General features: G+C 34.8%; 5 protein-coding genes across 14 annotated transcripts; 1 reads left to right on the forward strand and 4 right to left on the reverse strand.

The window, feature by feature from the left end:
* Positions 1-16,908: 16,908 nt before the first annotated feature.
* Positions 16,909-17,733, reverse strand: LOC122010818 (E3 ubiquitin-protein ligase COP1-like). Its single transcript, XM_042567291.1, has one exon. The coding sequence runs from the start codon at positions 17,731-17,733 to the stop codon at positions 16,909-16,911; it is 825 nt and encodes a 274-aa protein (XP_042423225.1).
* A 1,098-nt stretch (positions 17,734-18,831) lies between these two features.
* On the forward strand, positions 18,832-33,721 carry LOC122009092 (cis-3-alkyl-4-alkyloxetan-2-one decarboxylase-like). Of its 6 annotated transcripts, none has more exons than XM_042565105.1 (14): positions 18,832-19,133; positions 19,195-19,267; positions 19,334-19,389; positions 23,593-23,693; positions 23,826-23,895; positions 25,274-25,343; positions 27,286-27,342; positions 27,422-27,489; positions 27,579-27,659; positions 27,801-27,878; positions 27,950-28,105; positions 32,676-32,831; positions 33,499-33,538; positions 33,647-33,721. In XM_042565105.1, exons 1-14 carry the CDS (start codon positions 19,017-19,019, stop codon positions 33,685-33,687), a joined length of 1,164 nt encoding a protein of 387 aa, XP_042421039.1. In that variant the 5' UTR covers positions 18,832-19,016; the 3' UTR covers positions 33,688-33,721. The 6 variants fall into 6 exon arrangements, 5 of the variants coding, with proteins under 5 accessions (XP_042421039.1, XP_042421042.1, XP_042421040.1 ...); XM_042565108.1 differs by having other exon boundaries at positions 18,834-19,133; positions 19,213-19,267; XM_042565106.1 differs by having other exon boundaries at positions 18,836-19,133; positions 32,679-32,831.
* Positions 33,722-34,912: 1,191 nt separating this feature from the next.
* On the reverse strand, positions 34,913-40,531 carry LOC122009094. Its single transcript, XM_042565110.1, has 6 exons — positions 40,332-40,531; positions 40,155-40,200; positions 39,502-39,616; positions 38,658-38,734; positions 35,264-35,367; positions 34,913-35,125 (listed from the first exon to the last, which is right to left on the reverse strand). The coding sequence occupies exons 1-6, from the start codon at positions 40,470-40,472 to the stop codon at positions 35,084-35,086; spliced, it is 525 nt and encodes a 174-aa protein (XP_042421044.1). The 5' UTR covers positions 40,473-40,531; the 3' UTR covers positions 34,913-35,083.
* An 8,545-nt stretch (positions 40,532-49,076) lies between these two features.
* Positions 49,077-54,220, reverse strand: LOC122009095. 5 transcript variants are annotated; one of them, XM_042565111.1, is made up of 9 exons: positions 54,080-54,196; positions 53,629-53,994; positions 52,002-53,380; positions 51,646-51,915; positions 50,979-51,059; positions 49,742-49,853; positions 49,602-49,668; positions 49,470-49,522; positions 49,077-49,433 (listed from the first exon to the last, which is right to left on the reverse strand). In XM_042565111.1, the coding sequence occupies exons 1-8, from the start codon at positions 54,135-54,137 to the stop codon at positions 49,495-49,497; spliced, it is 2,361 nt and encodes a 786-aa protein (XP_042421045.1). In that variant the 5' UTR covers positions 54,138-54,196; the 3' UTR covers positions 49,077-49,433; positions 49,470-49,494. The 5 variants fall into 5 exon arrangements, 4 of the variants coding, with proteins under 4 accessions (XP_042421045.1, XP_042421048.1, XP_042421047.1 ...); XM_042565114.1 differs by having other exon boundaries at positions 49,077-49,378; positions 49,455-49,522; XM_042565113.1 differs by having other exon boundaries at positions 49,077-49,522; positions 54,080-54,220.
* A 5,157-nt stretch (positions 54,221-59,377) lies between these two features.
* Positions 59,378-59,859, reverse strand: LOC122011608 (putative glutaredoxin-C14). The gene has a single exon (XM_042567990.1). The coding sequence runs from the start codon at positions 59,807-59,809 to the stop codon at positions 59,498-59,500; it is 312 nt and encodes a 103-aa protein (XP_042423924.1). The 5' UTR covers positions 59,810-59,859; the 3' UTR covers positions 59,378-59,497.
* Positions 59,860-60,948: the final 1,089 nt, after the last annotated feature.

A 60,948-nucleotide genomic window follows, 5' to 3' on the forward strand; every position in this document is an offset into this window, starting at 1 on the left:
GTAGGTCGGGTAGACCGAGGGGCAGGAAGACCTGGTGGGTCAAGGATCGGACGTGGGAAGCCCATGGTCCTTTGTTTGAGGGGGGGATTGTTGAGGTTGCAAGGTTGCAAACATAGTCCCATATTGAAAACACATGGAAAAGATCATGAGTTTATAAGAGAAAGATATCTCCATTGGCATGAGGCATTTTGGGTAGAGCCCAAGAGCAAAATCATGAGGGCTTAGGCCCAAAGTGGACAATATCATGTCATTGTGGAGATATCTAAATTCTTTGCGATCCTACATGAGGAAGATGAAGCAACGTTGTAACAAGAGGAATAAAAGAAATCTAAAATAACACTTGGGAATTAATATTTTGAACAGAGATAAAATTGGAATAAAAGTTTTCTTAATTCCCCTTACCTTTCCTTACACCCAAATTTGGGTGTAAGCAAATATTCTATTTCACAAGTAAGGAAGGTTAAAGCTTACCTTTCCTTATCTTTCCTTTCTTTAGCTCACCCCCTTCTAAACAAGGTTAAAAAAATTTCTCCCCCTTATTTCCCCTACCCTCACCTTCCCTTACCTACTCCCAAACAAATGGTCAGGGTGAATGTAATCATCACCTTTTACTATAATTTATATTTTATATAATTTATCCCTCACGGGGTACTCTGTTGGCTAGAAAGTGACAGACTTATTACAATGAGATAAGAGATCAATTCTTGGCAAATACATATTATTATGAAAAAAACTCATCCCACCTCCTAGCCACTTGGTGGTCGGGTATAAGCTGACCTTATGATTTACCTTACTTCACATAATCTGGAGACGCACTATGAGGGGCGTTTGGGGTGAGCATAATCATCTTTTACTATAATTTATATTGTATTTAATTGGTCTCCCACGGGATGTCAGTTAGCTAGAGAGTGACAAATAATGAGGCAAGAGATCAATTTCCGGTAAGCTTATGCTCATGGAAAAAAAATTCATCTCATCTCCTAGTCACTTGGCGGTCGGCTATAAGCATTACCTCCCTTCACATAATTTGGGAGCGGACTATGAGGGGCATCTGGGATGAGCGTAATCACCTTTTCCTACCATTTACATTTTACTCATATTTGTCTTTAATCCCTCCTTATGTGTTGTTATTGTTGGACAAACCTTCATGATTTATCTCTCTTCTAGACAATGGGTGGCCACCCTGGAGGGGTCGCCGAGGTGCCAGTTTCATCTTTGCTGGCAATTTGTATTTTACTTTTTTACTTCCACTAATTGGTAGAATTAGTACCTATATGGATGTTTGTTCTAATATGTTTTGAGATCAATTTCCAATAGATGTAAAATTCATTGGGTATCTGACCTCCTCCATCACTATAAAAAAATAGTGTTTTGGGACAAATTCTAGGATGAATTTCTAAAAAATTTTCATTGCAAAAATTTTTGAACGAATTCAGTGATGAAAAAAATTTCGTCCTAAAATTCTCGTTGCCAAATAATATTATTGTCGCCAAGTTTGCAACAAAAACAATATTCATCGCAAATTGTTGCAAAATTGGGAACGAATTCGGCGATAAAATTGGTAACGAATTATAATTTTGTCGCCAAATTAGTTGCAAATTTTGCAACAAAAATAATATCCATCGTAAAATTATCATATACAACTCTGCAATAAAAATAACTCTTGCGAGAATAATATTTTTGTTGCAGAATTTAAAATAAATTTGGCGATAAAAATAATAATATAAAAAAATTATTATATGTGATAAATTAATTTTCGTCCCAAATTTATAACAAATTTGGCGACAGAAAAAATAATAAAAAAATTTATGATTTGCTACAAATTAATTTTTGTCCCAAAATCTGAGATGAATCTATGAATCCATCCCATATTCTGGACAAATCTGTATATATATCCTAGAACTGGGATAAATTTTGGGACGAAAATTAATTTGTCACAAAATTATCGATACACAGTAAATTACGATAATTTGCCAACAAATTATTTTCGTTGCCAAATTCGTCCCTAAATCCCAAAAATTACAGTAGAACTAATTTGTTTCTACAATTTCCAATCAAATACATATAAACCTGTGTACAACAAACTTAAATACCACATCGCATCTATTAATATTTGAAATCAATTTTACAATAATACAATCCAAAGTTCTCAAAAGTTATACAAGAACTTTTTTCTTCAAGACTCCAAGAACTAATACAAGTCCCAAACTTCAAAAAGCAATACAAGTCACAACACTCCTACAAGTTATACAAGATTTTTCAAAATAAACTATACATACATCAACGCATCTTCTTTTCCATAAACTGTCTTCCTTCCCCATCAAATCTTCTTTTCCTGCATAAAAGCAAACAAACAAACCAAATCATTTCTAACAAGAAAGATAATTACTTAAATTATAAAGTTAGAGCGATATTAGAGGGTGGCAATAGGCTTGAATATCAATATGTATGTCTTGCTACTTACAAATAATGTAGCGCGATGAATTTTAATGGATTTGTTACCAATCTGTTATTTTTTCTGCCCTTATAGTTCATATGCAAACATGAAACATTAATTGTTTTAATTGATAACTACTCATTAAAAATTGAAGGAATCATTGTTTTGTTCTCAAGTAAGTAATGTTTTTAGCAGGCTTTGAACCCAGGAGTGTTTTCAAACCATCATTCTACTCTGCAATCCTTCCCAAGCATCACTATACTTGCAAGTCCTACATTTCAACACATTCCTCTCCACTAACTACAAGTATCCTAAATATGTTACAACCTATTTCAACACATCGGATTGTAACTACAAGTATCCTAAATATGATACAACCTATTTCACTATATCAAACTGTAATTACAAAAATCCTATTATGTTTCAATCTAACATGGAGAGCATGGGATGCCTTCTTAAAATTCTTATCATATGAAAATATCTCAAATGATGAAAACACAAAATAGTCAAGATCAATTAGTTGATACTGGGCTAGCATTTAGTACTCATGATTACTTTGCTGCAAATAAAACTTCAATCATAATTCATAATTCTAGCTAATAATGTAGTAGTTGCACATTTCAACAAGTTTATAAAAAGAACAATGTCCTTATTTAACTCTTCCATTAACTCTTCAAAAGCAACTCATAAAAAAAAAAATAAATAAATTTACAAGTACAACATGTTCAACTAAGGATGTGTTATTTAATATTTACTTTTTCTCCAACATATAATTTTGGTTCACCAACCTTGTTAAAAATAAATAACAATATTAATTAAAATAAAAATTGAAAGGTTCATAATCCATGAATTAATGTTTAAAAACACTAATTATATATAAGACAACATTCATACATAATAAAATCATGAAGAACCATTGTTGGATCGAAAAGAATTTAGATATCTCCACAATGACATGATATTGTCCACTTTGGGCCTAGACCCTCATGGCTTTGCTCTTGGGCTCTCCCCAAAAGGCCTCATGCCAATGGAGATATCTTTTCTCTTATAAACCCATGATCTTTCCCATGTGTTTTCAATATGGGACTATGTTTGCAACCTTGTAACAACAAGGTTGCAAACATAGTCCCATATTGAAAACACATGGGAAAGATCATGGGTTTATAAGAGAAAAGATATCTCCATTGGCATGAGACCTATTGGGTAGAGCCCAAGAGCAAAACCATGAGGGCTTAGGCCCAAAGTGGACAATATCATACCATTGTGGAGATATCTAAATTCTTTTCGATCCAACAATTGGTATCAGAGCCCGGACTACCAGAAGGTTTAACCGCCAACTGTGCACAAGAGCTATGGTCTGATTGAGCCATGTGAGTATAATATTGACCTCGAATAAAGAAAGTATAAGCTCCTATGTTCGGATCAAGAGGACCAGACATCAGGCAGGAAGTCCTAGTAGGTCGGGTGGACTGAAGGGCAAGAAGACCTGGTGGGTTGAGGATCGGACATGAGAAGCCTATGGTCCTTTGTTTGAGGGGGGATTGTTGGGGTTGCAAAGTTGAAAACATAGTCCCATATTGAAAATACATGGGAAAGATCATGAGTTTGTAAGAGAAAAGATATCTCCATTGGTATGAGGCCTTTTGGGAAGAGCCCAAGAGCAAACCCATGAGGGCTTAGGCACAAAGTGGACAATATCATGTCATTATGGAGATATCTAAATTCTTTTCGATCTTACACTTGCAACCCCAACAATCCCCCCCTCAAACAAAAGACCATAGGCTTTCCATGTTCGATCCTCGACCCACTAGGTCTTCCTGCCCCTTGGTCCACCCGACCTACTAGGACTTCCTTGCCTAGTCGCAACTAGGACTTCCTGCCTGATGTCTGGTCCTCTTGATCCGAACATAGGAGCCCCCACTTTCTTTGTTCGAGGTCAATATTGTACCCGCATGGCTCAATCAGACCATAGCTCTTGCGTACAGTCGGCGGTTAAACCTTTTGGCAGTCCGGGCTTTGATACCAATTGTTGGATCGAAAGAATTTAGATATCTCCACAATGTCATGATAGTGTTCACTTTGGGCCTAGGCCCTCATGGCTTTGCTCTTGGGCTCTCCCCAAAAGGTTTCATGTCAATGGAGATATCTTTTTCTCTTATAAACCCATGATCTTTCCCATGTATTTCCAATATGGGACTATGTTTGTAACCTTGCAACCCCAACAACCATCACCACCATCATCGTGGTCGTCGTTGTAACACCCCAAATTTTATTATTTGGAGTTCTAAAAGTACCTATAAATATTTATAAATGCTTTAGAAATATTCTAGAGATTTTTAGAAATTTTTAGAGTATTTTTATGTAATTTTTGGAGTTCTTTTAGTATTTTTACCAAATGAAATAAGTTACAGGCAAACAGAGATTGAGCCGAGGTTCGAATCGGAAACCTCTGGTTAAGCAAAGCCTTAAGTTGTTTTGGCTGACCAGGAACCCAGCAGGGTCGTGCTGGTTAAGGAAAGAGCGGAAATAATTTAAGTAGTAATAGTTAACAGAAATATTTAGGTATTAAAAGGAAGATAAGAGAGGAACCTAGGATTATTTTCCCGTGACCTAAACCCTTTCTTTTCTCCCTCTCGCGTGCAACGGTGACTTGCTTGGGCGGAAGACGAAACCGAAGCTAGGGCTTCGTCTCCGGCGGCCGGCGAAGGGCTAATTCCGTGAGCTCTTTACGGAATAGAGACCTCCTTGTTGAAGAGAACCCGTGGGCACGAAGAAGAGCCAAAATCTCAAGCATCTCTGAAACCCTAGAAGCCTTCTTGTTCGCTTGTAAGTCCAAGAACGAGGTAAGTGCTCCTCACCTGCAGTAGGAGTAGCTTTGGAGTTGTTTCTTCTCGTTTTTCCAAAGCATGATGTAGGGAGCAATGTATTGATGTTGCTACCGTGTATCTCAAAGAAAGGAAATAGATTTGTTTGTTTAGCATGTGGTTGGTTGGTTCGGATTTTGTAGTTGGAAATTCGGAATTTGGATTTCTTCAGATTTCGGAATATGTTGTTTATGGTTTGGTATTTTCAGATTTCGGTTTAGTTTTCCTCTTGGCTTCGGAACATGTTGTACAGAATTGAGATTTGTTGTGGGCTAAGAGTAATTCTGAGATTTGTCTTCTCTTTTCATTTCTGCAGTAGCTAGTTTAAGGAATTCTGTTGCTCTATAATAAAGAAACTTGGAGTTTGCTTGTATGTGGAATATAGGTGTCCTATTAAACTCTTTAGAGGAGTATGAACAGCTCTTTAGAGTTGATGTGCAGTACAGGTTGTGCCCTGAAAGGGGTTCGAACAGGTTCTTTAGTATGCAACCAGAATTTTCTTTATTTTGTTATCAGTAACTAGGCATGAACAATTCGTAGTAGAAGTGCAGATTTTTATTGAGCTTGAATGCAGATTTTCGTTAAGCTTGTATGTAGATTTTTATTAAGCTTGAATGCAGGTTTTTGTTAAACTTGTATGCAGATTTTTATTGAGCTTGAATGCAGATTTTCGTTAAGCTTGTATGCAGATTTTTATTAAGCTTGAATGCAGATTTTTGTTAAGCTTGTATGCAGATTTTTTGTTAAGATTGTATGCAGTAATTTGTTTAAACATTTCAGTTTTGTAAGAGGCATTCTTCTATTAGAAGTATTAACAAGAACAAGTATTTTACTTGAAGAGGCTAGTACCCGACTTCCGAGGTTGTCGTTAAATAAATCTAGTGACTAATTCCGAGGTCTTTGCCCTGGTAAGACCAAGGTCTTTACCCTCGTAGAACTGGTGGCTCGCTACCTCAGTTTCTATTAGGGAACGCGCAATGGTACTAAGCCTGGGCCCAAGAGATTATTATTTTAAAGTATAAAAGTATAAGTTTTTGAACAAGTGAAATAAGCTTCACATATGTTTAAAAATAAGCAAGTTTAGTTTTCTTTTATGCTAGCATGTTGTTTAGAACCTTCTTGCTGTTATTTGCTATTAGATGAGCAGTTTTACATGTTTAGCATTCCAGTATGTTTTGTTTCTTCTGTTATTAGATGAGCATGAGTAGTATTTTCTTTTAAGCATTCAGTTTTTAGATTTCTTCCTATTCACATGCATATTCGAGTTTTGTGAGTTAGATAGCGCTTACTAAGCATTTTGCTTATAGTTGCATTTTCTCTTACTGCAAATAAAGGAAAGGAAAAGTTATAGCGAAGGAAAGCGACAAGGAGGTGTGGATGGATGTGTGATGTTTGGACTATGGAAGTCTTGGGACTTAGTTTAAAAATTTATTAAGATTTTGTATTCAGCATGTTGGAACTATTCTTTCATGTTGTTAGATTTGCTCATTGGATATTTTATGTTTTAGAACTCTTTCTTTTAATTGCTATGCACATTGGTTTATTATCTAAGTTGTATCATTGTTGCATGCTTGTGTAGATTGATATGTTTTTAGTTGCGAACATATACTTGAGTAGAATGTTGGGATGAGTTATTTATGTTTTCTACTGTTACTAATTGCATGCTTTGAGTTTTTGAGAGTTTTAAGTATTGATATTTACATGCGAGCAATATTAGTTAAGTATAGTTAGTAGTCCAGTAGCGTCCCACCCTCACAGACTAGTAGGGAGGAGGGTGGGGTCGTTATAGTCGTCACCATCATCATTGTCATCGGGAGGAATCTGACTTAGAGAGAAACTCAATTGAAGATGTTGTATGATCAAGTTTTATTGTTAGCGCATCTCTCTCATTTCTTAATCCCTTTATGCCCTTTCTTCATCTCTTTGCAATAATATTTCCTTTAGATTGCTAACCTCTTCAGTCAAGGTATTTATTGGGCCCTCGGTGTTGGTGAGGTGGAAGTGTTGGAATGTATACTAAAAGCCTAACTTTTTGTATAAACATTTATTTAGAAATAAGAATCACATTGGTCAAATGTCTACATTTATGCTAAGTGTAGTTGTCCGTTTAGTTTATATTGTATATAACATGGTGTGAGGAGACACACAGAAGTTCATATTATCAGTTCCTTATAAATTATAAATAGTTGCTCACGACCAAGATGGAATGGGACAAACCATTGAAGTAGTTGTAGTGTAATTAGGTATTAGTTTATCTTGACTAATAAATTACACTAGTACACTATGAGTGTATTGAGCAAGATCATTTGAGGTAGTATCTTTTTATACTGACTATATAAAAAAATAATACTTCTATTATTATGGAAGTGTGTACTCTTAATAATGATATAATAACAAGCACATATACTTAATATTTATTTCTTTAATTTATCAAAGGGTGCAATTTAGCTTGTTAAATCAATAGACCCGATAAGTTGGGAAATGATATTATTTATATGGTGTGTTGTTGATTATAGAATGAAATTATGTCCTAGTAATCTAGGTTGATGATGTCCCTTTGAGGAGCTCATAAGGATTGTCATGTAAACCCTATAGGTGGACTTAGTCCGACATGACAATAAGGTTGAGTGGTACTACTCTTAGAGTTAGATAATAATTAAGTGAGTTGTCAGTAACTCATTTAATTAGTGGGCATTCAATATCTTAAAATAGGGAGACTAACACACTCATGATAAGAAGGAGCTCATATAGTAATATGGGATTGGTGTGGTAGTGCAATAATAACTCTTTAGTAGAATGAGATATTATTAATGAACTTGAGTTGGGTGTTCGGGGTGAACACGGGAAGCTCAAGCTCATCGGGAGACTAAAACTAATTCCTCCTCTCGGTCCCTATTGTAGTCTCTTATTTTTAAAGTCTTATATCCACCAAAAACCCAACTTCTTAGCCACTTCTTGGTGGTCGGCCAAGCCTAGCTTGGAGCCCAAGCTAGGGCCGGCCAAATCAAACCAAGTTGTGAGCCAAATTGTGGTCGACCCTAGCTTGGAGCCCAAGCAAGGGTGGCCGACCACATATAGATTAAGAGGAGATTTTAAATTTTAAATCTTTCCGTATGTGGAAGCCATGGTTTTAAAAAAGAGTTTTTAAAATTTTAAATCTTTCCGTATGTGGAAGCTATAGTTTTTAAAAAGAGTTTTTAAAAATTTTAAATCTTTCCTTTTATAGCTTTCTACACAGGATTAAGAGAAAGGTTTGATATCTTTCCTTATTTTTAGTTAAAAGGAAGGTTTTAATTTTTGATAAAACTTTCATTTTTAGCAACCATCCACATGTTTTAAAAGAAAGATTTTAATTTATATAATTTTCCTTTTACAACCAACAAGGGATTTAAAGAAAAAAAAATTTAATTAAAATTTCTTACCTGAAATAAATAAGGAAGTTTTAATTTTATGTTTAAAACTTTCCTTGTTTGGAATTAAAGGGGTGTCCGACCATGACAAGAAGAAAAGGAAGTTTTAATTTTTTGTTTTAAAACTTTCCTTTTTAGTTATTGGAAAGGAATATAAGGAAGTTTTAATTATGTTTAAAAATTTCCTTATTTGCCAAGACCAAGGAATATAAAAGAGGAGGAGGGGGTGCCTCACCGAAGAACACATCTTCTATTCCTCTCCTCTCTTCCTTGGTGGTGCCCGACCCTTTGCTCTTCCTCTTCTCTTCATCTTTGTGGCCGGTGGCATCAAGACTTGAAGGTTGAATTGGTGGTCGGTTCATGCTTGGAGAAGAAAGAGACATTGTTTCCTAGCATCCCTTGGAGCTTGGTTGGTGACCGAACTTCATCAGCTCTTGGAGAAAGTTGGTGGCTGAAACTTGGAAGGAAGAAGAAGGCTTGGGTGGATTCTCGTCTTGGTAGATCGTCGCCCACACGACGTCCGAGATAAGAAGAGGAATACAATAGAAGATCAAGAAGTCTATAAGTTACAAGAGGTATAACTAGTTATTAGTTTTCGCATCATATCTAGTTCATCTTTTGTATAGATATTGAAAACCAAACACAAGAGGTTATCAGTTTTAATTATCATTTTTTTTATCTATATTCATTTCGATTTCATGTTTCGATAATGTGTTTCTATTGAGGTCTCTGTATTTAAACCTAGTTTACTGTGAGAAGTTTAAATATATGATTTCTTTGAAAGGCTTTGTCTAGGCAGTGGTGATGATCCCATATCCAAGAAGACCTAGTGTCTCACCACGTTTGACCTGGAATCCGATCCTTGAAATAGATATTTGATCAACTTCTGTATTATGGTTTAACTTAGGAAGATATTATCGGTTGAACTTAGAGTAAGAATGTTAAGTTTCGTTCTCAATCCAAGTTTAACTTCTAAAGGAGAAATTTAGATTAATAATGTTAAGTATCGTTTGCAATCCAAATTTAACTTTAGTAGAGCACATGGGTAGCTAGGATAGTTCTATGCTTGTACAAATTTTTGTATAGGGGAACTAGGACGGTATTCCAAATAACAACCGACAGGAAGAAGATGTATCAGTTATTCTTTGGGTTATGCACAAGGAACTTATTCCTAATATCCTTCTCCTTTTTGGTCTTCCATTGGCCTCTAGCCATGAACTCAAATTATTGCCCTTCATCAAAAAAAAATCCCTTGAATATTGACATCAGCTTGTGAGCATGTCTAGGCTAGCTCAAACTCATCATATTTTTCCTATTTTTAAAGCGCATATGATATTAATTAGATATAATAGAAATACATATAATATTAGGAGAGAGAAGAAACTTAACTATAAAATCTAAATTATACATTAAAATTAAATAAATAATAATCCTAACCTTTACTGCTTTTGCTCTAGCCCTACTCCAAGTCTTATCTTTTTTTGTAAAAGTGTATGTGAAAGTATCTATGAAAGCATGCTCCTTCCCCATCACTCTAGTCTAAAAAAAACATGGTTACAAATAATAAAATAATTTGATATAGATAAAAAATTATTAAGAGAGTTAAAAAATTACCAATCTCCATCTATGTTAATGGAGCCTTCCGCATATATCGTAGAGGAGTCACCAAAATTGTAAGATTAATTCATTCTATTCAGGTTACTCCTTTGCTTACTCTTCTCCGTTGCCCAAAAGTTGGTGATCCTCTCCCAATTTTCAGCGGTGATAAAGTTTGCCCCCCCCCCCCCCCCCCCAATTCTTGGCATAATTCAATATATGCCTGATGTGATCGTCATATTTTTTTAAAATATTCTTTTAATCTTCATTTCATCTGTCGGGTTTCAATTATTTAGCCATTAAAATGGAAAAAATAATAATGTATTATATATTCACTTTAAATTTGAATATAAACTCAAGACAATATACCTTGAACTCGCTCAACCATAGTTCTTTTGTGGCCGGTGAAGTGCTTGAATAGGTCATTGATTCTCCACCCCAATGGTTATTCACGATTGTATTGATTTCATGAATAACTTATACAAGATTTTTAAATCTGAATTTAATTACAAACAAATAATATTAAATAATTAAGATAGATCAGAAAATAAAATATTTTATAGTACTTAAGAATCTTCGATGGGGACTACAAAAGCACTATCATTTCTAAACTCAGTAAATGAGTTTCTTGTCGAGTCAGGAAGATTTGTGGGGGTTGGTAACTACACTGGCAATGGTATTGGCGATGACGAATGTGAAGGTGCTGGAGAAGGTGTATGAGATGGTCCTACCTGATCAGGGAGTGACATAGGTAGGGGTGGGATCGGGCCGGGAACCGTCCCGTAACCCCCTTACCCAATACCCGTCTCGATAAGAATTGAGATTTTTTTTCCTCCCGATCCCGTACCCCAAAGTGTCGGGATCCGAATGTTCGGGATCGGGTAGGGACCTGTAAGAATATCCCGAAAAATATTTTTAAAAAAAAAAAAAATCTATGGAGACTCAAACAATTTTTTAGTACAATACAAATAAATTAAAACGATTTCGTGGTACATAACCATTAAAAACTAAAATATCTTCCTAGGACATCATAAATATATTAAAACTAATAAAAAAAAACTAAAACTACTACTTAGTTTATACTTTATACCTAATACAAGAAAATCTAAAAATAAAAGTTATCATGTCAGTCATTGTATCAATAATAAATTGATGATATGATGACCTTAGTCCTTAGAAATGCTTGGATTCAACCAAAAAAGATCACAACAATTATTCTTTATATCATTTTATCAGTTTTCATATGCTAAAATAAACTAACTGACAATCTTCTTCACACATTACCAGTAAATTATTTAGAAACAAAATTATGATGAAGTATGAGAAAAATGGAGATACAAAAAAAAATAAACATAATGGTTAGATGCTTAAAATATAAAAAAAATAATATTTTTAAGATAAAAATAATATTATAATATAATCGGGTCAGGATGGAATTCCCATCGGGAGAAAAACATTTCCCGATCCCTTTCCCGATAGTGATCGGGATGGGAAAAATCCCGAACCTTCGGGTCGGGAAAATGTCGGGTTGGGAAATTTTCGGGTCGGAGATGGGATGGGATTCGGGAAAGGTCGGGATTTTCAGGATTTTTTCCAACCCTAGACATAGGTACACTAACAAGTAATGAATCTGTTTGATCCTATGATCTCTGTTTATGTCCACCCCATCAAAACATATGCTGAAAATTCTAATATAGGATAAAGTAAATTGAAATTTTGATGCATAAAAAAAACATTAAAAAACTTACCATATTTATATAAAGCTCAGAGAATAAGGTGGAAAAAAATATGAGATGTCACCTCTATAAGAATAAGCCCTCCATATTTAGGGCTTCTAATTTTATTTTTTTTTTACAATTCTAGGATGAATCTTGGATTCATCCACAATTTTGAGATGTATCCAGGATTCATCCACAAATATGGGATGAATCCAAGTTCATCCCAGAATTGTAAAAATAAAAATAAATAAATCGAAAGCCTTAAATATGGACCTAGAGTTGTTGGAATTTTATGAAACAAATTTCTATGTATTTGTATTTTCCTCCTGATCATAAAAATATTTTCATCCATAATTTTGACCTAATATGTTTTATGTGTTGATTTTTAATATAAATTAGGTCAAATTTGGGTTAAAAATTACCACACTCAATATATTATATTAAAATTATAGATGAAGATATTTTTATGATCAAGAGAAAAGTATGAACATATAGAAACTTATTTTATGAAATTCTGATATCTCTAGGTCTATATTTAGGGCTTCTGATTTTTTTTTTTTTTTTTGTAAATCTAGGATGAATCCAGAATTCATTCCCAATTCTGGGATAAATCCAGGATTCATCCCCAAATCTGGAACGATGGATGAATCTAGGATTCATCCTAAAATTGTAAAAATAAAAAAATAAAAAATATTTGGAAGCCTTAAATATGAACCTAGAGATGTTAGAATTTCATGAAATAAGTTTCTATGTGTTCGTATTTTTCTCTTGATCATAAACATATCCTCATTCATAATTTTGGTCTAATATATTTCATGTGGTGATTTTTAATATGAATTAGGTCAAATTTAGGTTAAAAATCACCACACTCGATATATTAGGTTAAAATTATGGATAAGGATATTTTTATGATCAAGAGAAAAGTATGAACACATAGAAACTTGTTTCATAAAATTTTAACATCTTTAGGTTCATATTCAGGGCTTCCGATTATTTTTTTTATTTTTTACAAATTTGGGACTAATCTTGTATTCGTCCCAGATTTTGAGATAAATCGGAAGTTTTAAATATGGATCTAAAGATGTCAGAATTTTATGAAACAACTTTATATATATTTATAATATTCTCCTGATCATTAAAATATACTCATGAATAATTTTGACTTAATATATTGAGTTTGGTGTTTTATTAACATGAATTAGTCAAATTCAGGCTAAAAAATCACCACACTTAATATATTAGTTTAAAATTATAGATACGGATATTTTTATAATCAAGAGATATATACGAACACATAGAAACTTATTTCTTGAAATTCCGACATCTCTAGGTCAATATTTAGAGCTTCCAATTCTTTTTCCTTTTTTTCTTTTTCTTTTTGTAATTCTAGGACGAATCTTGGATTCGTCCCAGATTTGGGGACAAATCTTGGATTCGTCCTAGAATTGCATCAATAACAAAAAGAAAAAATAATTGGAAGTCTAAATATGTATCTAGAGACGTCAGAATTTTATGAAACAAGTTTTTATGTGTTTGTATTTTTCTCTTTATCATAAAAATGTCTTTCTCTACAATTTTAACCTAATATATTGGGTGTGGTAATTTTTTAATCTGAATTTAACCTAATTTATGTTAAAAAATCACCACACTCAATATATTATGTCAAAATTATGAATAAGACATTTTTATGATAAGGAGAATAATATGAACATATAAAAACTTATTTCATGAAATTCTGATACCTTTAAGTACATATTTAGGGGCTTTCGATTTTTTTTTTTTTTTTTTTTACAAGCTTGGGACGAATCCTGGATTCGTCTCAGATTTAGGGATGAATCCTGGATTCATCGTAGATTTGACTTTATTAAAATATTAAGTTTCTATAACTAATTTTAAATTCGTCATAAAATATGCAAAGAATTATTAATTTGTCGCAGAATTTACAACAAATCTCATTTTCGTTGCAAAAGTACCAACGAATATTTTGTTTGTCACATAAGTTGGAACGAAAATTAAATTTCGTTGTAACTTGGTTACAAAATTTATGACAAAATATTATTTGTTGCTAACGAAAATATTTTGTTGTAAAGCAACTTTGGGATGAATTTTTATTTTGTCACTAAATTTATTGTCGATTTGGCATGAAAATTATTTGTCCCTAAATTTCGTCCATAATCCATTGATTTTTTTTTATAGTGCATATAAAGAACAGATGAGCTAGGAAAAATTATTTCTTATGATTTAAATGTCTATATTTTACCGTAGCACTGATGATATTGATTGTTTGAATTAAATGATATTATCGTTTACTCCCATTTTATATAGTACTTTTTCGAAATTATCTTTATTTTTTATATTATTATCTTACTATTTTATTAAAAATCTCCCCCCTTTACTAACTAATTTTGGTGAAGCCTAAAATGAATTTACGTTAATATCATTTTTTCTATTCACACTAAAAATAATTCCAAGGTTTATTAGTAATTCCACAAGCGAAACAATCAGTGATATAGAGTTCGAGACTCAGCTGCGGTATATTTTTATGAATTTTTTTCATCATTAATTTTCTTTGGTTGTTTTATATAAAAAAATATAGTTCTCTTTAGTCCCACATCTTAGAATTGATAACACTATGATCAAAGAAACTCCTATAAATATTTTAGATCGATAATGTTAAAAAATATATTTTTCTTAGTTTGTTTTATTAAGATAAATATAATATTAAATTAAATTATTTTTTTCATAGGGAAGCCGTAAAGGTGACATTAAAAAATCTAAACAATTCGGATTTTCAAACACCCAAATAATTCAGATTTAGTCAATTTAGTCAGATACTTTATCTTAATGACTCTACTAATGACTCTACTTTATTAATATAATTTTATTATAAATGACTTTACTTTATTAATATAATTTCATTATAAAGAGTCAATGTGATTCCAATAATACGTAGTTAGTGTAATATGAACACTAACATGCATCAACGTCATATTATATTTACAGTTACCAATAGTAATTCCTACGCTATAGACAGTTTTTCTGATCCACTTTTTCAATATCCATTTTATATTATAGCATCTACTGGCGGATCATACTAGTAGATTGTATAGCTATTATAATTTTGTAGTAAATATGATGGATAGTTGTTATAATAATATTAATAAAAATAAGAGAAGCTGTTGATATTTTGCTCACGTTACACTGTACATCTCGTGTGCATATTAAAAAATATTTGATTTATTTTTATATTTAATATTATAATGATAAATTATCCTAAATTTTCCAATAGAAAACTCAACTTCCTCCTCAGTACATGTTTTAGAAAAAAATTATTCTCACTCCATGTAATTTTTTTTTACTTCAACTCTCTAATATACATCGATTTACTTAATTATCTTTATTTTTTTTAAGTATAAAAAGTTCAAAATAAAGTATAATTTCTCCTACATGCAACACATTTAAACTAGAATATAATATATATTTTTTTATCAAATTTAGCACGATTTTTTTCCTTACCAATCGATTGATATACTCGATTCTAGTTAAATGATGTTGAATTTAAGAGTAATTATAACTCATTTTGGACTTTTTGTACTAATAAAAAATAACGAGGGATTATGTTATATAAAAATAATGGTATAAGTCTTCCTAAATTCAGCACCATTTAACTAGAATCGAGTATATCAATTAATTGGTTAGGCGAAAAAAGAATCGTGCTCAATTTGAAAGAAAATATACTAGATTTTAATTTAAATGTATTGAATTTAGGAAGAATTATACTTCATTTTGGACCTTTTGTACATAAAAAATTTGAAAGAAATTAGATAAATTGGTGTGTATTAGGGAGTTGAAATAAGAAAAAGTTACATGCAAGGAGTGAGAATAAATTTTTTCGATGCAGGAACTGAGGAGGAAGTTGAGTTTGCATACAAGGAGTTTAGGACAATCAAAATCTTATTGGTATAACTGAAAGTTTAAAAAAATCATCAAAAATTTAAAAGAAAAAAAACTACTCTGTACAATCACACGACATAAGTTGTGTAGCGTAATAGTATATTATATATATAAATAAAAGACATTGGAAATCCAGATATCTCATTCTTAGAGCATCCATATCAGATATCTTATTTAAAAATTTTACCTTAAATTTTGGATAGGGTAGCTAAAAAATCTTTACATCAACTACCCTATTGATTTCCTAAATTATGCATTTATGAACAATACTTCACTAAATTTAGGGAATGAATTCCATTCCCTAAACATTATAGAGGAGAGAGAAGAAATAGAGAAGCTGATATATGATGTATTGAAAAATGAATATCCAAATTTAATAAAGTAATTTTTTTATCTAAGTTATGCATTTTGGATGGAAAAATTGATATGGATGATCTTACAATTTAACTATTCTAGAAGATGATCAATCCGATCATCCATCCAGATAAATCAAAAACATAGATGAATGTTCCAACATCACAAGACATTCAAATTTCTCAACTCTAATACACTCAAACTCTCATTGCTCAGAGAGTCTCTTCCATCATTTACCATTGCCCTAAATCCGTTCCATCACTTAGCATTCCACCCTGGCATATGGGACAAAGACATCTCTTTTACAATCATTGATTGCGTGGCTTGCCTACCTGCGTCTAGCGAGACAAACTGAGACAGCCACACTGTCCAACTCATTTACTTTGACTTTTGTGCTCTGTATTATTTGTTACAGCAAACGTGATTAGTCCTTTAGTCTGAAGAAGAATCAATGGCGCACAATTCTCGGGATTCCCGGCACAGACAAAATACGGTTAAATAATTGGTCTCATGATTGCTGACGGCGTGGGGAAGAAGATCTCAGGCGCCGGCGCCGGCCGGAGGAGGGAGGGGTTTTAGAATATGTTGAGGATTTCCAGTATGTGGTCGTTACAGAGCGGGCAGCTGCCGCGGTTCACCCAGAGTTCCCGGGAGCATCGCCGGCAGAAGGTGTGGCCGCAGGGGATGAAGGCCGCCCCCTTGAGCCGCATCATGCACACGCAGCAGACGCGGAGTGCGCCGCCGCCGTCGATGATGTCGTCCAGCGCCGGTTCGTCGTCGTCCGGAAGCAGCGGAGGGGAGGCGGCCTCGACTCCGTTGCTCCACTGCGTGTCTGTCTGCTCCAGCAGCGACATCAGGGAGACCCCCGCCGCCGCTGCGGTAGCCGAAGCCGGCGGCCGGAGGTCGGAGATTTCTTGGCCGCCCGCAGGAGGCTCCTCCGGCGGTGATGCTGCAGTGGAGGCGGACACTGTGGATCCGCGAAGGGAGGTGGATGCCGGAGAATTTGAGCCGGCGAGGGCAGGGAAGGGGAGCAAGCTGGCGTGGCCGGACGACGATGCCGCCGCCGCCGCGACGCCGGCTGTGCCAGCTCGGCGGAGGCAGAAGCAGGCGACCAACGACCTCCAATTGACTCCATTGCTAGAATTACCACCCACAACGATCTCACCCGCTTCCTGCTCCTCCCGCAAGATCTCCACCAGCGTCCTCCCCCCGCCGCCGCCGGCGGCCGTGGCGGAAGACGCGAAGCTCCTCGCGCACGCAGCGACGGCTGTCAAGGCGCTCATCTCGTCCGCGTCGTCCCTGATCATTAGTAGTTCCTGAAGCTTACAAGGAGCTTCCTCAGCCGCGAGATGATCGGAGAGCGTCGCGCTCCGGCGGTGCTGCCTCCCCCTTCTCTCCATACCCCAAAATCGAAACTTTTAGCCAAAATATCTTCCAAAATTCTCTTTTTTAGACTACGTTTCTACAAATCCCCTAATCTGCGCAAAAAATACAGGAATTCCGAGAAGCAGCAAGGATCCGCACAAACCGGGCGCCTGTCGCTCAAGCTAAAAGATCTGGCCTTTTCTTCTTCTTCTTTTTCTTCTTCTATGATTGATTGAAGAAGAGGAAAAGACGCGATCAGAGCGAGAACTCCAGGCAATCCAAGGAACAGCGTGAATGACGATGACAAAACAAAAGAGGAAATGGATCTCGAGAGAGGTGGCGATCGGCAGCGTCGATGAATGAGCTCATGATCCTCTTTGTGCGAGAGAGGAGTAAAAAGAATCGATTTCAACGCATTTAATATTTATAGATCTTTGAAATCAGTTCAACCATTGAATGGGGCCACAAAATTTAGTGTTACTACTAATTATTTTAAATGAAATAATAACAATAATAATAATAATAATAGGTAAAGGTGAAAATTTGATGCCAAATTTTAGGTCGATCGGATTTGAAAGCCGGCTAGTCATGAACTCGATCAAAATTGACCACTTATAAAAAAATAATTATGATATTTTTAAATATATAAATAGTGGTTGATCAAACAAAACTATTTAGTTGACTAAATGGTTCGGTCAACCAAACATTTTAGTTTGATCTACCAAAGACTATTTTAGTTGATTGAATCCGGTTTTAACTTTCTTTTCGAGTCTCCAATAGTCGAAAAACAATTTAGATGGTCCACTAAGGTATTTGAACAAAGCAATTGAGAATTCATTCACAAGCTTTTTGGGTGGATCTTTTAGCGCCAATTCTTCAAAGAAAATATTTCTAATCTTCCTCTATCGAACTTAAGTGTTAAATGAAATACCAAGTAGCATAAGTTGAGGTTCCATTTTTGAATTTATTCCTCTTCTCTAGTAGAATTAAATAATTTATTTATCGGGTGAATTTGAATTTTTTAGAAGCTTTTTACTATATTGTCTTAAAATTAGTCGGGCGAAATTTAAACATCTATTATATTATTATTATTATTAAAAAAACTCTAGCCGTAATAAAACCAACAAACTAACCAGAGAGCGGACTGGCATGGCCTTTTTATGTGCACACTCTTCTTGCATGCTTGTTGTTCGGCTTGCTAGGCCGGAGGCGCAGCGAGAGCCATGGAAACCCTATCTTCTCTGAACCACCGGAAATTCATTACCACTTCCGTCGAATTCGATCGCTCGCTCTCCACTCTCTCTGTATCTTGCTCGCCATGCCGGTTCTAACCACCATCTCATCTGTCGGCCCTCTCCTTCGGCTTCTCCCTGCTCCTTCTGCCCGCAGCAGGAGCCTCCGGTTTCGATGTAGGGCCAGCTCCGACAGTGACCAGGTATTTGACTCCTTTTTTTTTCTTCTTCTTCCTTTTACTATCGTCTGCGTTTTGGCTATAGACTGCCGTCCGATTGCAGGAGTATTTGGTGGATGCACCAGAGTCGGTCGGTGATGGGTTCTCCTTCAGCGGAGGTTTGTCTTTCAGTAAATTTAAAACGTGGTTGTTGGTGTATGTGGATAACACGGTCATCGTTACAGGGAAATACTCGGACGGGCCGAATCGAGCTGATGAATGGCTCGCTCTAGGGAAAACGGTAGGGCAAAACTTTGGTTAGGAGATTCATTTTACATGTATGAAGTCTGTTCTGTGGTCTATGATTTTTGCATACAATTGCAAGTCAGCGTTTGTTGTCATAGCGTTTCCCTTGTCTCTCATTTCTCAAGCCTTTTGTTTTCATTTAACACAATGGAATCTGAAGGGTTTTGAAAATGTTGCAATCAACTTCATCTGTTTTGGTCCATGAACATCATCAGTTAACAGTTCCTCGAATGAAATATCATATGTGTGATAAATTTGTTAGGTTTTCATAGGATCTAGTTATTTCTGTCTGAAAGTATGTCTAGATTTGTTAAAAGTTGCATGATATCCTGATAGATTAGTTATATTTGCAAGTGTGTGATAGATTTGTTAAAAATTACAAAGTGCATAATAGATTTATCAATTAGCTCTATTTTCATTTTGAAGAATATCAACTTTCTATTATTTGGTCAGTACTTGTAGAACTTAGCAAAACTTTTGATGTTCAAAGAATATCTAACAGTGCAATGATACTATCAGTTACCGAAGATGACTTTTTAGTGTCAGGAATCCAATCGCCCTAGGACATCCAAATGGTTAAATGTGAAATGATAACATAATCACAGAAGTATGGATGAAAATATCTATGACATAACCAAAAGGATCTTATTTGCACAATAAAGTGGGGCCCTACAAGTATAGTTTGTGATCCAAAACTCTGTAGCAAGTGTTTCCTTATCCTTGGTTCATTTTTGTCTACAAGCCTTGGTAATAAAACTTCAAAACTCTTGATTCAATAATTTTACCTGGTGGTTTATTTATGAACTTCAATTATTTATTGGGTAGGTGGTATGCAACTACTTTACACTTTGCTGAGCGTAGTGTATTGTCTGCATACTTTAGATATAATTGATGATGATGGAGGATATCTTTGTTCTGAAATTTTGCTTTGGAGTTTTTTTAATCAGTAAAGATGAATACAAAGTGTGAACTTCTTTAAAAATACATGGGGATGAAAAACATGTGATGCTAAACCATGGAAGAGAGGAAGCAAAGAGGTAAGGGAGGGGATTGAGAAAGAGACAATAATATTAATCAACCAAAGCTGCTAACTCATTGCAATATGAAACGATATAGGATTGATGAATGAGAATATGAGAATGAAAAAAATGGGGACTATAGAGAATCATATGGGTCAGGGGGGTAATTCAATATACACACACACATATAATATAGTTCTAAATTAATTTTATAAAAGTGAAGCTTTAAATGATTAGGTATAAAAAATCTAAAATATAAATTGAAAATTTTGAATAAATCATTATTTTTTAAATATCTTAATTTGCATTTTAAAATGTCATATTTTTATTTATATAACTAATTATCCAAGAAAATAAAGATATCTAATTTACAAAAAAATTAAATATTTCAAACATTACTATATTTAGAATGATAGTTTAGGGAAAAAATAGTAATTATTTAAAGTTAGATAAAATATATTTTTTAAATAAATAAAATTAAATTGTAAGTATAATTTGTTCATTTTTAGTAGGATAAAATCAGTTTAATATATGAAATTTCATATATTAAAGCTTTTTTTAGCACATGGTCCTAAAATAATAATTCAAAACAATTTTTTAGAACTATTCAAATTTCAACTAATGCTATTATAAGATTGAATCAAAATAAAAATTTATATCATTGGAAGTGAATTTGTAAACTATTTTAAAGCAATTCTATTATTTTATATATAATTGCTCACTTGTAGGATATTTAAGGGGGACATTTTGAGGGAGAAAAATGTGTGAATTAATTATAACTAATACATAGCCTATTAAACAAAAAGCAAACCCCAGATGATTTGCTTCTTACTTGTGGTTACTATAATTGCGTAGAGCATGATTGAATGCTCGAGGTGTACCAGAGTTTTGATGGCCCACTTGAATGATCCGACTTTGGTATGTATCAACACTAACCTGAATGATCCAATTTTGGTATGCATTGGTATTGTGTGTGTTTTAGTTGTTTATACTTGAGTAAATCATTCATCTTGATTATTCATGCAATCGATTGAATTGTCAATAAATTAATGAGTACTTATAATTCTATCTATACGGTATAAATTTATTTTCTGTCTACTAAAATATTTATGACTGAAATATAAGTTAGATAACATTTTATCAAAATAATATCTTAGTTACTTATTCATTATAATTAAACTATCATAACTTATTTAGTGTTACTATAACTAATTTACTATTAATTAAGTAAATTATAACTAGTATTATATCATATAATTCTATAAGTTATATAATTATAATTTATATTCTAACATAACATATAATTACTATTCGAGCTAATCTATAATTATAATATAAGTTATATAACTTAGATAATTATAATTGTAAAAGTTTTATAATTAATTTTTATATTCTAAATTATAAATTCTAAATTCTAATCATGTGAAATGTGCGATGATGGAATCACGCATGCTATTGCACATGCTATCACACATTAGTTGTTGCTTCTCAACAACCAAACTGAAGGTGAGGGAAGGAAAGGATGAGAACTTCGACACGATCTTGTTGAATCCTAGTTCTTTGGTTGCTTGCTTGTACAATCTCTCTTAGTCTCTCTTCACATTGCAAACTTAAAAACATGAAGAAGAAGCCTTGCCGACATTGCTTGCTGACATTGCAGACCACTTGTGTGACCTTGTTGACACCAAAAAACCCACGTATGACCTTCATTGTGGTTGTAATTTTCAAAATCAAAGTTGTTCCACCTTTTGGTCAACAGGCAAAATGGTAAACGTGTTCGCGTTGACTAGTTTGACTTGACATTTAAAACCCATTGAAGGTTTATTAAGATTTATTAACATAATTATTTTTAGTAATTGCATACAATTCAGTGCAAAATGTCTTCTATTAGAATTAATTCTAATAGAGAAAATCCATTTGAATTAATTATAAAGAATATATAACCTATTAAAGCAATAAAGCAAATCCCTCGTGATTTGCTTCAAGGGATATATATACACACACACAGAAATGATATCCTGGGTGATTTATCTTACACAACCATGGGCGACATCCCACGTGGATCATCTCACACGGCCAAAACTAATTTTTTTATTCTCCTCTCTCATCTGCATGCAATTCTCTTCTCTTTCTTGCATGTAAGTCTCCACGTGGTGCTATCGTTTTGAAAAAAAAAACAACACCAACGTGGTGCTAGTTTGAAAAAAACAACACCAACATTGTGCTGTTTTTAAAAAAAGCACCATGTTGGTGCTGTTTTGTTTTCAAAACCGCAGCACCACGTGGAAACTTACATGCAGGAGAGAGAAGAGAATTGCATGTAGATAAGATAAGAGAATAAATCATTTCTGATGATACCTTGCACACCCATAATGGGCGACCACCATGGGCGCCTCTCACGCGCGAGGGCGCCTTCGCACGTGAGTATATATGTATATATGTGAACAGGAAAGCATTAATTTTTATATCATATTAAATTTATAAATGCATAAAATGTATATTACTCTTGAAAAATTGTAGACAAATTGTAATCTAAACCCTAAATTTGTATATAAAACTGAATAGAAAAAATTTAAACAAATCTAAATTTAATTTGTTAAAGTTGTTGCCATGTGACCAAAAAGTCACGGGTTCGAATCTTGGAAATAGCCTCTTGCAAAAAACATGGTAAGACTGCGTACAATGGATCCTTCCCCTAGACCCCGCATGGCAGGAGCTTCGTGCACCGGGCTGCCTTTTTTTTTTAAATTTAATTTGTTAAACATAAAATGATAGAAAAATCTAGAACTTTTTTATTTTAACATTTTCTAAATTAAAATTTTGAAAAAAAATTAAGATATATTTTTTTAAAAAATATATAATTATTTTGTTTAAATTTATGGAATTAACTGTGTGATGTGAAACACTAGTTTAAGGGATATTTTTGAACATTTCAAAAGATTCACTCATGGATTCCTGAGAATTGCATCTTTTTCTTGTCAGTGACATATCATGCATGCAATGGTGTGATTTGGTATTCGAATTTTAATGCATTTCTATATTCTAGGGAAGTTACATATATTACTTTTTTCATTTGCAAGAAAATTTTTCTTCAAGATCTATATATATCTATCTATATATATATATATATATATATATAAAATTCAACCGTATCTAATATTTTCACATTATATATCTAGGTAAAAGCTCATCCTGTATATGGAGGAAAGGGCAAAGCAAAGGATCCAATTTTTGGTCTTACACTGGGTGCTGGTTCACAGTCCTCAGCAGATGTGTTCAGGTGAATTCAGCAATCTGTTGATTTGAAGGCTATCAAGTATCAACATGTACAAGCCTCATCCTAGTATTTCTTCAAGCCGTAGGATAAATTCCTTGCCTCAACCTCTAAAAGACGTGTTTTTTCTTGCTTTAGATGGTTTTGTGTGGAAGCAGGAAGCTCCTTGAACTCTCCAATTATTTTAGTTCACGGCTTTCCATCTCAGGTAAGTTCCTGTTTTGATCTATTCATATAATCTTCAGTGGTCATGTAGACGTACTTCTGTAAAAATATCTACTAAACTATTCTTCGTGCGAATAACATTCAAAAAGATTTGGTCTTGCAGTAAAATGATAAGAACCATTTTTGGGGTGATCCGGTCAAATCCTCATCTGATGTTTGACATGAAAAACTCATGCGAAATAACTTTTAGGTTAAGTTGATGAATAATCACTCTATGAAATAACTAGGGCATTTCTTCTCTTGATCCTTTTTTCTTGAAAGAAAATTTTGTCATTACAGATACCAGTTGGCCACATTACTTAAAGGTGGTCTTTTGTGAGATCTCATGGCATTTTGAAGTGGGAAAAAGAGAGATGTGATGTCATGTTTAACAAGAAACAACAGCGTATGAAAGCATTGAAGGAAAGAAAATATATTGTTTGACTTTAATGAGCTTTTCCTCAATGGAAGAGTTGATGGCATCATTCTAGATGTTGAGAAGAAAATTGTTCTTACATTGCATTGTCATATACTTTTATGAAACTATTATAATAATGTGTTGTTCTTTTATGAACACAAGGTTTAAAATCTTGACAGGAACAATACTTTTTCGGTATCATGTCAGCGTTCCAATATATGGTGCCAGTGATGAATTGAATGTTGAAAAAAGGAGATGGAGGAACAGAAGAAGATAGAAAAATTATACATTTAAATTTCGACTTTGTATTGACGCATTGACATGACATTAATAAAATGACAATATTATCTCAGTTCCTCTTGATCTTACTTGTAGCATGCCAAGAGATGATGAGTGTCAGTATGACTTGAAAAATGACACAACAACATAAGAGATATTGCCCGAGTTCTGAAATTTTGGTAATTTATCAAAATGATACATTTTGAGTGTGCTGCCCATCAAAGTGAGATTTCAAAGTATATACGAGCTTATAATATGTACTTTGAACTTATCTCAAGATAAGCCTTAGCTGTCTCAGATATGCCTAAGCTATCTCATATATGATATATCTAGATTTTTTTTTTGAGGAACATTATGTTTTTTCTGATACAGTCACTCAATTCTTACTAATCTATTTAAAAGAAGTACTCATTATGAGCAAGAGAGGGAGAAGGGGATTCTAATGTTCCTAACATCTCCAGTGAAATTAGAGAGATTTGAATGAATTTCCTTGTCTTAAATGTTAGGGATTTAATGACATTGTTTGAATATGAATCATGATAACTGTTATTTTCCTTAGGATCTATGCTTTTCTTGATTTTCAAATAATATCTTTCAAGTTTCAAATTTGAATATGTCTCACTACATGTATGAAATGAGAAAGAATTTCTTGTCTTGTAAATATTTGTTTGATTTTGATTGACAGGCATATTCATACCGGAAAGTTATTACCATGCTATCAGAAAATTATCGTGCCATTGCTTTCGACTGGCTTGGTAGGCTTCTGTATTTATGTCTTTGAATTTATCAACTTAAATGTTTATGTATTTTGTTATATAATTTGCATTCTTATAATATGAATTTCTTATTCTTTCTTCTGTTATAATGAATTCTGTTTAAGTCATATTATATGAACCACTAAGATTATTTTCCTTTCAACGAAATAATAAAACTAATAAGAGAAATCACAAGCTAACACATGATTTTTTGAAGTTTGGGTTCTTACTCACCACCTAGCAGGCTAGCAATATTAGGTGGATCAAGCTCAAAATTCTCACTATGAAAGATTCCTCACAGAGTATCTTCTTAGAAACTTGAAATAGGCACATAGAAGATATTACCAAAAGCAAGCAATCAAAGCCTTAGAATGAGCAAAGAGAAGTGCATACATGTTGTGTATGAGTTGTATATTCAAGTTCTCCGTACACCCCTATTTATAGTAATGAGAGGACATTTAAATAGAGGATAAGATAGCTCATTCGGATAGGTTTTGGTTGGAATTAGTTGACTCAATTGTTAAATAAGTAACTGGGTAACTTATATCTAGATAAGTAACTCAATTTAGTCAATTAAGTCTTGCATCTAGTCAACAAATACATTTTCAGTCGACTAGGTTGGATATGATCATAAGCCTATCCACCAATGATTTTTATCTTCAATCGACTCCACTAGTTTCCTGTCAACTCAACCATGATTAGTTGTCATACCTATGCACTCGACTCAAGTGGCTGATACGATATGCTTATTTTGAACAAGAATCACATTAGTAACTCAATTGGCAACCAGTCGACTCAAATCAATCAGGGACCAAGTCCAAGCTCAAGCACAAGATTCTAATTGTCCAGCTAATTGACTTAACATCCTAGTCGACAGTTGTCTCAGTCGACTCATTCTCCATTTTTGTTCTCATTGTGTGGGTATATGCACAAAATGGTCAACAAGCTTAATTCAAAATCAGCTAGCGGCAACATTTACATGCTGATATTGAAGCAAGCTGGTTTCAATATCAGCTTCTTAGGGGCAAAGTGAGTTGTTTAGGATCTCATTGTGTGGGTGTCTCCAAATTGCACTTTTAAAGTGGAAATGACCAACACAAGTGAAAATGCTCTCACAAGCTAATTTGACTATTTTCTGCAAATCTTCCTAACCAAGCTGATTTTGAAATCAAATTATTTGGACTAAAGTGAGATGTTTAGGTGCCATTAGGTTATACGTAATCCCTAAAGTGAAGATTTATGTGAAAATGAACTCGCATAAAATTTCAAATGGAAATAATCTCACAAGTTGACAAGCTAATTTTAAAAAAGCTTGTGATCATCCAGTTAGAGGGAATTTTAAAATGAAGGGTGTGGGAAAGAAAAAAAGTGAGGAGCGTGTTTTGGTCAAAAAAGAAAAGAAAAGAAAAGGAAATAAGGATGTTTTTGTTAATTCTGGAAAATCAGAGATGTGTTTTAGTAAATTGCTTTAGGAACTGTATCCTTTATGGATATGTCCATTCAGTTCCTAGGTAAGATAAAATATCACAATTCTGAAGAAGGTGTTGAGTTGACTTAACCACTTGCTCTTAACGGGCTATACCCAACTATTTTTGCTTCACTGGAAAAGCTACTATTGTTGTGTTCCTTCCAAAATAGGAATGCGAGTGATATGGTCCTGAACAATATGAAATTGGCTTCTTGAACCTAAATCCCAGAGAACATGCAGTTGAGTCAAAAGTTTATTATGCTATCATTTGATAGTTAACAAGCATTAATAGTTGCATTACTATTGTGTCTCATCTTCATTCATGTACTCGCTATTAGTTGTGAAAAACCTCAAGATTTCTTTTAAAAAAAATGTAATTAAAGCCAAGATATGTTTTATGCTTGACTAGTATGTCTTTAATATCAAGTATCATCTACCATTCTTACTAGTAACGTATTTTTTACTCTTTTACAGGTTTTGGATTTTCTGACAAGCCTCAGCCTAGATATGGATTTGACTATACTTTAGACGGTAAAACATTCAAATGCTTCATCTTTCCTTATGGATCACATATATGATTTATTCTGATTATTTAATTTATAAAATACAGAATATGTGTTAGCTTTTGAATCCCTAGTAAATGTCCTTGTTCCAGGTAAAGTTTCTCTAGTTGTTCAGGTAAACTACATGTTTGATTCATTTATCAAGCTGGGAATGCTGATTTTGATCTAACTGAAGAATAACAGTTACTTCTGCATATTTTGCAGGGCTACTTTTGTCCTGTGGTTCTTAAATATGCTAGCTGTCACCAAGAAAAATTATCAGAGCTTATACTCGTAAATCCCCCTGTAAGACATTATCCAACACAATGAATTTTGATTATTTTTGAAAACCATGCTCAATAATTGTTTATCTGGTTGCTACTTGCTATTGTTATTGTGCCTCTTTTATCTCTAACAATTGAAACTGCTACATTTGCACACTATAAGCTGATGGAGAAGCATGCAAAGCTGCCTTCGTCTTTGGCACTATTCAGCAACTTTTTATTGGGTGAAATTTTCTCCCAGGTAAGTAGAATTAGTGATGACCTTTGCTTTCCAACTGTTCCATGCAAGTCCTAATAATTATCAATTGTCAGGATCCTCTCAGAGCTAGTGATAAAGCATTGACGAGTTGTGGACCATACATGATGAAAGAAGAAGATGCTATGGTTTACAGAAGGCCATACCTCACTTCTGGTTCTTCTGGTTTTGCTTTAAATGCAATAAGCAAAGCAATGAAAAGGGACTTGAAGGTAATATTTTGTTCTAGGGTCACTTATTTTTGTTTAGCTCTTCAACTTCATTTATGGTTTCTGCATGCATGTGTATCCTATAATATCACTTTCTAGAATAATGCATTGCATCTTTCAAGTTGCAACCTCTTATTAAAGAATTATTGCTTCCTCGTGGCACATCTCTCCTAGTCCTCGTGAGGATTCCTTGTGTCAGCCATGGCATGCCATTTAATTGATTCTTCACCTATCTGTCCATACCTCACTCAGTGGCAATTTTTTTTTGCCTTCAGTGTGTATCTTATATGGTTTATTTGGTTTCATGCTTTTAAATTTGTTGTTGCCTTATGTATCAATAAGAACTGCAATTCGTGCTCCAGTGGACCCCCTCTCAGGCTGTGACTGAGTCCACTTAGGCTCTGGTTTCTATGAAGGAAGACAGCAGTTAGGGAAAGAAAGATGGTAAGAAAGGAATTGTTTGAAAAAGATTGTTAAGTATTTTCCATTTGATCATCTACTTTGACAGAAGGAAAGAGGTAGGACATTTAAAACTTATTTCATCAAAAGGAAAAAAAACATAAATAAGAATATATCTAAATTTTTCAAAAGATTTTAGGTTGGTTCGATGTTCACATCGAGGGTTTTCCCAAATTGAATGTAACCAATTCAGATAAAATTTGGAAAAGATAAAGAAAGAGAAAGTATAGCTGAGTTAATCTTTCTCTCATCTTATATTCTTCCTAGTTTTCTTTCTGCTTAGGAAACACACTTCAGGGATGTGAATCAATCATTAGTTACTGTGTGGATTAAATGGAAAAATACAACGTCAATCTTAATTATTCACAAATTTAGAGCATAAATAAAGATATATGGATAAAGAAGCTATTTAATTATTGGAAAAGTTAAAAGAATAAATCAAGTACATTATGTGCAGTTAATTAAAACAGATCTATTGAAATGCACATTAGTGTCTCATCCCAGCCCCTGCTCTGGAAGGATCTAGAAGCCAAAATAAAAGGGGCCATCATTAGTTTGGAAAGCTCGAGTGGAAATGCAAACAATGAATGAGTAGAAATAGTAGGAGAATATAATAATACAAAGTTTGAAAAATGGTTCTGTTCCAGTGACATAGGTGAAATTATTGTTCCACCCACTAACTGGCATGTGAAACCTACTCGAAACCAAGATAGGAACTTATGCCATTCCATTAGTGACTTCTTTCAGCTACGACTTCATTGAGCGATGATGACTTCCACAAGTGATGGCAAATTCCATCAGGGACCACAAGCATGAGAGATAGTGTTTCTATAAGCATCCTTTATGTTCTCCCCTTTCCTTCAAATCTTCTTCTTCCTCTTCCTCCTCCCTGATTGGCTGATTCATTCTACCTCCTTACTCCTTTGGCATCATGTGTTAGCATGACTGATTCAGCATTGACATCGACATTGTAATGTTCCAGCCTGGATTGAAACTTTGACTCGGAATGATATTTCAAACCTCACAATGCATAGATATATCAAAATAACAGCCACTACTTAGGCATTCATGTTAATGCCACTTAATTCACATTTTATTAAATTAGGTTGAGCACCAAACCTGTGGGTTTACTCTTGCAGTCCAATACTATGAAAAAGTACACTGCTTAGACTCAAACATAGGTACGGCTGCCTCATTTGTTGTTTGAAAATGCTCACCAATAACCAAAGTGTAATATTTGTGTATCTGCTAACGAGGCAAATTTAGGTTCATATCACAATCATTCTCATTGAAGGGGAGTCTTGGTGCAATGGTAAAGTTGTTGCTTTGTGACCGAAAGGTCACGGGTTCGAATCCTGGAAATAGTCTCTTGCAAAAAGCAGAGTAAGGCGGTGTACAATGGATCCTTTCCCGGGACTCCGCATGACGGGAGCTTTGTGCACCGAGCTGCCCTTTTTATCACAATCATTCTCATTAGCGGACTCCACCTAGTGAAATAAGGCTTGATTATTGTTATTGTTGCTGCTGTATCACAATCATTCTCGTTCCTTATGTTTTCTGTGTTCACAGTCAAATAAACTCAATTTGTAATTCAATCTTCGTACAATAGTTAACTCTGTTAAACATTGTTTGCTAGATCATATATTTTTGCTGAACACATGATGTGAAATAGCAAACATAGCAAGCAAAGCATATCCATGATATGAGATCACACGGTAGTTGACTTTATCTTCAAACAATAGTTAACTCTGTGTTAAAGAATGTGGAGATCATATATTTGCTTAACACATGATATCAAATACCAAACCTAGCAAGCAAAGCATGTCCATGATCTCTTGACCAACTGCCACAATATATGTGAATCGATAGTAATTTAAGAAGCCAATAACTTTTATTTAAGTTAAGCAAATAATAGTAAAAGATAAGTTAGGGTTACCTTGTTAACTAAAATTTCAATTGTGATAATACAACTCAACTTCTTACTATAAACTTCACTAATTACAGAAAGGAGTATTAATAAGAGACTTTGAACCTCTCTTTTGATGACTCAACTATGGTTTGTTATGTCTTCATGAGGAAAGGTATCCACATAGATCATTGTCATTGTAGGGTGGAGCTCCCCCTTTGATGCTGTGCCAACTATTCCTCCAGACGATTCATTGAATCTGCAGAGAATACTTGGTACTAATTGATCAGAGTCCAAGCTTTGAGGAGTTTTGCAGAGATCCAGGGGAAGGAGGAGAAGGGCGATGGTGGTGGCATAGGATGGAATGAGAGAGAGAGAAGTGGTTAAACTCACTTTGGTTGTTGCCTCCATTGATTTTGGTACACTACTGTGCTACACTCTGGCATGTTATTAAAAAGGAACATAACTGTTAAGTTTGGCTTGGTTTCCAACACCAAGTGCAGTCATGCCTCACCCTCCTGCATCCCATGTTGCCCTGCTCTGAACCAGTGCCCTGCATGCTGCCTGTCACATTAAGGTCCACTGCCACCCTGATCAAGTAAAGTAGCCTGTGGCCTGAGGCGAGCCTGCATGTGCTCCTTCTCGAAGACCACTGAGATTGCCATGGTCAGTCTTGCTAGCTTGCCCAACAACTTCTGTATAGTGACTAGTTCGATTCTGATATTGATCGGAGATGAAGTAAAAATGATGTCTATTAACATGGTGCTCAATGTGGGTTTGCTTGCAGGGGAGAAGAGCGGTTAGGGATGCAGCGAAGGGAAGTGTTGACGTTTTATGGAGCAGAAACACAATGATGGAGGGAGGTTGGTGTTTCATGTAGTTCTTGTTGGCAGAAAAGTGGAGAGACAAGGGAGCAGCTTGAAGGGCAGGGGTGCACATTGCCTTTTCAACTGGGGCCTGATGTTGACAACAAAAAGAGGATGCATTAGAAATGACAATAAAATAAATCTTCAATTGTGCTATTAATTGTCTGATTTCATTTGCTGGTGAACGACACCAATCTGCACCATGAATCTCTTGTAGGGAGCACCTGAGCTCTCCAACTTTGAACGAGGGTTATTAACATTTAGGCTGCGTTTAGTAGGAGGTAATCCGTCTTGTAATGTAATCAAGATTACATTACAATATTGATTACTTTGTTTAGTACAGTTGTAATGTAATGTAATCTAGATTACAAAAGGTAATAAAGTTTTGTAATCTGGATTACAAGGCCAACACCATATAATCCGATTACATTATAAGGTCACCGTTTAATTAAAATTTAAATGTCAAATATACCTCTAGTCCATTTTCGGCATCAATTGGTCACTGATGTTGCTTCCCGTTGCCGATTGCCGGCCACTGCCACCCACCCTGCCGACCTTCGCGCGGGCAGTTGTCGGTCGCCTCGCCAGCCGCCACGCCACCTCCGGCTGCCACCGACCGCCACCGTCGTGTCCGGTAGAGGTCAGGATATTTTTGTTATTTTATAATAATACGAATTACAGTCCTTATAAAAAATAATGGACACCAAATAAAAGAATATAATCACCCTTGTAATTAAATATCACATACATTACATTACAAAGTTTTTACATTACAAGCTTGATTACATTACCTCCTAACCAAACGTAGCATTTGTCAAATCAAACAACTTTAGCTGTCAATCAATAATATCATGCAAAAGCTCTATCTATGCACCTGGGTCACGGTATTGTGAAGGAAAAAGAAGACAATTTTAAACAGTTAGTCCTCTCCTATGCCTGGAGCTAGCTGTGTATTGTTCATAAATTTTTGTTCAACTGCAGCAACCATGCTTCCATAATTTCATGCCATTACAAATGACATTTGCAGACTAGTTTCTGTCTTGCTTCCCTTGGAATGTCAACTGGATTTTGGCACAAACTCATGTCTCATATAATGCCATATCGAACAACTTGTATTTTTTTGTAAAAATCTTCAATCTTTTTGTCCTTGACAAGGATGTCTAGCCTTAGTCTATGTGATAAATGCTTCAGTAATGTTTGTAATGCTTGACAAATTGTTTTTTTTTCCTTGTTTCATTTTTCCCTTTTAGTAATTACTAATGTTTGCAGCTTTTGGATTTGTTCAAATTCTGTGATATCCAAAAAAATTTGTTGGTGATTATTGACAATACTTTTTCCTTAGCAGGATTATGTCAAAGCCATGAGGACCACACTAAGTAGTGAGACATGGGAAATTAGCACAACGATTTGTTGGGGAATGAGAGATCGCTGGCTAAGTTACGATGGCGTGGAAGAATTCTGCAAGGCTTCAAATCACAAGCTTGTGCAGCTTCCTATGGTTTCCTCTCTCTCATACACATACACATGCTTGCTCACGCTTTTTAGTTTAGTTTTTATGAATTGGTGATTCGGTTACGATTCAAAGAATTTTCTCATCTTGTTTATTGACATTAATGTTTTTATCACCATATTACGAGCTAGAAATTTCAAGGATGGTGCTTAGTTATTAATCCACTTCAGAGCTCATGCTGTTTCACAATCTATTGTTGACATGGTAGTAGCTGTTATTGCTAGAAGCATATTAGTGTTCTTGGAATATACGCCAATCTATACGTTTGGCCTATCTGTTTATTGCTAGAAGCATACTAGCGTTCTTGGAATGTTCACCTATCCATTATGTTTAAATTGTCGGCAAGCAAACAATGGCAACCCTAAAATGTCGATAGTGTCTGGCGTATGGTTTAATGCTTCAATACTGATCGTATCTTGATTCTTGAGGTCTTCTAATTATTCACTAAAACTAGTTTTAGACTAACTAGTTTCTCCATTATGGTGTCTGAATGAGGCTCGAGTTATGGCATTTAAGAATAACGTGAAACTAATGTAGCCATGCACAATTGTTATCCTGAAGTGATTAATAAATGAGCATACTTGCACAATCTATTGAGTTTCTTGCTTCAGTTGATTGTAATTATGGAACTGAAACTCTTTGTGCATTTGACCAGGCAGGACATCATGTGCAGGAAGACACGGGCAGGGAACTTGGTAGGATCATTTCACAAATTCTCAGCAAGAACAAATAATTTGATACATTCATAGTGATACATGACCATTTTATTTGATTTCGCTGATGGGTGATTCCATGTTTCTTAGATCACACAATGACTTGTACAAAGCTGAACTGTGAAACATAGTAATGTGGTATCGAGTGCCAGTGGATTATTGGAAGATACTAGTGCCAAACAGTAGAAGATTAGTGTAGAGAATACAGAAGTAAAACAATAGAAAATATTTAGAGCCACTGATGCCCAAATGGTACCTAGCAGCAGGTCATTTGATGAAGGTTCACTCTTAAGACATAAAATGTGAGACTTGGAGCATTTGAGGGATCTTGGTCTATGTGCAAGGCTTTAGAGTTTCTTTTAGCTTGGGCATTTTTTTTTTCACCTTTTATCTTTTAATCCCACTTATACCACTTCAATCTAAGCTCTGTCGTTCATCTTAATCGTGAACAACTTTGGCAAATTGACAAAAATTACACTCGTGTGGGCGAGCCACAGTTCTGGACGCTATGTTCAACTTTCTATGTTAAGTTTCATATTTCAGTTCTGGACGCTAGTTAAAATTAATTGAAATATGATTTAGAACTGCTACAGCAAATTTGACTATGGGAAGTTCTGGTTGGTCTTGATCGGTATGGAGTCAAGAAGGTAAGGTCAATAATTCATGGCAACAAAATGCTTGCCAGGTTCCTGCCCTTCTTATTCAATGGTCACTCTTCAAAAGGGTAAAAAAATAATTTATGATTTATCTCTCTACAAACGTATTGATAGAATTTACTTGGCATAATGAAAAGAATGTTGAAATGGTAGGACTGGACTATTTTGGGGTGGTAGGGGTAGATGTCTTAGAAGCTCTATAGTCAGGATAGAGAAGCATGAGAAACAATGAATGCACAACTAGAAAAAAAACTCCATGTGTTTGATTAGAAAAAGAGAATGAATGAGCTAAACCAAGAGCTAGTTTAATTGAAGATGTATGGGGAACATATGGTTGAAAAAAACGAAAAAACTAAACTAGTCAGGTAAAGAGCTAGCGCGTAGGAATATCAACCAAGAGCATATGGCACAAAGGAAAAAGAGAGAGCAATCTTAGGAAAAGGAAAACTATACACGATGAGATAGTAGCAATTGTGGTTTGATGGAGAGCTAGGCGCGAACAAAATGCATTCAAGGTGTACAAGAAATGGGTTGGATCTATTTGGTTTGTCTTTTTTCAATCCTTATCAAGTAGGCTAATTTTACTAATCACCGATATATCATGTCTTTTCCCAACTGAAACATAAAAGAAATGAGCGAAGAACCACATGAAACAACTGAATGAAAAGACGATGATAAAAAGACAACATAGCGAGCGAACTAGATTGCCAAAACACATTAGTTCACTAGAGTTGCAAGAAAATACATCTATTTCCACACCAAGTATCCTGACGGATTGCGACTATTCACACTAATATTACTACAATTTACCGATTACAGAGCTGAATCCACAATTACCTAAACTATTTTAGTAATTTGTTCACAGCCTCCACTATGGTTCGTCGGAACCTTTCAGCCGTGCAATCAACTCGTCCTGTAGAAAAGTTAAGGTTTCATAAAATAAGCAAAACAAAGCACGTGTTAAACATCAGGATATACACGCATCTAATTTTATAAAAATTTGGGATGATTAGGCTTTCAGTTGCGTGGAAATACAGAAATAAATCCTTGCCTTTCTCCCTTTGGGTGAGAACCCTCTGTCTTTCAGAAGTGTACGCAATCTTTCTACGGTCATCGTCTGAAGAGTTCTCTCAGAAAATTCAGTACTTGAACTCCCTGTCAAATAGAATTTCTTAGCAGAAAATATAGCTCGCGTTTGCTTCATACAGGAGGCCAAACTAAACAACCGAATAATTCAAATTGTTTGAATTTCGTTAGTACGATTGCTAAAGGATTTGAGTTGAGAATTCCAAGTCGTGTGACAAAACAAGTAAATAAAAAAATTGATTTTGACAAAAGAACTTTATAAGTTTATTTCGTAGCATATAAAGTATGCACAGATGGATGAGTTTGAATTATTCAATTTCATATGGTATGTTGATACCTACCTGAGTGTATACCCTTTTATCCAGCTTACATATGCACTAGGAAACGGTGTACTTGGAAGCATCTTCAATGTAACTAAAAATGGTGTAGTGCCAGAAAAACAATGGATACATTGTGCATCAACACAGTCAGTATTTAAGGTTTGGAATATGAAATAGCTACATAAGGTTCAATGTGTATGTTTTGGTGCAGAAATTTTGATTCTCAATATTCTTGAAATAAAACAAATGAATGAGATGGAAATGAAATTGGAATGAGATTAGTAATGGAATGCAATAAAAAAGAAGAAGAATTTATTTCATTCTTTTATTTGGTTGCAATAATAAAAATGGTATTAACTAGTATAATGCTTCAATTTATATTTAAGCCTTTTGTTTGTCTAGTTCTCCCGATCAATTAGACTTATATGGTCCATCAGATCTCTTTAATAATGCTTAATTTGACTCATCCATTAGATACATCTGTTTGACCAATCCACATAACATTCTTGGCTCAGTTGGTCTAGTCAACCCGTCTAGTCCATTCAGTTCATAGCTATTAGGCCCAACTGGCTTGGTCAATTTGTCCTATTTGTATGTTTAACTGGCCCACAACCAAAATGTGTCATCTTGGCTCATCTGACCCAGACTGTTCCACTTGGTCAGCCCAACCTCGCTGATTTACTCAGTCTGCTTAGCTGATTGGGGTCACCCAAGAGGCTTCAGTCCTCTAAATCCTCTTAGCTTGCTTGGCTCACGCAAGCCACCAAGCTTGTCTGACACATTTGATCAACCTAGCCTAATCAGGCTAGCATAATCAATTTTATTTATCTCAATTTCAATTCTACACTAATCTAGCTTGGTATGTTTTTTTTGTTACTGAAACTCATGCTTGACCTTCCATGTTACTTGATCTTGACGTAGATACTTATATTTTCGTGTTCTTACCCGCAAACCATATGATGATACATAATTAAATTATCATAATTTATGCTAAAAGAATTATTTGAGTTAATCATTGGGACTAACTGATAAGATGTGAAACCAAAATACAATAATATGGCAAAAAAGAAGAATTAAAGTAAAATAATAAAATGTTAAATGGAAAAAAAAATATATCACAGGAGGATGTGATAGCAAAGGGTTACCCGTAATCAATATTTATTTGCATGATAACGTTATATTATTGTATACTACCCGTGTGGACTTTTAGCCCATATGTCAAATGACATTATTATGCTCTATGGATATTAACTCGAGTGATTCACTTCTTGTAGTGAATTTACTGATACTAATAGTTAAATTACCCAACTTATAATTAGTAGCATTTATATATGCTGATTATGTTGATTGAATAATGATAATTAAAAATTATCTTAATTGGTGATAAAAAATGATAATGATGTAGAGTGATAGTATTAACTCTACATATTGATAAACAACCAAAATGAATATAATAGCTTACTATAAATATATTTATATAATTATATATGTTAAAATTAAAGAACTCAAAGAAGAATTTAAATGTTGTTATATAAAATTTAGACTTGCTTGATTTCTTAACCTCTTAAATAAAATTAAATTCATTCATATTTTTGTGATTTACCCACTTAGCAAATTTTGCTTCTTGTATGCTTTCTTTGACCTCTAGTTTTGCAAGCAAAAGCACTCTTCTGATATTATAGTGGGTTTCAGCTAGTACATAGAGTAACTTAAAGATCGACCTGCTAATTCCTGATTTGGTTTTATGTCAATAAATTTTTGTTATATTAACATGATCTTTGTTTTATACGTTCTCATTGTACTTGTAGAAAAAAAAAATACATAAATAAATATATAAAGTTTATTGAATTTCTCAGTGATCCTGAGTTAGTAATTGTTAGTACGACTCTTGGTTCCCTTTTATTATATAGTTATCAAGTGGGGTGTCTCCAGGTCAGTGGGGAATTATACTCCCGAGGCAGGCGTGACTTCTTCTAAAACTTAAAAAAAATCTGCATACAATTTTGAAAACATATATCTAATAATACTAGTGAATATTAATTAGTTAAATCTTACCTAATGCTATCCTTATTATTTTTACATAGTGAAAAAAATGAAATATAATTACTACTATTAAAAGTAACCAGATGTTCTTTTCTTCTTTCATCTAGGTTATCCCAAAATCCATTTTGACTTGATCATTTAATCCTAATAGGGAAACACAAACACTTATCATTCCCTGCAAATTATTTGGTTCACATAGTAGAAATTGACAATGAGTAGATTATTTTTTGTGAATAGAATAGATTAGGAATAAAAGAGGAAAATGTATTCATGGAACTACAATTCAACTATATCAGAAAAAGTACTAAATTTGATATAAGAAAAAGCTAAGCACTAGGAGGGTATAACAATTTGTCAGTATTGGTATTCCAAGTTGATTTTCAACCAAACATATAAACACTTGTTTCATGGAAATTTATCAAAGAATGGAATAGCTATTCCGGTGAACAAATATGTTTGAAATATCTCTATATTCTAAGTTGGTAATAATTAAAGGAATCCTATAAACTTGATAGACAAGATTCTTAATCTGAACTAGACATACAAAGTGAGAATTTTTTGCTATTTTGCATCACCTATGAATGCTAATGTCACTCTTTGCATATCAAAAGCTCCTTGCATCACCTATGGGCGACAAGCTCGTCGTATAAAAATCTGATTAAGCTTTATTGCTATGTGGTTTAGGCACCTTTTCTGTTGATTATCAAACCATTAACTCTGATAATAAAAAAGACAGATGAAAGATAACCCACAACAATTAATCAATTAGTTTTAGGGGGCTTAAAATGTGGGTTCATGCAAAACCAAATCAAGTTTATTTTATTTGATTGTCAACCATGTTCGTTCTTATGCAAGGATGATACACAGAGTTTCACTCATGCAGATAAAAAAACACACAAACATACCAAAGGGAATCACAAGCAAGTGCAATACATGTTTTGAGCCACATCAATTGTTCATCATTCATGTCTACAGAACTAAATCATAATCAAGTACCTTGATGACTAGTAGTAGACACGGAAGTATTCTTCATCTTTTTTGGAGAGACCCTCCCTTCTGAAGTTCGAAAGGATCTAGAGATGGAGAAAAAAATATAAATGCAGTTCTTCACTAGTTCAATAGGCCATATTCTGTTTAACTCTACAGAAGAAAATTGAAGTTAAACCCCCCAAACCCTAATGTGTTCTCCAAATTTTGCTAGATTGAAATTTATACCAGTAACTGGAGACTGTGGATTACCACCACAGCCAGCAGCCTTCTACTACTGAAACAAGGATATAGACAGTAAATTGTTTAATATGCTACGCACAATAATGTCTTGCACAACTAACTGGAGTGTAAAACAGAAATTGGAAACAAAAGTGCAATGGACATCTACTATGCTAGCAAGCAATTTCAACTGGAAATTTGCCGACAAAATACAAATAAAAGCACAAAAATAGAGATGAAAGAAGACTAATCAAATTGCATTTGATACATTGAAAAGCTATGTTATTCAACTGGGTATGATCTAGGTATTAAACACATCATCTCCAAGTCCAAAAGCATCTCTTTATAACCATACTTACAATTAGTACTTCTAATCTTAAGCACCACCTGAAATAAATCATACCTTATCTTTACATTTGTTTTCTTAACTTGAAAAAAGGCAGGAAATTACTAAAACAGGGAGTGGGATGGAGAACGTTGATGCAAACTTCATTTTCATATTCTGGGTATTCCACACTATCTTGTATTGCAAGGAAAAATTTAAATACGAGAATATTCAACTGCCAGTATGTAGAAAATGAAGTCACAGAGGCATGTGATTTGTAAGCAAAAAAAAAACAGCGAATGATACCTTTTACTAGTGCAGCCATCTGTTGAAGATTTGATAGTTACATTCTTTAGATTATTGATTTGGAGAGCTCTTATCAATATGTTTGTTGTGTCGGTTGTCTCGATCACTTGACCCTCTAATAGACAAAAAAATTAAGAATGAGAAATCTTAACCTTGTGACTACCTGAAACTGTGAGAAATAAGAAACAAAAAGTATTGAAAAGGATATATCGATGCAGTAAAAAACGTTGTGCAGTAATAGTTAAGGAAAATATCTATTGTAGATGGTTTCACTTTTTCCTACTAATCCATATATCGAAGGGCATAAATCCACAGTGGATCAGTAGACATTTCTACACTTAACACAAAGAGGCAATAAAGTATGAGCACAGAAAATGAAGAGCAATAAAGAGTTGCTGCAAGAAAATATAGTAATGTAACGTAAATATGCTCAAAGTGCCAGCTTGACCAAGACTGCAGTGCAACTACATTTCCCCATTCAAGAAAAGATCAACTAAATGTCAAGTTCAACTAAGCTTTATCAGAATTAAGACTTAACAAGTAAAAGGATTATATTGCACATTTATTCTGATGTGATCAAGTTGCAATTCTGAGAAAAGGAGAAATGTGAGATCAAGCCAGCGAACGAAAGTGAATGGGGGAGGGAGACCCACCTGGTGGCGCCGTCTCACGCTCACACACATACACGCGCATTTTCCCCTACGGATTGATCTTAAATCATAAGAGAATTCTAGTGAAGTACTCCCAATGTAAAGAAGAAGGCAGTTTGAGGAAATTTAGGAAAGGAAAAAATAGGGTTCCGAGAAAGGAGAATGAGGAGGGAAGAGTACCGGGTTGGAGGAAAGCACTGTGGAGGAGAAGAAGCCGCGGGAGGGAAGGCCGAAGAGGTGTTTGGAAGCTGCCCCGGGGGGCTGCGCCGCAGCTCCTCTCGGCCGGGAGGTAGGGGAGACGTCAATCTCCATGAGGTCCATTGCCGTTGACAAGAAGCCCCCGTCAAATGGATTTATCGCGTGGCGATCCAGAGAAGCTTCGCATCCGGTTCGATCTGCACCGGTTCATGTTTCCCCGGTCTGATCATGCCGGAATAAACGTCATTACGCTCATTCTAGATATTCTAGGTGTCTACGTTTATCCAATGAAAATTGACCCCTAATTCGACTGTAATAAAATTACTATCCTCTAATTAATTAGGTATCCTGTAAAAATAAAAAAATGATAAATTCATTATGGCAATGACAATAATAATTTTTTTATTGAAAATGATATCCTCTACTTGTATCATTTTTTTTTATTTTTTATTGAAAATAATAATTTTTTAAACACTAAATGAGTTAACTCAGGTAAAAAAAAAACATTACTCTCAATATAATGTATTTTAATGATATTTGAGGACATGATAATAATCATGAGAACTGAATACATAAAATCTCGTCATTCTAAGCTCTCTATGTCAATTAGCCAAGTTTAATCGAAACTAGGTCAAAATCGATCGATGGACCTACAGACCTTGAAATAACTAGATTTTATATATTCGTATAGTTCTCTAGATTATATTTATGTCTTTAAATATTATTTCCATACGTCATATTGAAAGTAATAATTTTTTAAATACTAATCATATTTTTTAATCGATTATTATAACGTAGCAATCAATTCAGGACATTACTGTACTGATGAACATTATCTGAATCAATTCGAAGGGGCAAAAACAAAATTAGGTACATGATTTGATAATTTTAAAACTTAAATACATGATTTTGATATTCAGAAAGTTCAGTTACATGGTTCATTAATTTGTCAAAAGCAAAAATATTATAATTAATGTCATTTTTTATAAAAGATGAAAATCTTTTTAATAATATTATTATATAATTTATTTATCATTAGATTAAATAAGAAAATTATATTTGCTAATTTTATTCTCAATTAGATTCCTAATGTATTAAAAATAGTGTAATGACAATCCTTATTTTCATTATAAAATGCACCTTATGTTAGAAAAAATAAAATAACATTGCACTTCATGATAAATTTTATTTCAAAATTTTATTATTTTATTAAATTAGACCAATTACAATATAGAGAATAACGATAATTTATTGAACCGAATAGGTAAATTTCCTTATTACCCAATTAATATATTGGAGTTTCTGTAGGAGATCTATTGTGACAAATAATATATATACATAGTAAAAAAAAAAATGATCCCTTCAGAAATCCAAGCAAATGCAGAATACATGTTTTGATCAAATTGTTACCTTTGTTGTGTGAACAGAATAATCTTGGCAACAACAACACTAATGCTTTAGCATATCTCAACACGATCAAAATGTCCACGCATTTATGGTATCCACAAGAGTAAGTCTCTCGATTCTTCTCCAAGAACTTCGAAAATTAGAGAGCTCTCTCTTCACATACGACAATAGAAGAGCAAAAATGGATTGTCACATCCCACTCATCATCTTGCTAGAAATGATATATACCATGATCAGGGACGGAGCCAGGAATTTCAAATCGAGGGGACGAAAAGTATGTGTTTATATTGAGGGGAGGCGACCATGTCGTTGGCTCCTGTTCGCCTCTCTTTCACCCCCTATTATTATACCTCTTAAAGAGTAAATATTAACTCTTCATCTCCTCCGATGAACTCTTCATCTTCTCTGATGACTCTTCATCTTCTCCGATGACTATTATTGTTTATCTTAGTGAGCTCTATAGTTATGTTGGGGCATAATAAAGTCCGAAATCACTTTCAAAATTAAGGCTCAAACTTATACAATTTTAATCAAATTAAAATTAATTAATCTCCAAGTCAACATGATCTTTATGTGTGACCCAATAGGTTCTTGTAATATTGGCAGTGTTCCTAAAACTATTCTAGATATACAAGCAATGCATCATTGCTATCCAAGTTACGAGAATGTCGAGATCTGACTTAACTTATATGTGTTTATTATCTTGTATAACTCAATCCTTCTATCCTTGATATCTAGATTGATCTATGAGACATAGATTGTATCATCGTCTTATCAATCTTTGTGTGTCTTGATCTCCAAATAAACTCACTTAACCAAATGAGCTCAATATCTCATATTAACTTATTTGAGCATGGTCATTTATTTTAGTAGACCTACTTAATCAAGAGGTTCACATATATCACTTCCATCATATGGAAGAGATAGATTCTACCTACATCACTCACATCCCTCTGCATAAATTATTACATACCCAGTGATCAACTTTATAATTCACCTTGTTACAGGTGACGTTTATCGACATCAAAGTACACAACTTCTTATGTAGGGAAATGTAGTGACTTCAGGTCTAAGAACTATTTATACTAATAATTAATATGAGAATGTTTGTGACACTCATATAACAATCCATGAAACATTCTCATAATGGGTCTATTCAGTAAATATTATCTAATATATACCCATGTCAACTTAATATTTTGTATCTATGACTTGTGAGATTAAGTCATCCGTTGACCTATATGTTAGTCTCAACATATTAATATTGCCCTTGAATATTAATGATTGACTAGAAATAGTTAAGAAAATATATATATATATATATCCTCGCACTATTAATTCAACAAATTAATATATTGTAAACTAGAACTTACTACCCTAGAATATTATTATACTTATTCAACTGATATATATCTGAAGTAAATATAATAATAACTATAAATATTACCTTTTACTAATAAAATACAACACAATATGTCCCTTGCCAATCATCTTATAATTGGCTCTTAGGATTGATACTAACAGTTTCATATTTACCAAAACATTTAGCACTCAAAATGTGTTTGGGCTTTACCCAAAAAATTTCTTACTAATAAAGATATCTTTCATATTTTAAATTCATAATCTTTTCTATATTTTTCAATATGAGATTTTGATTTTATTCTCAACAATCTTCTCTTTAAACGAAGGATCACCATTATTCTTATGGTCTTGGTTCACTTCCCAGGATTTTTGCATGTATCCGATCATCTTTACCTACTTTGACTTTTCACTTAGAGTTCACTACTTAAGCATCCGGTCACTATTGACATGTTCGAAAAGGTCTCATATCAATAAAAATATCTTTCATTTTTTAAACCTATGATCTTTTTCATATTTTTCTAATGTGGGACTTTGATTGTATTCCCAACAAAAACTTGAACACGAAAGTCCCTCCTGGCTAGCTCCGGCTGCAATGGAATCTTTGTTTCTATTTTCACTCAGCACACAATCTCCGACCGAAGCTTCCTGATCATCTGAACCATCCCATCCAACCAAATCAATTGAAGTGTTGCACAATAAAATTTGTCAACCTACACGCAACCTTTTCAAATGTTGTTGGGTTAAAATACTATTTTAGTAATTAAAAAACTTAGGCATGTAAATGAACTGAATATTCGTGAATAAGTTTGGTGTTCGACTTAATAAGAGCTTGTTTATGTTCGTTCAATATACACAAGAGATCAATTAAATGAACAAGCTTGAATAAATACATATGTATTTAGCTCGTTAACATTCGTGAACAATATTTATGAACAATATTTGTGAATAATGTTCATGAACGATATTCGTAAACAATATTCATGAATCATGTTCATCAATAAACTTCTTATCCACTTGCTAAATAAATAAAGAAACTTTCAAAAATAAACAAATAAATTTGTATTATCAAACTCAATAACTAATCAAACAACCTTAAAATCTAAAAGTTTCAAATAATCAAAAACCTTGAATTGAGAGCTCGATAACATCTAAACGAACCAAACTCAAGCTCATAAAAAAAAAAATATCAAGCCAAGTTTAAACAATCATTTAACGGCTTGGTTCATTTTAAGCTCGGTTCAATTACTTTATAAAATAAGCTTAAATACTACAAAACTTAGTTTGACTTAGCTTGTTTACAACCCTAAAAAACCTCTAAGCATCCCAAAAAAACCTAATCCTCAATAGCATTGGCATTGGCATCATCAACAATATCTAAAATCATGTTTAGGCTCTTAGGGGTCCCTTTGGGGCGGTGCGATGGTTAAGACATGGGGTGTTGCCACATGAGGTCTTGGGGTCGAAACTAGGCGTGACCGAGCATAACCTCCCACATATCTTGACCATTTGCACTAATGGCTAGTAGCCATCCGTGATTTACCTCCTCTGTGTTGGCTTAGAGACGGGTTGGCGGGGGCGCTGGGGGCGAGCGAATCGCTTTTTGCCACATGTTCAGGCTCTTAGGGACCCCGTGGGTCATCCAAGATGGCATGGGGCGGAAGTTGCTACAATGAGGTCACCGGATCGAAACTCAGTGGCAACGGGGGAATAAATCTCCCATCCCTGTATCCCACCCGGTCTGTCCCATGTTAGTTCGGGTGCTGCGATTTACCTCCCTCACAATGACAGTGGATCCGATCGATGGGGGTCCTGGGAGCGAGCGTTTCATCTTTTGCTACAATGTTCAGGCTCTTAGCAATCCTTTCACAACACCGACGACATCTTCTTGTCTAGTTTAAAGGTTTTTCTCTCTAAAATACATCAAAAATCCTGTCGAAGTTGAAATGTTTCACTCTGCACAATCTGACAAATCCATTTTAGAAATGAATTCTAAGACGAGAAGCATGAAACAATTAATGTTTTGATGACCTATAACGAGGTGAGCTTATAGGTGATAAAAAATAGTGTGGAGCATCAAAGGGATTAAAAAAAAAATTCTAACAAGACATATTGTAGGACAGGTTAGCAAAAGATGGACTCTATAAATGAACAATGAAAGATGACGAGGGTAGCATAAATCATTGATACGATTGACGACCTAGAGGCAAAAAATCCATAAGTGATCACAAGTGAAATGTAATATTGATATTTAGTATTTATGTAACAACATAAAGGGATGATGTGTCTCCGAAGCAATTGTGCAGTGGCAAAACGACCTTCTTAGGGGGCGTTTGATTTAGAACAATAGAAGTGAGAAATGGAAATGAGAATCATTGATTATCATTGTTAATGTTTGGATTATAGGAATAGAAATACAAATAAGCGAATGAATCCTTGAAATTAGGTAATAACTCATTCTCATGTACCTCCCCTTCAATGAGTCATTATCCTATTTTTATCAATAAAAAATATTCTCTTATTCCAAAAATACTCTTGACATAAAATTAAAATTTTCTCCTTTAATATCAAATATCAAAATATATTTATTTATTTTTTCTTTCATGTCACTTCTCTCTCCTTGTTCTCTCTCATCATATTTTCTCTCTCATCATTTTATCACATACTTTCTCTCTCCTATCACTCTTTTTCCTCTTTTTTTCTCGTTACACTTTCTCTCTTATCATACTTTCTCTCTCCTCAATCTCTCCCATCACACTCTTTTTTCTCTTTTTTTTGCATCACACTTTCTCTCTCCTCAATCTCTCTTGTTACACTCCCTCTTTTTTTTTCCTCAACAAACTTTCTCTCTCATCATACTTTCTCTCTCCTCAATCTCTCCCATCATACTCACTGTTATCTTTTTTTTCTCATCACACTTTCTCTCTCATCATATTTTCTCTCTCCTCACACTCTCTCTCCTCGTTTTTTATCATTATGTTTTCTCTCTCTTCATCCTCTCCCATCACACTTTCTCTCACATCATATTTTCTCTCTCATCTTCTCTCATCATGTTCTCTCCTATCAGACTCTCTTTTCTCATTTTCTCTCATCACACTCTCTTTTCTCATTTTCTCTCATCACACTTTCTCTCTCTTCATTCTTTGTCATCACACTTTCTTTCTCATCATATTTTCTCTCTCATCATTCTCTTTCATCATATTTTTCTCTCACATTCATCTTTCTCTCACATCTAATTTTTCTTCTTATTTTCCATTAAGGGTAAAAAAAAAAATTAATTTATTCCAATAGAAAATATGCAACTAACCAAACATTACTTTTAAAAGTGATATTTATGCTCATACTCATTCTCATTTCACAATATAATAATTTTCATTTCAATTCCTATTCTTAGGAAAGAACCAAACGCTCCTGAAACTTATTTATAGTGCCTCTTTACCCAAGTCAATTCACCTTTCTGTAATAGGGAGACGGAACATTTCTGACAATAAGCAACTTTCATCATGCTGCAGGCAGGATGGGTCTACAGCTAGGTGCAGAATGATAGTAGCTAAACTCCAGGGGAAAGGTCTTTAGAAAACCAAGTACTGATCTTGCGGCATGATTGTTAACAACTTGTGGTGGATTGGACTTTCCCTTCTAAGAAAATTAGTAAAGTTGAATAGCTAGAAGAGCCGAAATAATAGGAGTGCAAGGAAGAAGTCCAGAGAGGATTGCTCTTAGGGCCTAACTGATGAAGTCTCCTGATGGACTATTAATAGAAGTATTAATAGAAATAGTAAAAGTATATAATCAGAGGGGACGATATTCCCATGAAGAATATTGAAATCAAGAATTAGAAGGGGCTTACTCAAAAATGTATCTTGACCGTCAAATTGCTTTGGGGATATTCCCACGAGGGGCATTCCCTATCTTCCATTTCTAAGTCTTACACTTTTGAGTTTGTGTACCACATAGTCAATGTACCATAGAGTCCATGTACTTCGGAATATGTAAGATCTCTCCTGAGTTTGTGTACCACATAGTCAATGTATCATGGAGTCCATGTACTTCGGAATCTGTAAGATCTCTCCGACAACATACCTAAAAGGATTGTTCCCAAGTCTTCACCTTTCATAATCCATGGAGGCTTAGGGGGCGCTTGGTTTGGGTAAGGGAATGATTGCAAATATTAATGAAATCGGAATGATTCCTAATACTCCCATATTATTCAATAATGATCCATTCCTATATTTAGATGAATGATTCCGTGGGTCCCACCATCACTTCCCCAAATCAAGCACCAAATTTCATTCCATTCTCATTCCAAACCCTCCAAACAAGTAACCCCTTAGTCTTTCTGAGGATATACCCAAAAGTCTATAGAGACTTAGGCTGCGTTTGGTAGGACGTAATCTGCCTTGTAATGTAATCCTAATTACATTATAAGGCAGATTATTTTGTTTGTTTCACTTTTAAACTTGTAATATAATGTAATCTGGATTACAAAATGTAGTGAAGTTTTGTAATCTGGATTACAAAGCAAATGCTATGTAATCCGATTACATTACGAGATCACCGTCATACCAAAATTTAAATACCGAATATACCCTTAGTCCACCGTCCCGGTAGAAGTGCGGCGACCGTCAGTAGAGGTCGTAGGACATTTTTGTCATTTTATAATAATACAAATTACATTCATGATAAAAAATAATAGATACCAAACAAAAGAATATAATCATCCTTGTAATCAAATATTACATACATTACATTTTCAAACGTAGTAATGTAATCAAGATTACATTACATTACATTACAAATTTGATTACATTACAAGCTAGATTACATTACACCCAACCAAACGTAGCCTTAGTCTTTCCAAAGATGTACCCAACATAGTTATTTTCAATCCTTTACTTTTCAGAGCTTATGGAGACTTTAGCCTTTCCGGGATATATCCAATTAAATTGTTCCCAATCATTTATTTTCCAGAGTCCATGGGGACTTACCCGTTACGGGGTTTATATCTTCAAGTCACGTTTGCTTGCGGTCCGAGAACTCGCACAGGCAAGTTCGCAGAGATTGTCAGGGCACGAACCGCAAGATGCATCGAAATCTTATTTGCTACAAGAATCCTATCTGGTATTTGAACAACTAAGTTTGACTTACATAAATCCTGTTTTGATTAATAAATTCGTAAAGGAAAGAATGTGGGAACATTTAAACTTACTTAGAAAGAAGATTTGTAAAAAAAAAACCTTCAAAAAAACTACTTTGGCAGCATAAGAAACTTAATCCTATAGGTTGCAATTCATGCCAAACCAGTATGGTCGATTTGATTCTATCTATCAAAATTGAATCTTATGAGTCAATGGACAAGTTCCTCAATTGGAACTTGATGATTGTTGTAGGATTTGTGGTAATCATAACATCTATAAGGATATGACCATGGAGCACACTTTTTTTTTTGGTAAGGAATCATCCTTTATCGCCCTTTATTGTTCACATACAATCCTTTTTGCTTTGCATTTGTTTACCCCATTAGATCATGTACAATTGCTACCTTTGACAATCTTAATTTACTAAACTCAGATGTTCCATTCATGTGCTCTTCTGGCCCAAACCCTTCTATTGAGGGAGACAAGCTTGATCCAAGATAAAGCACAACATTGCGATTCCAACCACACCGTGCCAAAATAAAACCACCATTGATGTCTACCCGAAGCACTGTGCATCTTTTTTAACTAGAGGAACTTGAGGAAGTTACCTGAAATCCCCTCAGGAGGAATTCCTAAACAGGATAATCTTCCTGTAATAGGCTGGTAAGTCTAGTGAAGTTGGGACTTCTTATGTCAATGTCATATGCCTTATGATGAAATTGATAATGGAGCTAATTTGGAATAGACTGAGATTAGAGTATCAAGCTGAATCAGCTAAAGTTGAAGCTGAAAGTGGAGATCAAAGAAATTTTAATAAATCTAATAAAAAATTATTATAAAGATGGACTAAATAATCCAGGGCAAATACTATGTACACACTTCATGTATTTTCATGTACGTTTCATTTTTTTTTTCTCCCCTCTAAAATCTCAATTTTTTATTTTTTTCACTTTGCTAGAAGAAGAATGGAACATACTTCCGAAGTCACCATCTCAACAATCCTATCTGGAGAAAAGGCCATGGAGATCCTTGCGCTCCTATGAATTTGTTCTTCTATTGGTGTTATGAATCACCCAGACGTACTTCCGAACAACACAACACTTGAAAATTTACCATCCAAGGAAACTGCATAGACGATGACAATGCATGTACCTCACAACCCTAACCGAAGTCAGAGTGGTTGGCATATCGATCCACATACCCAGTTACTTGAACTGACCACGAGCTTTCTCTTATCGATATTAACGATTGTCTTTGAAAAGCTGGTGTCTAGAGAGAATAGAACGAGAAAGTGTCACTAGTCAGAAATGCAGTCAGAAAGAGTCGGTTCTTAGAGAAGTTGTGGTACCTCCCGTATTCCAGCTTCTGAAGGACTAGGCCATTCAGTAAAAGCTCTGAGCAGTAGACATCAAATCCTGAGGTGTTTTTATGTTTCAGAATGAATCTATAGCCCAGATTAATCAATATTTGAATCAAGGGAGACAGCACCTTTTTGGAGCAGAGGGAAGCAGATAGAGTAATCTTTCTCGCATGAAATAACAAGGAGGCTATCCATAACACCACTTCGGAACATTGCAGCCGTCCCTATCGTCTCAACTACCTGAGTAATATCAGATTAGTTTAGTCCATCTGCACAAGAGTAGAAAGATGAGTATGAACAGAATACATAAGAAAAAATAATAGAGAATCACTTTGTGCTGCAGAACTAAGGAATGGTTATTTCACCATGAGCGGACATTAACTAAACTAATAAGGGATTAATGTATTATCTCCTATAATTTGTTTAGTGACAGTTGAACCATCTCAGAAGTCCTAATTGTGTCTTTTCCCCATGTGTTAGTAGATTGTTAATGAGTCTACTGAAAGGTAGTGAGTTTGAGGAATACAGTAAATGTCTTGTCTAATCTAACTAAAATAAAAGCAAATCACTCTATGGCCAGTCTTACTGAATAGTTATTTTGTCATGAATAAGCATCAATTATACAGATCAGAAATAACCCCACATCCTACTTTAACACCAAAACTCAGAATCTTCATGCAAGAAAAGGATCAGTATCACACCAATATTAGAGGCAATTGCGAGAAAGGCAGTACATGAATGATTTAAGGTCCAAAAAAAACTCATTCCACTTGCAGATAGTTACACCCAAAAGTAGAACCTCATCGTCCATGCCCTCATTCCTTTAATGAAGTCACAAACTGTATGAATACTCAAGTTGCTGCAGAGTTTTTTACCAAGAGCATGTGGATATAATATGAGAGGGATTCATGAAGCCAAAAAGAAATACCACTAAATATTCAACATTTCAAGGGCTGTTGCAGTTTAAATTCACATAGCGATTGATCAAGCCTCCAAATTCCATAGACAAAAGAAGGCAATAATCTACATAGAAGGAGATCAATATAACTTGGGATAATATTCATCGGAATAGAAAATTTAAGGAGCCAGTTCAGTTACCAAAAACATTGGATAATAAATAGCGTACAACTTGATTAAATATCCAGGGAGCTTAAGCCTTCAAAATATCTAAGACAATATTGTGAACCAAGTACATCCGACCCAAATTAAATTATCGCAAAGATAAAGATATTTTATCCAATAACAAATGTAATGTAACAAAGTGCAACATAATCTTCTTAAGCTAATTGTCATACAACAAATGACATCTATCTATACACAAGAAACTGGTCACGTTTTTCAGAGATGAGCGACAAGATGAATAACCTGACCACAAGATGCCTCAGCCAGGCTTGTTATAAGTTCTCGACTTGGTTCAACATTAGGTGTTACAAACACCATTTTGCCCTGCAATAAATTTATCCAAATGAAAAGAAACCATCATTTTTTTATAATTTGATCAAGAGTATCTGATGCAATTTTAAATTAAAAATATCAATTTGGAATTTTCTAAAAATAGAAAAATTTAGATTTTATGGGTTTTTTAAAGTTCTTTTATTTTGTGAAAGCCAAGATAGACTAGGAAAATTTATATTAGTAGGATAAATTACTTTACCCTTTAGTTATTTATTTACCAAGTAATGAAAATTTATATTAGTTGGATAAATTACTTTACAATTTAAATATTTATTTACCAAGTAACTAGGGATAGATTATTTTTGGTCAAATCTTTAGGAGAATCAGTCAATGATGAGGCCTTAAATCCTAATGCCTTTTTTTGGATATCTTTATTCTCCCAATTAGTAAAATTCGAGCTCTCTTTGTGAGTTTAAATTTCTCTGAGATTGTTCAATTTTGATGTCGCAATTCAAGTGTATTAGAGCTCTATGTAAGTTTTATCTATTTCCAAGATGCATTATTATCACTAAAAAGTCCAAAAAAATCATCATGATTAGAAAACAAGACAGTAAACTCTTAGTGCACTAACACTCACCTGCAAGAGTGGACATTGGCGTGCATGAGACAATGAAATAGACATGTTGAATCCTATCTCCTTTTCCTTCTTATAGTCTCTCAATATGTAAATTCTTTCATCCATAAAACAACTTGCTTGTCCACAACTCTCAAGCCACAAAGGAGTAACAATCGCCTTTCCCATTGCTAATGCTTCCAGCATGTTCTGTGTACGAACGAACTTATCCGTAACAAAGTGTGTAGCGTCAGAAATTGAAGATGCCAATGGAAGTCCAAAGCGTGCCAAGATCTTCCATTTAAAAAATCAGAAGAGGCATCATATACAAGCTATCTTAAGATAGGGCAATATCCTGTGTCAAATTAAATGAAATTTACCTTTTTTTGTTGCTTGATTGTACCCTTATCCAAATGACGACTCAATAAAACACGAGTACTAGACATGTCTTTTCTTCTGCGAAAATCTTTGGGCACTGGAGTCGGTGGTGCAACTACTGATTTGAGTTCTTTAGAATCCAAGGACGTTGGCATACCCTTGTCACATAATGTCAGAGGATTTTGAACAACAAAAGCAAGTGAAGCTGTCTTTCTTTTGGGGGGAGTTTCTGATGCTTGAACTTCTCCACTAGGAAAATTTTTTTGTGCGTCTGAAATTTCTTCTGACCGAATTTTTTTAGCCCTATGAATGGATTTAAAGTTTCTTTTGGCAGAGGCAACTTTGTTGGTTCTCCTTCGTTTAGGGTGGACAAAGGCAGCATCTTCTTCCAATTGGTTGTCTATTGTCCTGCTCCTTGAACTTCTTCCCGATTCATTGGAGAGGTTTGTTGGTGAATCAAGGTTCACGTTCCTTGATTCCACAAAAAGCACTTTTCTAGTCTTAGATATCCTTTTGATGCTTTTTAAATTAGCAGTGGAAACTCTCTTTTCAAGAAAAATATTAATCGATGCACTTTTCAAGTTTGAATTCTTTCTAGAATTCTCCATCAAGATTTCTTCTGCTGGATTAATAGCATCCTTGCTTTCCATGTTAAATGGTTTCAGATGACATAAGGCTTCCATAGCCTCAGCTGCAATTTGAGTATCAACACCAACAACATACTGATTCTGCAAACCCTCATCTTCATTAGGTGTTTCTAAATGAGTCTCTATAGTTATTGATTTTTCGTCCATACCCTTGATGATATTTTTCATTGCTGTCATCATTGAATCAGACTGAACTAACCTATCGACTTTCTTACAGACTTCAGATGCTGCTCCTTCCATCTCCCTTCTCTTAATACATTCTCCTGTACACCTTGACTTAGGTGGATGGCTTTGTTTCTCCCTACCTATAGATGAGAAGGAATCTCTTCTTTCACAAACAAATTGGCATCCTCCCTCCACCTCAAGATTGTCACTCCAATCAAAGATATTTGCCTTTCCATCTGGGAGTCCCCGGCACATCTTTTCAGCAAAAATTTTAGCTCTTGTTGAACCAGAAACCAGAACGGGATTCAAGGTATCAGTTTCACCATTTGTACCTTCTTGAGAGGATTCCACGCAATCAATTGAAAGAAAATTATCTACAACTTCCGTTGCATTTGCTTGGGTGAGATTCCCTGGCGCATGAGAACCTACATAGCTTAATGCTTCAACACGATAATTTGATGTGAGCAAATATGGTGATTCTTCTTTTTGAACTTTGTTGTTCATCTTAAGTGTGCAGCCATTATTCTCGCAAGGTTTAACCTCACTCATCAGTTCCAGCTTACTATTGCCTGCACCAGATACAAATGGAGTTACATTAGTGCACACAAGTCCATAAATCTAATCACTTCAAAGGATAATCTGTTCTTCCCCGCCACAGTAGTTCTTATGCTAGCATTATTGCGAAAATTAGCTTAAAGAAGTAGAAAAAACGGGGGAAATATAACCTATCCGACGAGTCTACAAGTCCAAGAGGGGAAGAAATTTTGGGAGTGTAAGCATGAAATTAATTGTACAGTTCGCAGATCGAAAACCTGACCAGCCTCATCATCAGTGGATGCATCAGGATCGACCCAAGTGTCCTCCTTCCCCTCCCCATTGGCCCCGTCAGGCTCATCATCTGTGGAAGCATCAGGGTCGACCCAACCGCCGTTCGTCCGCTCCCCGCTCACTCCGTCGCCTCGATCACTACAGTTGGCCCCATCGCGAGATACTCCCTGCTCGTCTTGGCTCAGCGCTTCCGTCTCCCCGCCAGCATCATCCACGGCGGAGTTCTCACCCCAAGCATCCACCAGCTGAGTCTTGCCGTATAAATCGAGACTCCAGGCGGCATCGTGCTGGAGCGTCTGGGTCTCGGCGAGCAAGATCTGAGTCTCGTCGGCAGCGACATCGCCACCCTGGCTCTCTGCGGAATTACAGAGCAGAGTAAGAAATTAAACGAAGAGGACTGACTAAACGAGGTGGGAAAGGGATTAATAGCGAAAGAGTACCGCAGAGAGGAGAATCGGAGTCCAAAACTTGCGTGTCGCCGGCGGCGGTGGTCGCCATGGATGGATATTGTAAAACGGAGAAGAAAAGGATCGTAAATTTATTAGGGTAATTTTTTTTGTGTGAAATATTATATCGTAATTTTTTCTTTTTTTTTTTATGAAATCGAGGTATCCCACGGGCGAACTCTTCGGTCATTTTTTTTTTTTTTTTAAATCGAGTATCCCACCCGTTGGTGCAAAATGTGATGTCTGGTCCTGTGTGTCAGAAGTATAATGTCCCTCCTAATTTAATTATCGGTAAATATCACTTTTACTCCAACAATGAACTCAAGATATAAAGGTGATCGATGACCATTGAAAAAAAAAAATGATAATCTTAATTAATTAATTAATTATATTAATTATTTTTAAGTCATCGATGTAGTCTCATGAAAGTTTTTTATCGATTATTAGGATAAATCGAAAAATGTACACAACGGTCAATCCAGTATCCTTTGGTTACACCCCTCATTTAGAAGAAAAATTCTTATAAATATGTTATAGTTGAGGTTCGAATCGTGAGTACTTAAGTGACAATCTGGATATCTTACCGTGGTACCATAGTCCCGAGAAGGGTGGCACATGGAACAAGCTCAAGGAACTTGATGCATTTGATGGCCCAAAGTCATGATTGCAAGGTGAATATGTAAGGGACTCTTGGACAAGAAATTGGCAAAAGGTAATTCTCTTTACTCCCGTGTCTCAGACTAATACAAAAGAATTAAATCATAGCTGATTGGCACATGAGACCTAACACGAGAAGGACTCGAGGGGATGAGCATGGATTAGATTAAAGATCTAGATCCATGAAAGCTAGCTATGAGAGATAACGGGTGATGTGTAATCTTAGGTTTTTATTCTGAATAATATCAGTGAGATGATGTGTTTAGGTAAGTAGGTGTAAACTATCTAATGACTTGTTTAAAACAGAAGGATAATGTGTCATGAGTGATAGTTTACGGATTGGTCTCTGGACTTCACATAGGTTTTCTTTCCCATTATGTATAATAATTGACATGACAATTGAACGCACATGAGCATCTAAGAGTTTGTAGTGCCTAGGCTTGACCCCAAGTTGTAACTGGGTTAACAGGTCGATTGCTCGTTGACTTGGGTCATTGGATCGAATTGTAACTGGCCCAGCAAGTTTGGCACGTTGGTTCCAATTTTTTTTTTTAAGTCATTGGAACACTGACGATTTCTAACCATTGAAACTGTCGATTAACTAGTAGTTTCTAGCCATTGAGGGGGTGTGGATGATTTTTTTAGATATTTTTCTCAATAGTTAAGAACATTTGGCCATTTTTTTAATCAATGACTATGATTTAATGTCTGCTACTATCCAAACTCAATAAATAAAGAGTTCATTTCATCATTTTCACACACATTTTCTCTATTCTTATTCTCAATTTTATATTCTCTACATATGTTCGACTCCAAGTCTTCATTTCTACGCACTTTCGTTTCAAACTTTTAACTACAATGGAAGAAGGCTATGGAAGTTCATCATCTCGATCTCGAGGGGAAAAGAAAAATAGTGAATTCGCATAATGATCCCAACATTCAATCCACTGATAATGAGATTGAGCACTTTCCGATTCTGACACCTGAAAATCAATATTATGTAAAATATTGAATACAACCTAATATTTTTGAAATACAATAAATTATTAGTAGTAATTTATAACATACAAAAGCATAATTTTTATTAAAAGAACTAACGAAATGCCCACGAAGATCCTCAAGTTTTTGAGAATTATTTTATGACTTCTTTTATTTTTAATGAAGCAGATAGCGAAAATTTTGATATCTGAAAATGATGGTCACAGAAGACTCAAAGCTTTTCCATCCTCTCTGTGATCGCCAAAGAAATATTAACTTGTCAGTGACCAGTGTCAAGTACTATTGTTATAGAACAGACGTTCAGTATTGACGGCAACATATTAGATGAACAATGATCGGCTTTGTCTTCCGACTCATTGGAAGCCCAACCATTACTCGACGATTGAACTAGAATCGAGAAAAGAATCGAAGAAATGCAACTTTTAGATGATAAAGTCGAAGATTTTGATATCGAAGAAATGAATATAATGGGAACACAAAATGGAAGTGAGTAACAACATCACTTCTTAATGTAAAAGTGTAAAAATATAAAAGAACTACATGAATTTTGATTCACATATACCATATATAAGGGGATACGCAGGCAACTTAAATAAGCGCAAGCTTTTTTTTTTAATAAATTTTAAAAATTTTAATATAATAATTTTGAACCGTGGTGAACAGTGAACCGATGGTTCCGAACCGTAAATCGTAGTCGTCTTAGGCGGTTAATGTTAAGGGTCGACCTGACAGGAAATGTCAAACCGACGATTCTGAACAGTAAACCGTCGGTTCCGAACATCAGGTCTAACAGGTTCCTATGTGGAACTTGAGGATTATTTTATGACTTCTTTTGTTTTTAGTGAAGTAGATAGTGAAAATTTTGATATCCTAAAGTGGTGGTCACAGAAGGCTCAAAGCTTTTCCATCCTCTCTGTGATTAACAAAGAAATTTTAGCTTGTCCAGTGACCAGTATCAAGTACTATTGCTATGGAACAGATGTTCAGTGTTAGCGGCAACATATTAAATGAACAATTATCAACTTTGTCTTCCGACTCATTGGAAGCTCAACCATTACTCGACGATTAGACTAGAACCGAGAAAAGAATTCAAAGAATACAGCTTTTAGATGACGAAGTCGAAGATTTTGATATCGAAAAAATGAATATAACGGGAACAGAAAATTGAAGTGAGTAACAACGTCACTTCTTAATGTAAAAGAGTAACAATATAAAAGAACTACGTGAGTTTTGATTCCCCTATATCATAAGAGGATATATAGGCAACTTAAATAAGCGCAATCTCTTTTTTTAATAAATTTTAAAAATTTTAATATAATAATATTGAACTTTGGCGAATCGTGAACCGACGGTTCCGAACCATAAATCGTAGTCGTCTTGGGTGGTTAATGTTAAGGGTTGACCTGTCAAAAATTGTCAAACTAACGATTCCGATCCGGTGAACTGTCAGTTTCGAATATCAGGTCTAACTCTTCAAAATATAGACATTATTCCTTTGCTTCCAATTTTTATATAGATGTCTAGAACAAGTTCTTTGTTTAGCTAGAGGAATAAGTTGTCTAAGTTCATGATGGAGACCTTAAAATAAAAAATAATCAAATAAGTACCAACTTAAGTATCAAATAGGTTCAAAATTGTACCTTTTGTTGGTCACTGAAAAAGGTCATCCAAAACCTTCTCGGGTACCTGATTGATTCGATAATATTTGGATAAACCAAGTCTGGGAGTCATAATTCTCTCTTTTTAACTACTACACAAGCAATAAAAAAACATTTGATTGTTTCCACCTCATCAATAGCAGATAACAGTTCTGTCCTCCAACAAAGATCTTGAGAAAGCAACCATTAAGGGTTGGCTTCCTTGCAAAAAGCTTTTAATCGAACAACTGATTAAATCTAACATAAATCTTTTGAATCGAGTCACATGCTTTGGGTGTTTCGTGTGCGCTCTGTCAAGTCCTTGAATGCACTTCAACCTTTTTTTGAAACGTATCAAAATATCGGATATGCATCAAAGACTTCAATCCCACGTCAAACTTGCTCATTCAATAGCTCCTCATTGTTGTTATAATTATCCTCCGATTAAGATTCATCCATTTAACTAAGTTCAGATTAATCTAAGCTTGAGTTTCAATGTTTGACAATGTATGAAAGAAAAAATCAAGTAGGTAAAGGAAGGATCGGATACTTGACTGAGAAAGATCAAAGCTGAAGATTATACAACAGAAAGCTCTAACGGGAGGTTAGGTAACGAAAAGTCCTAACTAGATATTAGGCAAAGTAATGGAAGTCCTAGCGGAACTAAATAGTGGAAGACCTAATTGAGAACTACGTAATGGAAGTCCTAGCGAGGCTAAAAAGTGGAAGACCTAATTGAGAATTAGATAATGGAAGTTCTAGCAAAGCTAGGCAAACAAAAAGTCCAAGTAGATCACGGAGGACCGGGCATTTGGTACGAGACCGTAAATCCAAGTGGGTCATGCAGGACCAGACACTTGGCATGAGGTGAAAAGTCTAAATGGGTCAAGGAGGACCGAACATTTGGTGAAAAAGTTCTTACAATTCAAGGTTGACCGAATGCTAAGCAACGGGAAATCCCAACAGGTAACGAATGACTGTATGTTAGGCAATGGAAGTCCTGATAGGTTAAGGTCAATCGAATACCAAGCAAGACATGATTTTAGCCTCGGAAATGCTGAAATTAGGGTTAGTAATTGATTGTTAGGAAGTGGAATCGATTGACAAATCCTAAACCCAAGATTCCAGGTTTGCCGCTTAAATCAATTAGTCTGATCAATTGAACAATGTCAATTGATCAGCGTGGTAGTTGTTCAAATCGATTAGGTTGATTACCTAATTGATTAGGATTTTTTTTGGAGCACAAAAGGTGCCACAATCAATTAGGGTAATCGATTGAATGATTTTTGCGAGGAAACGGAAAAGTTCTAAATCCTCGCGAAATCAGAATGCTACGGAATCAATTCAATCGATTGAGAAACTATCAATCGATTGGTATGTCTCATCAATCGATTGATCTGGCGAAAAAAGTCATTCTGCATGTTTTGAACGATTGATCTGGCGCGAGACCAATCGATTGGAAGGCATTTTCCAACCTGAAAGGAATCCTAGAAAAGGAGTTCCCGTTTTTGAGAATTTGGGAGACAAGTGTTGTATTTTCTATCATCAAGAGACAACCCAAAGTAAGAAAAGAGCAAGTAAAACAAATTCATTATTATAAAGTCATTTTCGATTGTATTTATTTTTACATTCTCATTTTCATGTTGTGTTTTTGTAAGAACAATTTGTATGAGGCTTCTCCGGCCTTGGAAAGTTTTTGAAAAGGAGACATTCATAATAAAATTGTAACTATGAGGAGTGAACCTGATTAATCACTTCAATGAGTTAGATAATAAATAAAATCTAAATATTAGTATTGTAGAATCTTTTGTTCAAATTTTTGAAGAGAAATAAGTTATTCACCCCCTCTAATTCAGACATATCCTAACACTCATCAAGTATAATCTTAGAATTCTAAGAATCATAGCATTAGGGTAAACAATTTAAACATTAAAGCAAACTTTATTATTATTATTATTATTATTATTAAAACTAAAATAGCTTTTTTTAAAAAAAAAAACAACGTAAAAGGAGCATATATTTATCAGTTGGTCAAAATCACCCTTCAGATTTGCTCATTGTTCATTTAACGTAGCTCATCAGACTTAGCTTGAGCTAGTAGCCCAAAGAGAGATGGTAGTCACAGCCACAGAGCGCCAGCCTGTCGCAGCAACGGCTTCAGCTTCCCTCCCAGATGCAGCGCCATGATCCTGTCCGTGGACCCCACCAGCTCCCCTCCGACGAAGACCACCGGTGCCGGCGCCCTCCGCCCGACGAGCTTCTCCAGCGCCCTCTCCATCTCCCTCCCCCTCGGATCCTTGTCCAGCTCGTGCACCGCCGGGCTGACGCCCAGCTCGCAGAAGAGCCTCTGAACGGCGTGGCACATGCAACAGGAGCTGACGCTGAAGACCACCACCGCCTTCTGCGCTGCCAACTTGGCCACCCGATCCATCGATCGATATGCCCAAACGCATGCACTGCACCTTAATTATATTGCGATGAGGAGGAGTTAGCCCGTTTAAATACGCGCGAAGAAAGGTGGGAATCCAATCCATTGGAGCTAAAGATCAAGCCGTCGTCACTTTAGCGGCCCAACGGAGGACATTTGCTCTGGCACAGCAGGGTGAGAATCCAATCCATGTGAGATAGATAAGCTCAATCACGATATCTTAATCGGAAGTTGGAACATGCAGAATAAAAACAAAAAAAAGAATACAATTTTATTTGACTTTGTCAGAAGTCAGAACAGAAAGTAGGCATGCATTTGACTCCAAACACATCTTTACAATTGCTAATATCCTCGCTCAAGCTACAAATATGTCTCAAATCTATTCAAGTTCAGTATGTGCCTTTGTTTGTTCTCTATATGGTAGGTAGATGTACTTAACTAATAACGGCAAATTAAATATAGTGATATTTAATTTCAATATGTTTTGTTAGTTCGTGAAACATGTCATTGTTATACTAATTATATTGCTTGCACTCTTACTGTCGGGTGTTAATGTTAACCCCATGTCAAGTCAATTACTAGCTAGTTGGAAGCGAAATCAAATGATATATTAATGTTTTACAAGTATGACCTAAAAAAAAGATAGTTCCGTTACTTTAGCAATCCCTCAATGTCGGTCTCATGGATATAGAGGGAGATAAATACAGGTACATAAGTCATAAGCACATAATGGGATAAATTTCAGGTCGTTAGTTCCTGAGAATCGATCTCTGACTATTACGCCAGAGATGTCATATGCTCACCGTCTGCACTACATCCTAAGGGGTACAAGTATGATCTAAAAGCATAGAGAGATGGTAGGATTTATTTGTGGTTTTAAAGAAATTATAGATGATCCCAAGAAGATGCAAAATCTTTCCGTCATCATCGACATCGCTAACTTAATCGGTGACCAAAGGATCTTTAAAGGATAAGAACCCTCTTCATGTATTATTCTCATGATATATCATAGAATACAAAAGTGTTGGGTGCCAAAGCAAAATTAAATACAAAAACACAATGGAAGAAAAATCTACCAATGATTCATGTGAATTCAAATTAATTGTTGGTATAAATTTGGAGTCTCTAATAGTATTCACACT

Source organism: Zingiber officinale, chromosome 8A (genome assembly GCF_018446385.1).
Source record: "Zingiber officinale cultivar Zhangliang chromosome 8A, Zo_v1.1, whole genome shotgun sequence".
Classification (NCBI taxonomy): Eukaryota; Viridiplantae; Streptophyta; class Magnoliopsida; order Zingiberales; family Zingiberaceae; genus Zingiber; species Zingiber officinale.

Bases quoted from the DNA above. Each gene is read 5' to 3' on its own strand.
- LOC122011608 (XM_042567990.1), bottom strand. From the start codon at position 59,809: ATGGATCGGGTGGCCAAGTTGGCAGCGCAGAAGGCGGTGGTGGTCTTC.
- LOC122009095 (XM_042565113.1), bottom strand. From the start codon at position 54,137: ATGGCGACCACCGCCGCCGGCGACACGCAAGTTTTGGACTCCGATTCT. The intron at 53,995-54,079 runs GTACTCTTTCGC...GTAATTCCGCAG, and splicing joins CTCCGATTCTCCTCTCTGCG to AGAGCCAGGGTGGCGATGTC. The intron at 51,060-51,645 runs GTGAGTGTTAGT...AATTTATTGCAG, and splicing joins GCCAATGTCCACTCTTGCAG to GGCAAAATGGTGTTTGTAAC.
- LOC122009092 (XM_042565105.1), top strand. From the start codon at position 19,017: ATGCCGGTTCTAACCACCATCTCATCTGTCGGCCCTCTCCTTCGGCTT. The intron at 19,268-19,333 runs GTTTGTCTTTCA...TCATCGTTACAG, and splicing joins TGGGTTCTCCTTCAGCGGAG to GGAAATACTCGGACGGGCCG. The intron at 25,344-27,285 runs GTAGGCTTCTGT...ACTCTTTTACAG, and splicing joins CATTGCTTTCGACTGGCTTG to GTTTTGGATTTTCTGACAAG.
- LOC122009094 (XM_042565110.1), bottom strand. From the start codon at position 40,472: ATGGACCTCATGGAGATTGACGTCTCCCCTACCTCCCGGCCGAGAGGA. The intron at 40,201-40,331 runs GTACTCTTCCCT...ATCAATCCGTAG, and splicing joins CAGTGCTTTCCTCCAACCCG to GGGAAAATGCGCGTGTATGT. The intron at 35,126-35,263 runs GCAAGGATTTAT...ACTTTTCTACAG, and splicing joins TCTCACCCAAAGGGAGAAAG to GACGAGTTGATTGCACGGCT.
- LOC122010818 (XM_042567291.1), bottom strand. From the start codon at position 17,733: ATGGAGAGAAGGGGGAGGCAGCACCGCCGGAGCGCGACGCTCTCCGAT.